This window comes from Equus przewalskii, chromosome 17 (genome assembly GCF_037783145.1).
Source record: "Equus przewalskii isolate Varuska chromosome 17, EquPr2, whole genome shotgun sequence".
Classification (NCBI taxonomy): Eukaryota; Metazoa; Chordata; class Mammalia; order Perissodactyla; family Equidae; genus Equus; species Equus przewalskii.
This window is the reverse complement of record NC_091847.1, coordinates 36376000-36436507: the sequence shown is the minus strand read 5'-3', so window position 1 is coordinate 36436507 and position 60508 is coordinate 36376000. Positions and strand designations below refer to the sequence as shown.

Genomic DNA, 60508 nt, shown 5'->3' with positions numbered 1-60508 from the left:
GCCAGCAGCACACTTTCACTGTCCTACCTCAGGGGTATATCAACTCTCCAGCCTATGTCACGATTTAGTTCCAAGAGACCTTAATCGCCCTTCCTTTCTACAAGGTATCACCCTGGTCCATTTCACTGATGACATTATGCTGATTAGACAACTGAGCAAGAAGTAGCAACTATTCTACATTTACTAGTAAGAGGGTAGGAAATAAATCTGACTAAAGTTCAGAGGTCTTCTGCCTCTGTCATATTTCTAGGGCATCAGTGGTGTGGGGCATGCTGAGATATCCTTTCTAAGATTAAAGATGAGTTGATACTTCTGGCCCCTGCTACAACTGAGAAAGAGGCACAACATCTAGTGAGCTTCTTTGGATTATGGGTGTAACATGTTCTCCATTTGTGTGTGTTGCTCTGGCTCAATTACTCAGTGACCCAAAAACCTGTTAGTTTTGAGTAGAGTCCACAATAGGAGTGATCTAGTGAATCAATCTGCTACCAGGTAGCTGGCTCATCACCCCAGGGAATGGTAGTCATATCAGGGACTCAGTGTTAGTTTCCATTGCTGGCATTGGGCACTCAGCGGCCAATGCAACAGGTGCAGACTGCTGTGCCTCTCAGGCTGTATGATCCCGCAGATTCAATGGTGCTTGAAGTTTCCATGGCAGATAGGAATGCTCTTTGGACCCTTTGGCAGGCACCTATAAGTGAACTGTGGCTCCAAGCTTTAGGATTTTGGAGTAAGGTCCTGCCATTATCCACAAATACCTACTCTTTTTTTCAAAAAACGGCTGTTGGCCTGCTACTGGGCTTTAGTAGAGACTAAATGCTTACTCATGGGTCACCAAGTTAACGTGAGGCTTCAGCTGCCCCTCATGAACTGGGTGTTATTTGACATATCAAGCCATAAAGTTTGGCGTGCACAGCAACACTCCATCATCAAATGGAAATGGTGTATGCATGATCAGGCTCGAGCAGGCCTCGAAAGCAAAAGATTACATGAAGAAGTGGTCCAAATGACCAGGGCTCCCACTCCTGCTACACTGCCTTGTCTCTCCAGTCTGCACCAATGGCCTCATAAGGAGTTGCCTATGATCTGTTGACAGAAGAAGAGAAGACTCAGGTCTTGTTTACTGGTGGTTCTGCAGGATATGCTTGCACTAGCAGGGAGTGCACAGCCATAGCACTACTGCCCCTCTCTGGGACATCTCTGAAGGACAGTGGTGAAGAAATTCCCCCAATGGACAGAATTTCGAGCAGTGAGCCTGGTTGTTCACTTAAATTAGTAGGAGAAATGGCCAGATGTGCAATTATATGCTGATTCAAAGGCTGTGGCCAATGGTTTGGCTGGATGGTCAGGGACCTGGAAGGAACAAGATTTGAAAATGGATGATAAGGAAATTTAGGAAACAGGTATGTGGATAGATCTGTCTGAATGGGCAAAAAATGTGAAGATATTTGTGTGCTATGTGATTGCTCATCAAAAGGTGACCTCAACAGAGGAGTATTTTTATTAATCAAATGAAGAGAATGGCCTGTTATGTGGATACCAGTCAGTCTCTTTCCCCGGCCATTTCTGTCATCACTTAATGGGCTCATGAACAAAGTGGCCGTGGTGACGGGGATGGAGGTTATGCATGGGCTCAGAAACATGGATTTCCACTCACCAAGACTGACCTGGCTACAGCCACCACTGAGTGCCCAATGTCAGCAATAGAGACTAACACTGAGTCCTTGATACGATTACCATTTCCTGGGGTGATGAGCCAGCCTCCGGCAGCAGGTTGATTGGTTGGATCATGCCTATTGTGGAAAGGGTAGCATTTTGTACTTACCGAAGCAGACATTTACTCTGGACACAGATTTGCCTTCCTTGCATGCAATGTTTTTTCCAAAACTACCCTCTGTGGACTTACAGAATGCCTTATCCACCATCATCGTACTCCACACAGCGTTAATCAAGGTACTCACTTCATAGAAAAAGAAGTGCCACAGTGGTCCCATACCCATGGAACTCACTGGTCTTATCATGTTCTCCGCTATCCTGAGCAAATGGCTTGATAAAAAGGTGGAATGGCCTCTTGAAAACTCAGTTACAGCGCCAGTTAGGCAGCAATACTCTGCAGGGCTGAAGCAAGCTTCTCCATAGGGCTGTACATGCCCTGAATCAGTGTCCAGTATATGGTACTATTTATCCAGTAGCCAGGATTCACAGGTCTAGGAATCAAGGGGTGGAAATGGGAGTGGTATCATTCACTATTACCTCTAGTTACCCACTAGAAAAATTTTTGCTTCTTATTCCTGCAACTTTATACTCTACTGGCATAGAGGCTTTAGTTTCAAAACAAGAAATGCTTCTATCAAAGAAGCACAACAGTGATTCCATTGAACTGGAAGTTAAGATTGCTATCTGGCCACTTTGGGCTCCTCACGCCTCTGAATCAACAGACAAAATAGGGAGTTACTGTATTGGCTGGGGTAATTGATTCCGACTACCAAAGGGAAATTGGACTACTATTCCACAATAAAAGTAAGGAAGAATATCTCTGAAATACAGGAATCCCTAGGGGTGTCTCTTAATATTACAGTGCCCTGTGATGAAGGTCAATGGAAAACTACAACAACCCAATACAAGCAGGACTAGCAATGGCCCACACCCTTTAGAAATGAAAGTTTGGGTCACCCCACTAGGTAAAGAATCTCAACCAACTGATATACTTGCTGAAGGCAAAGGGAATACAGAATAATCAGTGGAAGAAGCTAGTTATAAATACCAGTTACAACCATATGACCAGTTACGGAAATAAGGATTGTAATTGTCATGAGTATTTCCTCCTTATTTTGCTATGAATACATTTGTCTGTGGGGGGTATGTGTGTGTGCGTGTATATGCATATATCTGTCTATCTATCTATCATCTATTTATATCTTTGTTCTTTCCTCTCTTATTCCCTTATCATATAACATAAAAGGTATCGATTTATATCACAGTATTTAAGTATTTTTAATTTTACATTATAGTATTGAAGTTATGAGATATTAAGGAGAAGTATAACTTTATTCAAGGACTTTACCTCCTCTTCTGGGGAAGGTGCTAGGGAGTTTTCAGTTGTACGCAGGAGAATTGTATCAGGTTAGGCAGAATTCTGATCTTGTTGTTGTCTTTATTTGGAGATTGATTATGGTTTAAGGAGATCCCTATGGGTGGCAAGTTGACAAGGGGTGGACTTGTGATAGTCAATTTTATGTGTCAACTTGACTGAACATGAGATGTCCAGATTAAACATTATTTATGTGTCTCTGAGGGTGTTTCCAGCTGAGAATGGCGTTTGAATTGGTGGACTCAGTAAAGTAGATTGCCCTCCCCAATGTGAGTGAGCATCATTCAATTCACTGAAGGCCTCAATAGAACAAAAGATGGTGAATGAGATATTTGTCCTTCTTTTTCCTGAAGCACTGCTTGATCTGAGATATTTCAACTCATCTTCTCCAGCCCTGAACTGGGATTTACGCCATCAGCTCTTCTGGTTCTTAGGCCTTCAGACTTGGGAAGAATTATACCGCTGGCTTTTGTAAGTCTTCATCTTGCAAACCACAGATCCTGGGACTTCGCAGCCTCCATAATCATGTGAGCCAATTTCTTTTATATAATCTCCTTTTCTTTATTTTTCTGGAGAACCCTGACCAATACATGTAGAATCTTTTCCCATTCTTATACTTTCAAACTATTTCTGTCTTTGAATTTAAACTGTGTCTGTTGTAGACTGCATTTAGTTAGATAATGGTTTTTCAGTTTCGTTGGATAATTTTTTTAACCCATTCTGCAATCTCTGCCTTTTGATTGACTCATTTTTAATGTAATTATTGATAAGATAGGATTTACACCTGTCACATGTCATATGTCTTTTTTGTTCCTCTGTTACATTACTTCCTTCTTTTATGCTAAATATGTATTTTCTACTCTCTTTAATTCTTTTTTTTGTAGCATATTATTTTTGACTTATATTCTCAATGGTTGTGCTGGAGTTACAATTACCATCTTAATTTGTAACAATCTAGTTCACGTTAATACAAACTTTATTTCAATAGTATACCATAACTTTCCTTCTATAATGCTCTACTCTCCCCCAAACTTGTGCAGTTATTAACATGCAAATTACATCTTTATATGTTGTGTGCCCATGGATATAGGTTTATAATTATTGCTTTGTGAAATTTTCAAACAAAAAATGTATTTATAATGATATTTAATATTTACATATCTAGGGCCGGCCTGGTGGCGAAGTGGTTAAGTTCACAGGGTCAGCTTCAGCAGCCTGTGGATCGCCAGTTTGGATCCCAGGTGCAGACATGGCACCACTTGGCAAGCCATGCTGTGGTAGGCGTCCCACATATAAAGTAGAGGAAGATGGGCACGGATGTTAGCTCAGGGCCAGTCTTCCTCAGCAAAAAGAGGAGGATTGACAGCAGTTAGCTCAGGGCTAATCTTCCTCAAAAAAAAAAATTTACATATCTAGTTATGATAACCATTACTCCTATTTCTTTGTGTTGATTCAAGTGGCCATCTAGTGTCCTTTCATTTCAGTCTCAAGTGCTCCTTTTATTATTTCTTATAGGACAGGTCTACTAGTGATGAACTCTCTCAGGTTTTGTTTTTCCATGAGTTTCTTAAGTCCTTCTTTTTTTTTTAAATGGTAAATTTTTTTTTTTAAGATTTTTTTTTTCCTTTTTCTCCCCAAAGCCCCCCAGTACATAGTTGTATATTCTTCGTTGTGGGTCCTTCTAGTTGTGGCATGTGGGACACTGCCTCAGTGTGGTTTGATGAGCAGTGCTATGTCTGCACCCAGGATTCAAACAAATAAAACACTGGGCCACCTGCAGCAGAGTGTGTGAACTTAACCACTCTGCCACAGGACCAGCCCCTTAAGTTCTTCTTTTTTAAAGAACAGTTTGCTGGATATAGAATCTTGACTGAGTCTTTTTCTTCTAGTGCTTTCAATATGTCACACCACTGCCTCCTCAGCTTCCCAGTTTTGATGAGATACCAACTGTCATTCTTATTGACACTACCTCGTAAGTGACATATGATGAATGAGTTGCTTCTCTCTCATTGCTTGTGAGGTTGTCTCTTTGTCTCTATACAATTTGATTAGGATATGTCTAGGTGTGGATATCTTTGAGCTTATCTTAATTGGTGTTAGTGGAGCTTCTTAGATGTGTACATTAATATTTTTCTTCAAATCTGGAAGCTTCCATCCATTATTTCTTCAACTATTAACTCTGCACTTTCTTTCTGTACTCTTCTTCTAGGATTTTAATTATACGTATGGTGATAAGCCTGATGGTTTCCCACAAGTCTCAGAAGCTCAGTTCACTTCTCTTTGTTCTTTTTACTTTCTCTTTCTCAGATTGGATCATGTCAATTGACCTATCTTCAATTTTTCTATTCTTACTTCTGCCTGATCAAATCTGCTGTTGAAATTCTTCTAGTATGTTTTTTATTTTAGTTATTGTACTTCTCAACATGAGAATAAGTTATTGTTTATAATGTTTATCTCTGTATTTATATTCTCTATTTAGTAGGACATTATTTTCATATTTTCCTTTAGGTCTTTAGACACGGTTTCCTTTAGTTCTTTCAACATATTTGAAATACATGATTTAAAGTCTTTGTCTAGTTAAATCAATATATGGGCTTCTTCAGGGATATTTTCAATTGACTGCATTTTTCCTGCCAAAAAACACATTCTTTTATTTTTTCATGTCCTGTAAATTTTTGTTAAAAACTATTTTATAAGTAATACAATGCAGAAACTCTGGAAACAAGATCCCCTTTCCTCCTCAGGATTTTTTATTTCCTTGTTTTTTTGTTTCTTTTCTAAATTAATTCTGTAACATCTTATTTGCTGTGTGTGGACTTGCGGACACTGATGTCTTTAGTAAGTTAGCTTAAGCTATAGTCTTAAGATGGTTTGCCAATAATTAGACAGAGATTTCCTTTAATACTTGGAACCAATAAGTCTCCCAGTCTTTGCTAGGAGCTTGTGTTTGCATGTTGGGGCATATCTTCAAAACTCAGGCAGGCAGTTAACAACTCTTCCTTAGCTTTCCCTTCCTGATTATATTGAGCTTTAATGTCCGTGAGATGTGGGAGCAGAAAGCACGTACAAAGACATGGGTGTGCACATAGTCGTATGCATATGTGTGGCCTTCTATATTCCTAGGAACATATCAGAGCTTTTGAAACCCCATGTAGATATCTTGCTGACCAAATTTTCCTTTTAGCTTTTTTGTTAGCCTACTTTTTGCTCCAACTGTTATCCACTGCCTCCTCGGCCATGATTCTAAACAATTGCCACTGTCTATTCTTGTAACGTTCTATCAGAAAAAAAAATCTGTTCACAATGGCAAGCTCTCGATCAGGTCACATAAAGACAAGGCTTGTGACTGCAGTCTTCAGGCAAACCACCAGAAAGGTCAAATTAATGACAGTTTTCTGCGAATGGAGCTTGGAAGGAGCTCCAATCCTTCTGTCCCTTCTAGTAGTAGCCAGGCTGCTGGTTTTCACTGTGACTGTTGGCTGGTGATTTTCAAAGCTACCATGGAGATGGATTGGGGGTGGCATGGGCCAAGTCAGAATGGCACACAACTTACTGTTCTTATTGTGACTCTGCCATTTTTCTGAAATAAATGTGCCATGGATTGTTACAAGTCTGGTTAATTTCCAGATTTCTGCAAAAGCTGGTTTTTGCCAGTGTTCTCATAGCTTTAGTGGAAGAGAGGATTTTCAGAGTCCTTATTATGGCATTCCTTCTGATGCCTCGGGCCTACCATTTCTAATTCTGGAATTAGATATATATTAATTAAATACAAATTAATTAATTCATAAAGAGTGGGTAACTGGAAGCAGAGAAAGACCATGGAAACTACAGGCACAAGTGAGAAGTAACAAAGCATATGTGACAGCCTAAGTTTTTATGAGCACATGTAATAGTGAAGTTGAGAAAGATAGATTTTAACCAACTTTTTATACTATATCACATAAATTCAGTTAATAGTTAACTCTACTGTTTCTGGCTGTGAAATATCAAATAGCAGTAGCCTTAGAATGACACTTTATCTTATGACATGATGCTGTGTTCTCTATTCTATTAAAAAAGCAGAGAGAGAGGTAAAAAGTCATTTGAAACTAAAATGTAAGCCTTTATAAGTTATCTATAAAACTGATGCATGAGTGACTAGATATGAGTAAACTTTAGATAAAAGTTGCCTATTTAAGTATCTTTAGGGAAATGGATAAAAATATATAAAGTTTATAGTCAAAAATATTTGCGTCATAGAATATTTCTGAGTAAAGCGATTATCAGCATATAATCCTGGTTAAGAATATTAAGGAAGAATTTTAATTCCTAAGACAAAGAATATAAATATCCGTAGTAATATAGTTCATTATAGAATCAATCAAATAAAGGAAGCCTTCTAATTTTCATAGTTGGATATAATTAAAGGTTTTATGAAATAGAACTTAATTTCTTTTAAAAATGATTTTGGAGAAATAATTCGAATTCTTTGGGAGACGTGCGTGTACATATTCTCTCTCTATTGCTCTCTCTTCCTTTCTCACTACTATCTAAAACATTATATGTATTACATAGTTTGAATACAATGATATTGAACTTAGTAACTATGTAAGGGATATATATTTGCAAAAAATGTGTCTTGAATTAAGATATTCTTTTCAGGATTTGCTCCTCATTTTAGTCTTTTGTGGTAAGATACAGGAAAACATCTCTCAGATAGCCTGTTGGCTCTTCTAGGATTTTAGGAAGAAAATAATTTCTGAACAACTCCGTAGGAGATGTGTGCCACAAACTTACTGCCTAACAAGGAGGTGGGTAACTGGCATGTTTTGAACACCTGCTATATGACAGCACTGCACTTTTCCTGTTTTCCAATATTAAAGTCATCAAGGAACTTTATAATGTGCTCTTCTATGTATTCTCAGGTTTGAATTCTCCTCTTTTCACTCACTTCCTTTCAACTCAGTCTGTGTTATGTATGCCCTCTAACTACTTTGGCCAGTACTGTTAATCTGATACATTGCTTCAGCTAATAAATACAGACTATAACAAACATAGTTGTTTGAGGCAGGTATGAAAACTACTTTGATGGTTGTATTTTCTCCTCCTTTTCTATTCTTCCTTTATGAGACTGATTTCTCTTCTCTCTCTTTCTTTTTCTTCTGTCCTTCTCTTCTTTCCTTCCTTCCTCCCTTCTATGTTCCATGTGTTTGTGTGTGTATGCATTAACATTTTCTCCAACTTTTCCTTCCTGTTTTCTTAGAGGACCCAGCAGGATATCTGAGAGATGTTTATTTTTCTGCGTTATTATCACAAAATGCTAAAATAAAGAGCTAACTAAAAAGCTCTCCAGAACTTTGGAAGGTGGTCTTTAGAGATTTTCTCTCCTGGAACACTAGAATTGAGTGAATGGAAGCAGATTGCTTTCTTCCTCTTCCCTTTCCACTTTAATCTTGGTCAACCTTAAATGCACACAGAGCTTAAGTTTAAAAGCCCAGTGTCTCCATCCAATTAGTATTTCTGTGAGAGAGCTTTGCCAAATGCCTCAAAGTCCCTTTATGATGATCTTAAGGTTATCTAAAAATCCCAAAGATACTGATGTGTGATTTTTCAGGGAGTAATGAAAAGTGTCTTTGTGCTGATTGGAATGTGTGCACAGAAAGGAGAAAGGGTTAAGCACTTTGGGGCAGAGCAAAGGATGAGATTACCTGAACTCTGCTTCTCTCAAGCGGCTACAGGGGCAGTTGTTCTCAACAGAGCTCACAAAGTAGATTACAGAATAAGAACATAGCTTTAAAATTATTGCAAAGGTCCATCCAAATCCCACAGTGAACTGCACGTCTGAGCCACTTCTACTTAGATCCTTAGCCCAGAAGATGCTGCTAATCTTTCAGCGAGAAATAAAACATATTTCACTTATATTTAGTAACGTGAATGCTTAAAGTGAGTCACGAGTTATGGTCAGTGTTAACAACTGATTAAGTTGCCATTACCTTTTTTGTATTTTAAAATCATAAGTCAATTTATTTTAAACATTCTTCAAAATTTGGAGAAGGCAACCAAAACATTTACCCAAACTAATAAAACCAATGTAGATATTTTGATTCCTTTCTTCCAAAATTATATCCTATATATTTATATTTAACTTTTTCTTTATTGGTTTTATCTATAATACAGAATGATGCCCTCTTATAGTATAATAAGCAAAATAATAGAGAGCAAAGGTGTAGAAAGACAGAACTAGGCATCTCCCTACCGCCCCTGCACTTCTCTAGTCCCACCACTTTGAGTGATCAACATAGAAAGTGTCCTGCCTATTCTTCAACACCCCTCTTTATACACAAATATATATTGTTTGTTTTTAGTAGAATCATACTATACACATCAATTTGCAACTTTCTATTTTCATTTAATGTAACATAAACAGTTAACGCAGTACACATAATTCCAGCTATCTCATATTATAATTGCTTTATATCTATGTGCACACATAAATATATATTTAAATGAACAAGAAGGGAATACACCATGCCTGTTTTATTTGAAGGACTTGGTTTTTTTTCTTTTACTTTTCACTTCCCTCCTATCTCCTCTGCATTTCTACTATCGTTGTCTATCTTCCAAGTGTTTAGAGACAAAGTGGTGATAACCCTTGCAGGTGGTGCTATCACAATAACCCATGGTTGATGGGAATTTGCAGCAGGTTTCAGGTGAGGCATTCGGCTATGTGGTAGCTGTCATACTTGGATAATACACTGGTATGACAGGTTCAAGCATCAAGTGGCCATAATGTCAAGGATGGAGACTACTTTTGGGTTCTCAGTTAACAAGGGTTAGCTAGTTACTGTCACTGCCGGGATTAGAAAGTGATGCTGAGCTCTCAATATGCCAGTATCCCTCAACAAAAAACATCAAGCCACTATGTGTCTTGTTGTCATATTTAATCCCTCTCCACCTGGAAGAGGAGACAATCTGTCCTAACCAGGATTGACAACTGTGCCCAAAGTATTAAGGTTCTTCCTCCGTTACTACCTCTGACAGAACCATGATCCAAGGACTTCCAGATTCTCTCTCTCATTTCCCAGGAACAAAACAGTAGAATTACGTGTTAAAAAAGATCAGCTAAAGGGTCAGCTTGATGACAACACTCAGTGAGGTTGGGGAGCTTTGTTCCAGGAGTAGGTATATGCATTGAGCAAAGAGCTTATATATTTTACTGTATCCCTAATAGTTATAACAGAGAAACCCACTATACAAAGGATAGGAGTAGACTTGTCTCTTTCGCTATCACTCCTAGTAATCTACTTGCAGAATCTGTGTTTTGCATCTCTGAAATTTCAGACTCTGCTAGATTAGAGGTCCTGGTTCCAGTTGGGGAAGACTTCTACTAGGAGGCAGCTGCTACTTGGTTACTTTGAGCCCCTCATGCCAATGTGCCAGGAGACAAAACAATGACTAACCTCATGGCCCTGAGAACTATGACAATCTAAGGTTGCTTCTATACAATGGGGAATAGAGAAGTATGTCCAGAACTCAGGGATGCACTGGGGCATCTCTTGGTGATTTTGTTCCCAGGAATAACGCTGAATGGGTAATGGAAGAAAACCTGACCTGAGAAAATAATAATAACCAAAGATTCATACCCTGGTGGATATAACCCAGATTGGATCATCGAACCAGGCAAGAAAGTTACCTAAAGGCAGGCCAAACGTGAACAAAATCTAGCATGGGTCCGAGGAAGACGTCTCTGACTGTATATTATGAGAGCACAAGGTACAGAAGCAGAAACTGTAATTTGTTTCCAAACTATTTTTCCTTAAATTCTTTTAAAATATTACAATTGGCCACAACTTTTAAGGGGACAGTGATGGATTGGACTTCATGGAGTTCATGAGCAGACTGTACCAGATACCTCTTATATATCATTTCAGATTTTCTCAACCTCATTGCCCTCTTATCCCAGCTACCTCTGTAAAAATCAATTTAGTTTTTACAAGGTTTCAGCCAACTAACTTCATATAGGTGCTGCCTGTTAGCATGTTACCTCAGGCTTGCACCATATGTTTCCCCTTCCCAATGTAGTCTTCTCTGTTGATTCTAAGGTAAGACGTATTGTGAAAACTCACTTGTTGCTCACACATGTGCACCTATGACATAGAGGGAAATTCATCCCCTCTGGAGTAAACTTTTGACTTAGGGGTAGAATTCCGTCAGAGGGATGTTCTGAGATGCATTTCCTTGGCTTTTCCAATCATACTGTATGATCAAGCCACCCCCTGTCTGTAGCAATAACCAATTCAATAAAATCTCTTTGTATTGACTTTTCCTCCTTCCATGCTTTAATCCTCCATCCCTCTCTCCAAAACCCGAGATGAAATACACAACAAAATATTTGCAAAGTACTGGGGAATGCAGGCTATGATATTTCACAGTGAAGGCAGAAACTGATGAAAAATTATTGGATTTAGTCTATGTTCTCAATGTAGTATGATAAAGACTAAAGTTTGCCTTATCAATGTATTTTTGGTGGAGTGTTGCCAATACAAAACCATACTGGGGTTTTATGAAAGAATAAAACAAACAGAATGAAAGCAAGTACTGACAATAGTTTCAAGGAATTTTGTTGTAAAGTGCTCTGTTTCGTTTCATTATCTCACATTTCTATCCTAATGTCAATACCCCAGTGTCTTACTACATTATTTTTACTACCTTATCTTTATAATATATTGACATTTGTCTACTTCGATGATCTTCAAAATTATCTTGGCTATTATTGAATCTGATCAAATATAAATTTTAAAATATTTATTTTCTTGGTTAAAAGTTTCTCCCTAAACTCCATTTTTCTTTGAGATCATCTATGATTTTTATTGTCTTGATTTTCAATTTTAGGTATAAATTAGTGCTCCATAGCAATTTTGTCCCAATTAGATAGCCTTTTATGCCAGTTATCATTTGTTGATTAAATCATCTTTTTTTCCTCCCCATGGAACACAAACTATTTTTTACATTTAAACCTCAGAAATTGTTATCCACTGGATGTTTATGTCCCTCAAAATCTATATTTAGAATCCCTAACTCCCAATACGATGATATTTGGAGGTGGGGCCTTTGGGTGATAATTAGGGTAAGATTAGGTCATGAAGGTGGGGCACTCATTATAAGATTAGTGCCCTTGTAAGAATAGGAAGACCATCTATATACTGCCTACAAAAGAGTCACTTCAGAAGTAAGGATACACACAGACTGAAAGTGAAGAGATGGAGAAAGATATTCCATGCAAACAGAAGTGAAAAGAAAGCTGGTGTAGCTATACTCATAATAAAAAAAAATAGACTTTAAGACAAAGACTATAGTAAAAGACAAAGAAGGCCATTACATAATGATAAAAGGGTCAATCTATCAAGAAGACATAATGTTTATAAATATATATGTACCCAACATAGGAGCACCAAGTAAATAAAGGAAATATTAATGGGACTAATGGGAGAAATTAACAGCAATACAATAATAGTAGGGGACTTTAGCACCCAACTTACATCAATGGATAGACCACCCAGACAGAAAACTAATAAGGAAGCATTGCCCTTACATGACACATTAGACCAGTTGAACTTAACAGATATATACAGAACATTTCATCCAAAAGCAACAGAATACACATTTTTCTCAAGTGCAAATGACGCATTCTTCAGGATAGATCATGTTGGGTCAAGAAAATGTCTCAATAAATTCAAGAAGAAATGAAATCATATCAAGCATCCTGTCTAACCACAATGGTATGAAACTAGAAATCAATAACAAGAGGAAAACTGGGAAAACCATAAAAAACAGGGAGATTAAACAGCATGCTACTGAACAATGAATGGGTCATTGAAGAAATCACAGAAGAAATAAAAAAATACATAGAAGTAAAGGGGCACATTTGTATGGAGACGGATGGCAACTAAACTTTTGGTAGTGAACTTGATGTAGTCTATACAGAAGTCTAAATATAATGATGTACACCTGAAATTTATATGATGTTATAAACCTATATTACCACAACAAAAAAATAAATTAAAAAAATACCTAGAGACAAATGAAAACAGAAATACTACATACTAAAATCTTTGGGATGCAGCAAAAGTGGTTCTAAGAGGGAAGTTCATAACAATACAAGCCTACCTTAAGAAACAAGAAAAATCTCAAATAAACAATCTAACTTTAAAAAAAAGAACAAACATATCCAAAGTCAGTAGAAGGAAGGAAATTTAAAGAACAGAGTGGAAATAACAAAACAGAGACTAAGAAGATGATAGAAAAGATCAATGAAACTAAGAGCTGATTCTTTGAAAAAATAAATGAAGTTAACAAACCTTTAGCTAGAGTAACCAAGAAAAAAAGAGAGAGGGCTCTAGTAAACAAAATCAGAAATAAAAGAGAAGTTACAACTGATTCCACAGGAATGCAAAGAATCATAAGAGACTACTACAAATAACTATAAGCCAACAAATTGGACAACCTGGAAAAATGGATAGATTCCTAGAAACATACAATCTTTCTAGACTGAATCATGAAGAACTAGAAAATCTGAATAGACCAATTACTAGTAAAATATTGAGTCAGTAATCGAAAACCTCTCAACAAACAAAAGTCCAGGATCAGACGGTTTCACCAGTGAATGCTACCAAACATTCAAAGATTTGACACTGATCCTTCTCAAACTCTTCCAAAAAATTGAAGAGCAGGGAATGCATCCAAGCTCATTTTACAAGGCCAGCATTACTCTGATTCCAAAACCAGTCACGGATACCACAATGAAAGAAAATTACAGGCCAATATCATTCATGACCATATGTGCAAAAATCCTCACAAAATATTAACAAACCAAATTTAACAATACATTTAAAAAACCACACACCATTATCAAGTGGGGCATATTCCAGGAATGCACGGATGGTTCAATATCTGAAAATCATGCCATATTAACAGAATGAAAGATAGGAATCATATGATCATCTCAATAGATGCAGAAATGCATTTGACAAAATGCAATATCCATTTATGACAAAAACTCTCAGAAAAAATTGGTATAGAGGGAACATAACCAAACATAATAAAGTCCACATATGACCAACCCACAGCTAATGTCATACTCAAAGGTGAAATCTGAAAGCTTTTCCTCTAAGATCAAGAATAAGACAAGGATGCCCACTCTTGTCACTTATTTTCAACATAGTATTGGAAGTCCTAGCCACAGCAATTAGGCAAGAAAAAGAAATAAAAGACATCCAAATCAGAAAGGAAGGAGTAAAACTGTCACTTTTTGCAGATGACATATTATGTATAGAAAACCCAAAAGACTCCACCAAAAAACTATTGGAATAAATGAATTTGGTGAAGTAACAGGATACAAAATCAATATACACTAATCTGTGGCATTTCTATAAATTGATAATGAACTATCAGAAATATAAATTAAGGAAAAAACCCATTTACAATTGCATCAAAAAGAATAAAATACCTAGGAATAAATTTAACCGAGGAGGTAGAGGCCAGCACCACAACATAGTGGTCAAGTTTGGTGTACTCTCCACAGGGGCCTGGGTTCGCAGGTTTGGATCCCAGGTGTGGATTTACACCACTCATCAGCCATGCTGTGGCTGTGACCTGCTTTGCATACAAGGGTTCTCTTTTCTCCATATCCTTCTCAATACTTGTTATTTTTGTCTTTTTGATAATAGACATTTTAGCAGATGTGAGGTGATATCTCATTGTGATTTGATTTGCATTTCCCTCATAATTAGTGATGTTGAACATCTTTTCATGTGCCCATTAGCCATCTGCATGTGTTCTTTGGAAAAGTGTCTATTCAGCTCCTTTGCTTATTTTTTAATTGAGTTCTTTGTTTTTTGTTGGTGGTTACCAGAGGGAAAAGAGGTTGAGGGGTGGTGAAATGAATGAAGGGAGTCAATTCTATGGTGGTAGATGGTAATTAGACTTTTAGTGGTGATTACTTTGTAGTGTATACAGATGTCAAATTATAATATTATATAATAACTTTACCTCAATTAAAGAAAAGAAAGAAGAGGAAGAGAGTCATCTCTCCTGCTCTCCACTCTCATAAGGAAGAAAGCCCATTTAAACATACAGTGAGAAGGTGGCTGTCTACAAGCCAGTAAGCAGGTTCTCACTGGGAAATGAATCTGCTGGCACCTTGATCTTGGACTTTCCAGCCTCTAGAACTGTAAGAAATAAATTTCTGTTATTCATGCCACCAAGTCTATAGTATTTTGTGATAGTAGCCTGAGCTAAGACAGGAATATGTTGCTGGAATCTCTGGGTTCTTTTCACTAAAGAATTTGTCTGGTTAAGGTAAAGCTAGGCTGCCAAAACAATATACCCAAAAGAATTGCAGCAAAAAAACACAAAAAACAAAGTTTATTTTTCTCCCACATGATAATTCCAATATAAGTAATTTGGTTCAGTATGGGAGATGGTCCTTATATAAGGTCATGCAGGATCACATCACTCCTTTGTCCACACATAAACCAGATTACTACCCTGCCCAGGTTCTAGATGAAGGCAAGGGTTCTGAGTATGGGAAAGCACACCTTATTATATTATGTACCTTACAAAGAAGTGGAACACTATGAATTCTGCTAATATCTCATTGGTGAGAATTTAGTAACAGCCACATAGCTAAACTGAACTGTAAGAGAGGCTGTGAAATGAAGTTTGGCTAGGAAGCCATGTGCCCAGCTGTAAGTTTATTACCATGGGGGAAGGAAAGAATGGATTTGTGTGGACAACCAGAACTCTCTGCCACATATGCCTATGCCACTAAAATACAGATTTGATTATTCATGTTCTGTTATCCCATTCCTCTTTTTAAAATTTTTTTTTTGATAATTCTCAAATGTTGTATTCTACTTAAAAACTACTGTTGGTTATCTAATTGCATTTACGTAAAATATATTTTTTAATTTATAAGCACTAATATTTTCATATTGTTTCTCATAAGAACATGGTCCTTTCAATTGTTTATAAAATGTTTATATTAGTCAGTGAGATTTATAGTTTTGTTTATAAGGGTACTGTGTCTTATTAAATTTATTTTTAACTATTTTAAAATTTCTGTCACTAACATTAATGTTATATTTGTTTCTATTTTAATTTCTAGTTTTTTATAGCTAATTTTTTGTGCCAGTTTTCTAAATGTGTTTCTGCCCTTTGTTTAACCAGGGCCATTTAACTTCTACTGTGTATTGCTTTTTTTTATTTTAATTATAACTTTATTTTATTCACTTTGTTGAGGAAAGGTTTTTTGTTTGTTTCTTTGGCGAGGAGAGATTGACCCTGAGCTAACGTCTGCTGCTAATCTTCCTCTTTTCTTTTCTTTGTTCTTTTCCTCCTCAAAGCCTTAGTACATAATTGTATATCCTAGTTGTAAGTCGTTCTATTTCTTCTATGTCGGACGCCACCACAGCATGGCTTGATGAACAGTGTGTAGGTCCCTGCCCAGGATCTGAACCTGCAAACCTTGGGCCACCAAAGCAGAGCACATGAGCTTAACTACTTGGCCAAAGGGCCAGCCCCTGCGTTGCTTAAAACAGGAAACCTCTAAGACGGAATTGTGATCAAGCCACTACTCTGTAAGAACATTCAAATTACTTACTGTGGTATGAAAAGCCCTACACATATGCCCTGACAACGTTTCCATCTTTGTGTCTTCATCATATTCATTCGTATGCCCTTTGCTATAGCCTTGCCAAACTACACAGACTCTCCAAAATCACACACAATCTCTGTTCCTTTGCTTATGTGACTACTTCTGCCTGGAAAGCCACTGCTATCCCAGATCACTTAGCAAATGTTCATTAGTTTTGCATTTCATAGCAAATATCTTCGGTTCTGAAGGTATATAAACACTTCATCTGCAAATAGCAATCATTTTGTTTCTAAATTTCCAGTAGGTCCTCCTCTTATTTCTGTGTCAATTCTTCATGCATTGAGACAAACCACTGAGGACAGAAATAGTAATAACCTTGATTTTTTTCTTATTTTTGTAGGGAATATATCTAGAAGTTTGTATCATATTTCTTCATTATATGTGAAGAAGTAAGAGGAGGAGGAGAGGAAAAATGAGAGAGGAGGAGGAGAGCAATAACAGCAACTTAATTTGAATTAAGATCAACAATTTGAATTACAATAGAATTTAAAATAATGCAATTTCATCACTTCAAATGTTAGAAGAAATGATGACAAGGCTAATACTGAATTGAGTAGAAGACATCCTACAAGGCCTCTTTTATTGAGTCGACAAAATATGTCACTGTTTTGTTGTAAATATTTTATCTCTTGGGTTTGAATAGCACATATGTCTTCATGCAGTTTAAATGTTCTTTCAATCTTGCATCTGATCTGTTTCAAGACAGACTTTAATCTATACATTGACCAAATTATCACTAAACTTCAATTATTGTTCTCTGAACGCAGTTGCTCTTAAAAATCTAAATTTTGAGGAAAAGTCTGTACTAAGATAAAATAGTTTTATAAAATGCTAGATCCATTTTGAACCTCACACTATGTAAGACTTACATCCTGATTTTTTGCATGCTATTTATTGTGATTGTTAGATAGAGTAAATAGAAGTATATTTGATGCAGAGTCAGCATAATGTGTTAAACACAGAATTTCTGGTGAGCTGCCTTTGTTATCATCACGTCATCTTATACAATACCTTTCTTTGTCATATGTTTGATATCAAGAATATAGTCTTTGTTAAATTTCTTAACCTCTCTCTGTCTCCATGTCCAGTTTTGTAAAAGGGAGGGAGAATAGTACATAGCTCAGATGTCAGGCAAAAATGTACCAAGTGGGTGTGTGTTACGGACTAAATTTTTGTGTCCGCCCAAATTCACATGTTAAAGCCCTAAGCCCCAATCTGATAGTATTAGGATGTGAAGTCTCTGGGAGGTAATTAGGTTTAGATGAGCTCATGAGGATGGACCCCCCATGATGGGGTTAGTGCCCTTACAAGAAGAGGAAGAGACCCAAGAGTTTCTTCTCTTTGCCATATGAGAACACATTGAGAAGGTAGACATGGATGACTCTGAGTGCAGCAATAAAGGGGTTTATTGTGAAAGGAATTCAAAAGCAATATAATTGACTTAGTGTTAGTCTGGTTTTTATCTTCACCATGTGCTAGAAGTTCTAAAAAATGTCAGAGAATACCTAAATAAAAAATACTCGTTTCTGGCTGAGTGAACAACTATTGTCCACCATCCTTTCCCCACTTGACCTTTGATATGTCACTGGTTTCAAGGAAAATTTAATTACATGGTGTTTATGAAATGCTCAACATACTGCTTGGGGCTGGGTTTATAATTTTTAAAAATATAATTGTGCCTAAATTCTGTTTATCATGTTAGTTTTATTTATATAGAAAGGTGTAAAAATCCAAAGGTTTGTTATATAAATATTAAGAAAGGCAATGGGGACATGAAATGGTTATTTTATACCCAGTCTTAGAAAGTAAGTGGATTCATGAATACCAACAAGAAGCAGAGGATCAGAAGCAGCCAGTCTCTTGCCAAGTCGAGAAGTTGCAGCTGTGACTGCTGGTGCCCCTTAACTGTCCTGGGACACTGCCTCAGACCTGGCATTGCTCTTGGATATCATCTCTGAGACAAGTAATTACAGAGACCCAGTTAGGGTCAGGGATCTGGGATTGTAGTGTTCCAACACAACCACTGTTTTTTATATTTCCAGAACCACAAGCTAGCAGGGCCCTGGGCTGGTAAACATAGGAAGGGAACGACAGTGTCATTTTTTCCCAGGTTTTCTTTTTGACCACTGCAAGACAATCAAAGAGCTTTTGCACTAATAGTCTCAATATCAAGAATACTCTATTTTAACCACCCATGAAGACAGAGTGGATTAATGAACTTGGAGATTATCTCAGCATATGCTGGAACAGTAAGATCCTCTCACTGAGCTCTACGAGCATCTGAGTTGAATACATAGTAAGACTCCAAAGGAAGAAATCCACAGCCATCCTTGAGCCTGAGCAAAAGACACGCAGTCCCTAGAGATAACTAGACTTGCATATAAGACTCTACATAAGGACTAGGAATGGGGCTAGGGCAGAGAAAAAGTAGAACTTTTTATTTTACCTGGTAGATCCACAATCTTCCACTGGTCTGATGCTATTGCTTCCTTCTGATTCTAGATCTTTTCTTTACAGAGCTAAGGACATTCCTAACTTTAGCCTACATATACCAGGGTTACTCTGAAACAAAAGTAAAGCAGAGAAAAGTTCAAATTGGTTAGTGTGAGAATATGAAGAGAGTAAAAAATTCTTGTGTTCTCTGTCTTAAAATAAGGCTAGGGAGAATTCAGTCCTCATTAATGAGAAATTTCCAAATATACTCCTGGCTAAGCAAAATTATTTAATCCAGGGGGAAAAAAATGAAATAACAAGCTCTTATCTATATTGCCTACCTATAAGTTTCTAAGTCATAAAAGCACATATTATGTAACAATGGACGTATTATCTCAGGCTCACATCGTATTAGGTCAAGAAAGGAAAGAAGCGACCAAAACTTGATGACACAGGAGTAGAATGCAAATGATTTTGTTAGGTGGAGGAATATTTGAATCTATGTTCATGATTGCATGGACTTCTTCATGGTCTTCACATATATATTTAGGTGCTGCAAAACAACGTTGCAGTCAACAACAGATCACATATACGATGGTGGTCCCATGAGATTAGTACCATATAGCCTAGGTGTGTAATAGCTTGTCTAAGTACTGTAGGGAGAGAAAGAAATTTTTCTCTACTCTTCTGGGTTCTTTTTGCTGGTCTAAGAATTAAATTGACATGAGACAGATTAATAGGAGAAAAAGAAACAAAGTTTAATAGCATATATATGTGAGAGAAATCCAGGAAAACAAAGTAACTTGCCAAAATGGTCAAAGCCCTCACCCTAAATACCACCCTCAGCTAAAGACAAAATAAGATGTTGGGAATGGAGATAGTCAGGGACTTCAAAGAAAAGGAATGCAATTCATGGGTTGGTGAAAAAGAGAAAATGTTTAGAAAACAAGTGTTTGGTCACACAGAAACAGAAGAACAAATAGGAGCCCAATAAAAAGTCTTTTCTAGGATTCTCCCTGTCTACCACCTAGTTCATGTTATATCAAGGTGATAGCTCAATTCTTGAGATGGGTATTTTTATCTGGATTCTTTTAGTCAGTTAAGAGGGGAGGTAACAAGAAAAACTCTGAGTCTTTTGTTTCTTAAAAATGATCAGCCAAAAATAATCCTTGTGTAAAAGAGACACATTTTGGGGTGGCAAATTTTGTTCCCCTTCAGTACACTCTGTGATGTTCACACAGTGATGACGTCACCTAGTGATGCTTCTTTCAGAACATAACCCCGTTGTTAAGGGACACATGATCGTATAAAGAGACACTCATTAGTCTAGGATTCTGTTTTTATTCTTTTTTATGATAGTCTTACCTGGCATGGGAATATTAGAGTATTAGTCTCACAGGTATTTTTTCCATTCTTGGAATTTTAGGAGAGTAAATGCTGATAGAATTGTATATGTTCAGTACTAAATTTCTTTATTAAGGTAAAAAGAACTCAACAAATATGCATCCTTTTGATATTTCCTATATCTTTAACTTTTCAACCATTCTCTTGGGCAATTTATTTTTCTTTACAGAAAGCTGGGCAAATGTTTGAAGAAACGTGTGTTGTAATTTTGACTCTCTTACTGTAGGTGTTATGCTTGCTGAATGACTTAAGGGTAAACTGAAAACATGTAACCATCAGTGATAAAGTACATTTGAATTGTGCTCAGTATTTAAATAAAGAAAGAAATTGGGGCCTGTCCTGTGGCTCTATGGTTGAGTTTGCATGCTCCTCTTTGGCAGCCCAGGGTTTCACTGGTTCGGATCCTGGGCAGGGACCTAGCACCACTTATCAAGCCATGCTGCGGCAGCTTACCACATAGCAGAACTAGAAGGACCTACAACTAGAATGTACAACTGTGTACTCGGGGGACTTTGGGGAGAAGAAGAAGAAGAAAAAAAAAAGATTGGCAACAGATGTTAGCTCAGGACCAATCTTTTAAAAATAAATAAACAATAAAAAAAGAACGAAATTGTCAAAAAAAAAAGGGGGCAAAATTCAACAATGATAAACTAAAACAAACAAAATTTCACATTGGGCATGACTAAGTAAATTAAAACAAGGGATTATGAATTTTAGTATTTCCTGATTAGAAACATTTGACATGACCTTGAGGAAATTAATTTATTGAAGCTTTTCATTATTTATGTTTTTTCTCCTAAAACTAACAAATACACTACAAAATATTTTAAATGAAACACATTGTGTTAAGCTGTAGATTACATTCTCTCACTTATCCTATTTTAATCAGTCTTCAATTTTCTCAATTATAAAAAGTGATTATATTTTCTAGAATACTCATCATAAATTCTTGCTAGAATCAAATTGTTATCTGCCATTTTTAATCTTTAGGCAAATTCTCTTGCTTCTACTTCCATAATACCTTGACTCATTTCTATAACCATGTCCACTTTCTTAAGTTTTGGACTTACCTGTATTTTTCAATAAATACTATTGTAACTTATTTTGCTGTCTGTAATAAGTCATTTTAATTGATACCATCTATTTCTGACATATTTATGTCACTAAAGCAAAAATTTGATAATATCACTGTTAATCATTTTTAAGCATAAATAGTAAATTTGACTAGTTTATTCAATTTAATTTTATTATTCATAAAAATGACTACAACTAATGCAAGCTTTTTAGAAGTCCATAATTCCTATAAAGAGAAATGCTAATAGTTAAGACACCCTTGGATAAAAAAATTCCAAGCTTCCACTTATATAATCTAGGTGTCAATAATCAGTATTCCTTGTAAATTTGGATTTACTGCCTGGGCAAAATCAATAGTTAATTTTGATTAATAACTCTTGCTAATATGAGGTTTCTATTCTCTGTCTTTCAAAGATCAATGCAATAAATTTTCGTTTTTGATGTTCTTTGACATTTTGCAAATTAAATGGCGCCTTAAATATGATCCTCTTTAGTACAAAAGTGGACAAAATCCTTTGCGAGTACTTTATTAGCTTCTATCAGAGCACTCAAATCATGATCCCACAGACAACTGTTCGTTTGACAGATGATGATTATTGTTATTACATTTAAGATCTGTAGCTCTTTAAACTGAGTTTCATGGAATGGTGGATAAGCATACAGAGATGAAGCCTCAGTCAGAGACTTAAAATGGTGGATGAATTAAGCTTATTATGGTGATATCCTTTCATTAAAATTTTTCCACTACTACTTTAACCCAGCTAGAGTTGTACTTGCTGAAATGGATACCATTCTATGATTCTGACATCCACCAATAATAATAATAATAATAATAGCAATAATACTAACAAAATACAGGCATATGTCGGAGATATTGAGGTTTTAGTTCCAGACTATTGCAATAAAGTGAATATCACAATAAAGCAAGTCACAGGAATTTTTTGGTTTCCCAATGCATATAAAAGTTATATTTACACTAAATTCTAGTCTATTAAGTGTGCAATATCATTATGCCTAAAAAAATGTACACACCTCAGTTAAAAAATATATTATTGATGAAAAATGCTAACCATCATTGGTGCCTTCAGTGAGTTGTCATCTTTTGGCTGCTGGAGGCTCCTGCCTCGCTGTTGATGGCTGTGGACTGATCAGGGTGGTGGTTGCTGAAGGCTGGGGTGGCTGCAGAAATTTCTTGAAATAAGAGAGCAGTGAAGTTTGGCACATTAATTGACTGGCTTTCAAGAATAATTTCACTGTTGAAATTCTGTGGAAGTTCCACAGTAGAACTTCTTTCAAGATGGGAGTCAATCTTCTCACACTCTGCCACTGCTTTATCAACTAAGTTTATGGAATATTTAAATCCTTTGTTATTGTTTCAACAATCTTCACAGCATATTCACCATGAGTAGATTGCATCTCAAAGAACCACTTTCTTTGCTCATCTGTAAGAAGCCACTCTTAATCCACGAAAATTCTATTATGAGATTGCATCAATTCAGTAACATGTTTGGGCTCATTCCTAATTCCAGTTCTCTTGCTATTTCCACCACATCTACAGTGACTTCCTCCACTGAAGTCATCCAAGGGGATTGGAATCAACTTCTTCTATACTCCTGTTAATGTTGATATTTTGACCTCTTCCCATGAATCACAAATGTTCTTAACAGCGTCTAGGATGGTGGAACTTTTCCAGAAGTTTTTCATTTTACTTTGCCCAGATCCATCAGAGAAATCACTGTCTATAGCAGCTATAGCCTTACAAAATGTGTTTCTTAAATAACAAGACGTGAAAGTTGAAATTACTGCTTGATCCATGGGCTGCAGAGTGGATGTTGTGTTAGCAGGCATGAAAACAACATTAATCTCGTTGTACTTCTCCATCAGAGCTCTTTGGTGATCAGGTGCATTGTCAATGAGTAGTAATATTTTGAAAGATATCTTTTTTCTGAGCAGTAGTTCTCAACAGTGGGCTTAAAATATTCAGTAAAACATGTTGTAAACAGATGTGTTGTCGTCCAGGCTTTGTTGTTCCATTTATACAGCACAAGCAGAGTAGTTTTAACATAATCCTTAAAAGCCCTAGGATTTTCAGAATGGTATATGAGCATTGTCTTCAGCTTCAAGTCACCAGCTACATTGGCCCCTAACAAAAGAGTCAGCCCATCCTTTGAAGCTTTGAAGCCAGCCATTGACTTCCCCTCTCTAGTTATGAAAGTCCTAGATGGCATCTTCTTTCAATATAAGGCAGTTTCATCTACACTGAAAATCTGTTGTTTAGAGTAGCCACCCTCATGAATTATTTTAGCTAGATCTTCTGAAGAACTTGCTGGAGCTTCTACATCAGCACTGTACTGCTTCACCTTGCACTTTTCTGTTATGGAGGTGGCTTCTTTACTTAAACCTCGTGAACTAACCTCCGCTAGCTTCAAACTTTTCTTCTGCAGCTTCCTCACCTCTCAGCCTTCATAGAATTGAAAGAGTTAGCGCCTTGCTCTGGATTTGGCTTTGTCCTAAGGGAATGTTGTGGCTGGTTTGATCTTCTATGCAGATTATTAAAACTTTCTCCCTATCAGCAATAAGGCTGTTTGGCTTTCTTATTATTTGCCTGTTCACTGGACTAGTGCTTTGAATTTCCTTCAAGAACTTTCTTTCTCATTCACAACTTGGCTATTTGGTGTAAGAAACCTAGCTTTTGGCTTATCTCAGCTTTTGACATGCCCTTCTCACTAAGCTTAATCATTTCTTGCTTTTGACTTAAAGTGAGAAATGTGAGACTCTTCTTTTCACTTGAACACTTAGAGGCCATTGCAGGATTATTAATTGGCCTAATGTCAACATTGTTGTGTCTCAGGGAATAGGGAGGCCCAAGGAGAGGGAGAGAAATAGAGGAACAGCCAGTCAGTGGAGCAGTCAGAACACACACAACATTTATCAATTAAGTTTGTTGTCTTAAATGGGCATGGTTCATGGTGCCCCAAAACAATTACAATAGTAACATCAAAGATCAGTGATCACAGATCACCATAACAAACCTAATAAAAATAAAAAAGTTTGAAATATTGCACGAATTACCAAAGTGTGACACAGAGACACAAAGTGAGCAAATGCTGTTGAAAAACTGGCACCGATTGACTTGCTTGACTAGCATTGCCACAAACCTTCGATTTGTAAAAAGCTCTATATCTGGAAAGAGCAAAAAAGTAAAGTACAATAAAACGAGATATTCTCAGTGCTTGCTAAGTTCTAGGTACTCTTCTGAGTGATTGACATGTGTTAATTAATTTAAGCCTTACCAAAACCTTATGAATTAGGCACTATTACCAGCCCCAGTCGATGACGTAAGAATTGAAAGGCAAATTCATTAAATATTTCCAAAGATCACAGAGCTAGTAAATGGGGAAGTTATGTTTTGAAAGCAGACAATCTAGCTGCAGAATCTGTGATCTTAAGCAGTATGACATACTGCCTTTTAATTCAACTTTTGAGAGCATACTGTATGAAAGGAGCTATGTAAGACAACTGGGGATTTTAAGAATCCTACAATATGCTGCCTTAGTTTAAAAACTGAAACCTATTTTTCAAAAAGCCAGACTATCTGATCACATAAAAGAGATTAAAATGTAAACAAGAGTTCTCCAAGACTGTTGTGCACTTTCACAAACTTATGACTTTATTCATGCTGCTCTATATTCTTATAGAAGTTTATATTTTCTACATTCTTTCTATGCTCCTTTCCTCTAAGAATCCTTTCCATACATATAATGACCAGTTTACATAGTTTTTTCTGTTCCTCCAGCAGCAGAATAGCAGAACTCACTCCTTCTTCATGATCCCATGGGACCTGGTATTTGTACTCCTATTTAGGATTTTGGCCTACTATGTGCCAGACACTACGACAAAGGACTCCAGAAAGGACAACTAAAAGTACCAATAGCAGCAGCAGAAGCAACAGCAGCAGAAGTAGTGACGATGCTATTAGAGAAGTTCATGCAAAAACATATTTGTTGTCCTGGCAATTACTGATGGCAAATTGAACACATTTATTAGCCCCCATTTGCTCCAAATTCTTGCTAACACAGGAGAAACATATTTCCTCCCAAAGTGAAGAGGAGAGTGATGAATAAATCCGCAAAATTCAAATAAATATTGGGGCTGGCCCCGTGGCCGAGTGGTTAAGTTCGCGCGCTCTGCTGCAGGCGGCCCAGTGTTTCGTTAGTTCGAATCCTGGGCGCGGACATGGCACTGCTCATCAGACCACGCTGAGGCAGCGTCCCACATGCCACAACTAGAAGAACCCACAACGAAGAATACACAACTATGTACTGGGGGGCTTTGGGGAGGAAAAGGAAAAAATAAAATCTTAAAAAAAAAAAAATTCAAATAAATATTAAAAAGGAGAAATAATAATTTTTGAGACTTGAACATAGGTAGATGAATGATTACTGTCTTAGAAGATTCCAGAAAAATAAGTCTTATGGTCCATGTGGGAAAATCCAAGAGGCCTAGGTATACTTCCAAGGTTTCACTAGCTGACCTTTGAATTCTCCTTTTCCTCTAACATCAACGTATTTTATTTGTATTTGTTCTCAAAATTCTGACTATTTCAACCATCTTAGCCTGATTTTGGGACTCTAAGCTTAAATGGCAAATTTAATTATTTAGAACTAAAGGAATAAAGTTTGTTAAAACAAAGTTTAAAATGCACTAATGGGAACTTTAAGCAAACTATCCATATTTATTGTAAGTTCTCACCCTCTTTTTAAAAAGTATCTTTGTTACTTCATATACTTTACTGCTATTTTTTTAGAAAGGTCATTAATATCCTCCAAGCTTTCTAATGCAATTGTATTATTTTGTTATAAGGCATAAGTACCTAATAACAACAGCTATAGTTACAATATAACAGTTATAGCAATATAGTTGTCAGCAACATCTAATGGTAAAGTTCTCAAATATATAAAACAAAATATTGGAAGAAATAAAGGAATAAATAGAAAAATCTACAAACATACTTGGAGTCTTTAGTATCCATCTCTAAGTAATTGATTAAAAAAGTAGATTAAAAATCAATAAGAATATAAAATTGAACAATACTATCAATTAACTTGACTTTATGGATGTTCACACAATAAAGAAGCCAGCAACAGCAAAATACTAAGTTTATCTCACATGTGACTAGAATGCTAATACTGACCATATGCTGGGCCATCAAACAATGTTAAATATATTTCAAGAGGCTGAAGTCATACAGATCATGTTCACTGACCACTGTCTCAATAATCATGAGATATTTAGAACTTAAAAATCACACTACTTAGTAAGTAATCCAAGTATCGAAGAAAAAAATCACAATGAACATTACAATAGAAATAATTAAATGATACTGAGTTCTTTCTATTAAATTTCACAAGTAGCAACCATAGCGATCCATAGAGATAGAGTTTCTATATCAAAACATTCTCCGGTCTTCCAACTTCTTTGACAACCCCTTCTTGTTCCCCCCTGCTGGCACCTCCTTCTCTTCTATATTCTTCTTATATCTTGGTATGCTTTAAGCCTCAATCTTAACCTTGTTTTCTTTTTATAATGTTCAATGTCTAGGCGAATCTATACATCTTGAATTACTAATGACTATCACTATTTTTCATTTACAATACAAACTTCTTGAGCTGTAGACTCAACAGCCTTTTATATATCTTAATTATGGTGGCTAATAACTTCCCAAACTCTATCTAAAACTAAAGCTGATTTCACCATCTCCTTTGTGTTGGTTCTCTTTTTGTACTACCTTTATTCACTAATGTCCTTTTCATAAAACTGAGAGTTATCTTTAATTGTTTTTCCTTGAATCTATTCATTCTCCTCATAATATAATCTCCAGATTAAAGGCAGGGTGATAATTGTAAAAATGTAAATCTGATCATGATTCTTCCCTGTTTCTATTATCATCATTGTCCAAGCAAAAATCATTGATCATTTTTATACAGGTCTTGAGACTTTTTTAAATGTAAAGATAAGTAAATACTTGAAGTATTTAAGCAGAAATAAATATGCCTATGCAATATTAAATGTCAAAATACAGCAAAAAAATTTATTTTGAGGAGTTGTTATTCATGTGTAAATATTAAAGAAATATTTTATTGAGTAATAACCTAGAAGATATACTATGTCTTTTCAAAATATATTTTTTACAATTTAATACAGTCAACTAATAGATAAATCAATAGTAAGATGGAAAAATTAGAAAATCCTACTATTAAAAACAATTTTAAATAAGTATCGTAAGGATTGGAAGGGTAAATGTGTGCTAAAATTCATGTATATATAATACCAAAATCTCATTTAGATGAAAATAAAAATGTACTTAAAATGTTTCAATGAAATATCCCAAGCTGATTTAAAAAAAAAAAAGCGTGGCTCACACTGAGCTGCCCCTCCCAAGTCCCCGTGGAGGAAGGACTTGTAGCAGCTGCCAGCAGACAGCCTCTAGCTGTCAGCTCCTTCAGGATCCACCTCAGCTACAGAGGGCAGCCTTTCCTGAGGACTCACACTTCTCAGGATGACTCACATCCAATGACTGATGGAGAAGATGGTATCAGGGCAGCCATTTTGGCTCAATACAGAGCAACTAGGATGGGTCATACATGCTCCAGAGTTCCAGAGAGAATTGCCTAAGGTGTATTAAGCCTGTACTGCAGTTCAGCTTTTCTCTCTACTCAATCCTGCTTCTCACCTTCCCTTCCACAGGTGTTGATCCCTAAGAAATACCCTGAGTGCTAAAGTCTGTATTAGCAGCCAGGTCCAGAAAATCCAACCTACAGTGATAAGCTACCCATGGTTATGAGGAGATGGTAGCACTTTCACTTTTTATATACTTCTGATTCATCTTACAATGAGCATATTTTCTGCTTTTCCTTTTTACATGTAATCTTGAAAGAGATTCTTGTATTCTCACATTATCTCATCATTATGCAAAAGTTTGGAAATTATAAACAAAACTTTAAGTAGCAAAGGAAAATCTAACTACTTAATTAAAATGACCAATTCCACTTAACACTTTGAATAAAAAGAAATCAAAGTTGCAACTAAAAGCTACTTGGGAAATAACTATACTGAGCATGTTGTCTGCAAAAAGTTATGCCAATTCTTCCAAAGATGTATCTCACAGCAGATTCATGGACAAAAATGCTTTTATTTTTAAAGAACACAAATTGAAAATAATCAATTAAGCATCCAAATCATAGAGTTAGGCAAAAAACTGTCTGAAAAGTAGGAAGGAGAAATAAATTGTGGAAAAATCAAACTATTGAATCAGAAAGAGAAAAAGAATAAAGAATTATGAACACATAAATATGCCCCAGATGTAGCTATAACTCATGGATAAATATCATCAGGAAAAAAACAACAAAAATATTCACAAGCACGTGACTTAGGCATGTAGAAAAGATTTAAACTATATACATGAAAGGGATTTTAAACAAACAATTAACTTACAACTACATGCTAATAAATGTAGCAAGCTCTAAAGAATTAATGAAGTTGTGAAAAATATAAATTATCAAAATTAATCTGAGAGAATCAGCACATAAATTCCCCTAGAAGAAATTGAAAAATATTTAAATTTCCAAATAATTATATTCAGAAATTATAGCAATTTCAGATGTTTTCATGGGGTAATTTATGACAGAATGTTAAAGAATAATCTATATATCATTTAAACCATACTCCATGGCCTAGTTAAAAGGACTTAATTAATTTTAAGATGTTTTCATGGCTGTGATATAAAAACCTGATCAACAGAAGAAAAAATGACAACTACAGACAAGTTACATTTTTGACTGTACTTTATTTTGGCTTCCATGCTAAGTACTTTACATGCTTTATACCATCTGACACTCTCAACCATCTGAAAAAGTAGGATTTTTTAATTATTTTCACATTACACATAAAACACTAAGGCTTAACTGGTTTGAACAAGTTGCCTAAGGTTACAAGACTAAACTAAGAGTGAAATGGGATATGAATTCAGATTTTTCTGACTCTAAGGCTTAAACTATGAACTCCTGCAGTCTACTGACTCAAAATATAGTAAGTGTAATATTAGAAAAATATCAAGTCAGATAGAGTGTCAAAAATGGTGAAATCAGCAGATATGCTATTTTCTAAAAATGCAAGAACAACCCAACATTCAGATAGATTTTTATATAATTCTTCACACTAATAGTTCAAAAGGGAGAAAAATATTAACTTCTCTTGACATACGCTAAGCAGGTTATTGGAAATATTAAAAATGCTTTTCTAATTTATACAAAAATGCTACTATTTTATAAAGCTGCAAGTAGTCAAATTTAAGTTTTAGATAGATTATTTTTTAACCATGGGTTTTCTAGCACTTGCCACAATAGTTCATTATTATTATTTGCTCATGTCGGACAGCATTACCTATAATAATAAAATGTAAGTGCAATTTCTATTAAAATTCATAATCCTTCTATTCCCATATTTATTGTTTAATATCTAACTAGTACATCAAAAGAAAAGAAAAAAAGCTACGTTATGGGAAAGGAGAACAACATTACCATTATTTACAGAAGATACAGTTCTCATGGTGTCTAATCAAATAAATCAACTGAAAAATTATAGACCAATTAAGAGAGTTCAATAAGATGACTGATAAGAAAATAAATATTCACAAACCAAGAATTTCTTAATGAAATCAATATAGAAATATAGTGAAAATTTTTCTTTCACAGTGAAAAGAAAATTTGAAAATTAAAACTAATTTGATAGTCATGTGCAGGTTCTAGAGAAAGAAAACCATGATATTTTAATGAAGAATATATGTATGAGTATATCTTTACCAATCAATGCCACTTTTAGTAATCTTAGATACATAGTCAATTGTACAACAGATTAGGGAAGAGGAGCAAGGATGTCAGTTTGTAGGCTTGAGAAAGGACAGTTCTATACTTCATGGAATACTCACCTTTATTAATATGTATATAATATGTATATGTATATATGCATGTATATGTACACACATACACAAACATATATGCATATGCTAACTATTGTTATTTCTGGATGATAGGAATTTGGATAAATAGTAGTTGTGTCTTTATGTTTTCCTGTATTTTTGAAATTTTCCATGAGCATGTATTACCTTAATATTTGGAAAGAATGGAATTATTATAAGGAAATAAAAGTTAAATTGTTAATACAACTAGGTGACCCCAGAAATTTAATTAAATATATAAATGACCTATTTACAAGTATTGATGCAGCCTCCCTCTTTTCACTGTGGATAAGTACTTCTAATGGTGAAATGTCACAAGCCTTCCTATGAAATTAGTGCCTCTTTCTGCATCTGGGCTGCTCCTCGAGCATTATGCTGCATTTGCTATATATGCCTTTTGGGTCCTACCTCAGTGCATTCTGGGACAAAAGAACTGGGTTGATCACACCAGGAATCTAGGCACCACTGATACATTTCTGTTCATCAGAAATTGTGTTGTAGTTTGAAGTATCTGTCTGCCACTAATTCATATTTCACTACAGTTCCATAGTTTGCAAAGTACTTTTTTCTTAATATGTTGTTTGAATGGACAATGAATTCGAGAAATGACATCCGAATGAGTCAATTTCTTCATTAAATGTGAAATAACATCAAGCCATTTTTTTGAAATCTATACTATTAAACTGGAAATGTCTATGAGGTTTCCATGAATGTTAAAAATATAATCTTTAACAACACAGTTTATAGTTAAATCTCTATAGAGAAGAATATCTGATAAAGTAGAACGAAACTATTCGGACATACTATGATTGAATTATAAACATTTAATGAAGCATTTTAATATCAATTCTTCATAACTAAAGTCAAGGGTTAAATGTTATTATGATGATTATATAAAAAGGAATCACCATCTCATTCATGATTTTTATTTTATGATCTTTTAATCTGTAGACATCAGGCATAAGATATCAAGTGAGCAGGGTAGCATTAGGTCCTTGCGATAATTTATAGATTAAGCTCAGCATCATTTTGAGGAGAGATCATAGCAAAATATCTAGCCCATTCCAAAACAAAATGCTATTTTCATCGGGCAACATTTGGAAAAAGAAAATCTTATTATTTGAACAAAATTTGATTTGAATAAGAAATGAGACTCCAAACAATGAATGAAATATTGATGCTGATCACTATAGACAGTGAATCAATGTGCAGGAAGTGATTTTATTGAAAGATATTTTGGGATTGGCCCCGTGGCTGAGTGGTTGGGTTCACAAGCTCTGCTTCTGTGGCTCAGGGTATCACTTGTGTGGATCCTGGGCGCAGACATGGCACCACTCATCAAGCCACGCTGAGGCTGCATCCCACATGCCACCTCAGCGGCTCCCACAGCTAGAAGGACCTGCAACTAAAAAATATTCAGCTATGCACCAGGGAGCTTTGGGGAGAAAAAGGAAAAATAAAATATTTTTTTAAAAAAGATATTTTGTATACATAGCAGAACACAACAGATTTCACACACAAGTGACAGAAATATAGTGTTGCTCGTTCTGTCAAGGCCAGTTAAAAAAATTCTTCTTCAAGTTGGAAACATAAAGGAGTGTATTGAGTATGACCTCAGCATTTGAAAAAGACCAGGCGGACATGAAAAAAATAAAGAGAAACTTTGTGTTATGTTCATATGTGTTGACTAGAGGTAAAAAGACACCAGTGATTTTCTTCTAATCTCCTTATTGAAACCTTTGCATATGTTAATTCTCCGAGAATAAAATATGAATTTCAACGGCACTCTTTTCTCTGTATGACCCTGCCTCTCCTCACAGAGCTCATCGGATACACGGAAACTGTTCTTGAGAGGATTCAGCTGCACTGCTTGTTTTTTCAAAAGTAATCCTGGGGTTAGCTGCTTTAAAAAAAAAAATAGTAATTACCATGAGAAAAAAAAATGACTCATTTAATTTAGGTTATGCTTTTTAGCTTAGAACTTCATTTAGTATCTTTTTTTTCTCTTAAAACATTCATACGATAATGCTAAATTCAGATCATACTCTATGTAGGGCACTGGACTAGAAGCTGGGCAATATTCTTAACCTTTCCTCTTGACTGCAAGAGGAAACATGAACTCAGGCCTACTCAGAGTTCAATAAGCATTTTTTAAGCAGATATATTTGTAAGAAAAAACTTTGTCAGATTATGTTATGAAGAAAAATAAATAAAGGTGGAGGAATGAACCTGTGCTGCAGTAGGGGGCGGGGTTATTTTATGGAGCATAATCAGGGAAGGACTCAGAGATCAATAACATCTGAGCAGACATGGAGGATTCGTGAGGGTGAGCCACGAATTTCTAGGGAAAAATCATCATCGACTGGAGAGAAAAGCATTCACAAAGGCCGCAAGGCAGGAATGCATTTGTGAATTCCAAGAGAGAAAGACAGGAAGATATGTGGGAGGAGATGAAATGAGGGCCAAACAGAGATTACTCACGAAGGGCCTGGAAAGATTTGCAGTTTTCAGCTGAGAGACATGAGAAGTCATTGGATGGCTTTAAGCAAAACGAGTGACACTATCCCACTCATGTTTTAAAAGGATCACTGTGCTGTGAATCAACTACAGGAAAGCAAGGATACAATTCATTGGGTTGAGAGGCTATTGAAAGAATTCAGGCAAGCGTTCGTGATGCTCTAGACTAGAATGTCAGCAGTGGAGGTGATCAGAAATTTTTGGACGTATTTGAAGAGCTAACAGTGTACCATGCTTATGCGCAAAACCTGAATTGGCTTCTCATCATATCATGGGCTGCAAGGTCCTACAAGATTGGACGCCTGCCTACTTCACCTAATTTCTGCTATTTTCTTTAGAATGCCCTCTTGTGTATCTAATCTATTCACAAACGTCATGTCGTCAGAGAAGTCTTCGCAGAATACCCACTCTTAAATACACTCTCATTTCACTCTCTCCTTGCCCTGACTTTTTTTCTCTTCACAGCTCTTATTAATATCCATCATTAGATTATTTATTTATCCATTCTCTGTCTTTCTTTTTTTAGAACATAAACATGAAAGAAAATGTCGTATTTTGAAATAGATACGGGAAAATTCGTACCAGCTTGACACGAAAATTGCCGTTACTCTGTAGATGTCAATTACGTTACATTGCTGGAAAAAAATCTAAAATCTTAGAAATACTAATTGAATTCTACATTCATTTACAATTTGTGTTCCATACCTTATTCATTATGCTGTTTTCCACTGATTAGATAATTACATTTTAATCATAAAATGTAAGGAAAAATTACTAAGCCTACATGTTGTATCTTCTCTCAGATTTATGATTTCATCATATAAAAATATAAATGAAATTTCTATAAAAAACAGCACTATGTAATTATGAGATTGCTTCAGTACATTAGTGTTAGCACTGATCATGTGCCAGCATTCCTAAATTTATTCCAAAAGTTCACGGAAGGTATAATATGCACAAGATGACAGAGCTAAATTAGACGTTACCTCTGCCTTCAGAAACCGTATAGTCTAATAGAGGATAATTTATTGCTATCAATCTCAGGAGAATTGACATCTTAACAATATTGAGACTTAATCCGTAAACACAATGCGTCTCCATTTATTTGGTATTCTTTAATTCATTTAATCAGTGTTTTAGCCTACAGATCTTGTATGTATTTCACTAGATTTGTACCTAAATGTTTCATGTTTTTGGTGCTATTTTAAAGGAGGCTTTTTTCAATTTTACTTGAATTTCCGCTTTTTTATTGTTCATATTTAGGAATGCAATTTTTTTTTATATTGCTATTGTAACCTATGAACTTGTTTACCTCATTTATTAATTGCATCAGTTTTTTTGTACATTCTCTGGAATTTTCTAGGTAGACAATAATATCAATCTAAAGATTTGAGATAGTTTTATCTCTTACTTTCCAATCTATATGAATTTCATTTCTTTTTCTTTTCTAGGATACTGACAGGATCCCCAGTATGATGTTGAATGGAGTAGTAAGAGAAGATACCCTTGCCTTGGTTCACATCTTAGGGAAAAAAGCAGTCTTTTAACCATTGAATATGATGTTAGCTATAGCGGTTTTGTAGATGCTCTTTATGTAATTGAGGACTTGCCCTTACATTTTGTGGATATTGTGATTTGTCATGATGGGCTTTTGAAGGTTGGACCAGCCGTAGATTCCGAGGATAAACCCCACCTGGTCATGATGTATTATTCTTTTTATATATTATTGGATTCTGTTTGCTGACGATTTGTTGAGGGTTTTTAACTATATGTTCTTAAGGAATATTGGTCTGCAGTTTTGTTTTTTTCTTATCTGTTTCCTAGTTTTGATATCAATCTAATGCTGGCTTTATAAAAGAAGTAGAAAATAGTCACTTCTTTTCTTCAAGAGACTGTGTTAAATTGTCATTATTTCTTCATTAAATGTCTGCTAGAAACCACCGCTGAAGTCATAGTGTTCTAAAGTATCCTTTGTTGGAAGACTTTTAACTAAAATTAACTTCCAAAGATAACATGAAGAACAATTCATTTTTTCTAGAGTACCTTTGGATGAGATTTTTAAAGGTTTTATCCATTTCATTGAAGCTGTTGAATTTATAGGCTTAAAGTTGTTCATAATATTCCCTTATTATCTTTTTATTGTCTTTCAGATCTCTAAGGATAGCCCACTTAAATTCCTGATATTGATCATTTTGGCTCCCCTTCCTTCTCTTTTCCCTCTCTCTCTCTTTCTGTCTCTACTTAGTCAAGCTGGCTAGAAGTTCACCAATTTTATTGATATTTTCAAAGAGCCAACTTTTGATTTGAATGATAGTCTATGTTGAATTTTTGTTTTCAATTTTATTGATACATAATCATACCTTAATTATTTTCTTCCTTCTGCTTGCTCTGTGTTTGATATTTTTTTCTGGTTTCTTAAGATGGAATCTTAGATCATTGATTTGAAATCTCCCTTCTCTTATAATTCATATTATGATTTTATTTATACCAATTATATAATTTATATTTGCATATAATTAATATACAATATACTATAATATGTTCTATAATACATTACGGAACATACATGTGCATATGATTATAATTATAACATTTCAATTAATTAATTTTCCTTCTAAGCACAGCTTCAGCTGCCTCCTCACATTTTGATATGCTGTGTGTTTTAATTTTATTCAATTCAAAACATTTTCTACTTTCCTTTGTAAACTTGCTTTCTGTTCATTTTTTTAAATAAATTTATTGTTTAATTTCAAAATATTTTAGGTTTTCCCAACATCTTTCTGTTAATGATTTCCAGTTTAATTTCTTTTCATTAAATAAACACATTTTATAAAATCAATTTGTATTAATTTATTTGAAGTTTATTTTATTACCTAGCATATAGCTATCTCGGTGAATGTTTCATGTTTCTGAAATGGATAAGTGTTCTGCTCTTACTTTATAATCATCAATTTGGCCAATTTGATTTACACTGTCGTTTGGGTCTTTTATATCCTCACTGATTTTCTGTCTTTTTCTATAGATTATTGAAAGAGGACTGTTGATATCTCCAATCATAATTTTGGAATTCTCTGTCAATTTCTCCCTTCACTTCTATCAGTTTTTGCTTCATGTATTTTGATGCTTTGTCAGGCAGTACATTCACATTTAGTATTGCTATGCCTCTTGATGAAGTGACCCCTTTCTCACCATGCAATGTCCTTGTTTATCCCAGATAATGTCTTGTTTTGAAGTATGCTTTGCCTGTTATCAAAATATTCACTCAGTTTTTTTTTAAATTAATGTCTGCATAATATATCTTTCTATCCTTTTATTTTTAACCTACCTATATTTCCATATTTAAAATGTACTTCTTGAAGACAGCATATAGTTATATCTTGCTCTCCTTCTCATCTAACACTCTAATAATCTCTTTCTTCTAATTGATTTGTTTAGACTGTTTACATTTAATATAATTATTATTATGGTTGGATTTAAATCTATCAACTTGCTAGTTGTTTCTTTAACTCTTTCTCTCTCTCTTTTAGGCCTACTTTTATGATTCCATTTCATCTCTCGTTATTTTTGTAGCTATTTAAATATTTTTTGTAAACATATGTTTTAAAATATACATCTTTAATCATTCACAACGTCAAAGAATTTATTGCTTCATGTGTAGTCCATGAGTCTTATAAATGTATACTCCCAAATCCTCTTTTCTATCTGTTTTGTTATTTTTGTTGTGCATTTTATTTCTTGTAATACATCGCTAATATATTTACAATAGACTATCTCTTTTCTTTTAGATAAATTCAGATTAAGAAAAATGTCTTTTAGATTTACTTTAATTTTCCTAATTTTCAGGGAATCTTCATTTTTTATGTGTGAATCCATGTTTCTGTCTGGCATTATAATCCTTGCACTTAAAAACTTAACATTTCTTGTAATGATGGTTTTGTTTGCATGTCGTCATTTCTCCATTTTTAAAAAATATTTTATTGTGTTTAAAATTCTGGTTGACAGGTTTGTTTCTTTTTTTCTTACAATACTTTAAATGCTTCACTCCATTTTTTGGGCTTCCTTAGTTTCTGAGGAGACTTGTGTTATAATTTTTATCTTTGTTTCATTCATATGTAATATTTTTTTTTTCCTTTGGCTAATTCAACATTAACTTTTCTATCATAGGTTCCAGAAGTTTTTATATGATGATTCCAGGTAGTGACATTGGGGATTATTTACCCTGACTGGTCTCATGAGATTCGTGGATATATATAGTTTGATACTTTTCATTACTTCGGGAATATTCTCAGCCATTGTCCCTTCCAGTGTTTCTTCTTCTCTGTTCTCTCCTTTCTCCTTCATGATTCCAGTTATGTATGTGTGTGTGTTAAGGGATTCTAAACATGCTACCCAAACTATGCCTCTTTGGCCTGAGGATTATTTTAAGCTGCAGGCAATCAAGACCAAGCAGATCAGGAACAGCCCTTTATCTCCTCCTTAGCTGCCCAAAAGAAAGTAGAAATTTCTCCTTCTGTGGGAGAAATCTGTAATTATGAAGGAAATTTACATTAGAAAGGAGGCCTGTGCAAGAAAAAGAGCTACTACCAGAAATAACCTTTTATCTAAGAAACTTATCTGCATAACAGGGCAACCTTTGTTTACCCAACATTTCCTCCTCTCACCTTCCCATGGATTAAATCCCCCAATTCCAGAAGTCTCAAAGGATCCTATTGTTTAGCTCAGGATATTGTAGAAATCTTTGCCATTTGGGCATATTTTGAGTTTCATATCTTTGTGGGGCTCTTATATGTATATAATTAGAATAGTTTTTTTCTCCTGTTAATCTGTTTTATGTCAACTGGATTGTTAGACCAGCCACAGAAACTAGAAAAGCAGAAGAGAAAAACTTTCCCCCCATAGAGTGTGTTAGAATGTTTGATATTGTCTCAGAGCTCTTGAATGTTGCATTCAGTTTTTCTCATTTTCTTCTTTTCCCCTTGTGTTTCAGTTTGTATAACTTGATCTAACTTCAAATTCAATGATGCTTTTCTTGACAATGTTGATCTACTGATGAGCCTGTTGAAGGCATTCTTTCTCTCTGTGATTATGTTTTTTATATCTAGCATTTTCATTTGATACTTCCTTATAATTCCATCTCTCTAGTGAAATTCTCTATTAATGCATGTTATCCATGTTTTCCAGTAGAACATTTGACATATTAATGATACTTATCATAAATTCCCTCTTTGATAGTCCTGGCATTTATGTCATCTCAAAGTTGGTTTCTCTTCATCTTTTTGTTCCTTGCTGTACATAATGTGTAGAACCACAATGCAGAGAACCTGACGTAAACAGTATGTATGCCTGGAAAAATGCCTGCAAACAGGAACTCTTCTCCTTTTGTGAGGGACTGAGTCAATCTAGTTAAGAGTTGAGTTGGTTTGGGTTTGTTGTTTCTATGGTTACTTTTGTGCTACTGCCTTCATTTTTCCCTGATATAATCGTGTGCTTACAGTGGGAATTATTTGCTGGAGAACTCTTCTGAGTGTTGCTGCAGGAACTCTCAGACCTCCCCCCTGCCCCTGCATCTCAGAGAGTCTCTCTCCGTATTCATAATCTCCCGAAATCCCTCCCCCCTCCAGGAGATTAATGTAGCTTGTTACTACTGCTGGTTCAGTCTCAGTCTGAGGTAGGTCTGTGTCACAGTAAGAGAAGACTATTAATAGTCTACTCTTAGGACAACTTCTTTCTCTTTCCCCAGGAAAGGAGGATTTTTATTTTATCTTTCTCCCAGCTGTGATAGCTCTTCAACTCTGCCCTGGGGTTGATCAGGTTTGCTGCTCTTGACTCACCAGCTTAATGGTTTGTTTTTTAGAGAAGGGACTGGGAAAGGCTTCGTGCTTTTCCCTGCAGAGTCAGTTCTGCCTCTCCTACAGATCTGAAATTCTTTTTTTTTTTTTTAAAGATTTTATTTTTTCCTTTTTCTCCCCAAAGCCCCCCGGTACATAGTTGTGTATTCTTCGTTGTGGGTTCCTCTAGTTGTGGCATGTGGGACGCTGCCTCAGCGTGGTCTGATGAGCAGTGCCATGTCCGCGCCCAGGATTCGAACCGACGAAACACTGGGCCGCCTGCAGCGGAGCGCGCGAACTTAACCACTCGGCCACGGGGCCAGCCCCCAGATCTGAAATTCTTAAGGCAGCGTTCAGTGTTCTCCAGTCTCCTGCTTTGCCCTAATCTTTCTCTTGTGTACCTGGGAAGGTCCATGGAGGCAAGCCCACCAGTGGATGTGAACTCCACTTGTGTCTGCAGCTCTCAAGGATTCTATAACTGTAATCTCATATTGTCTCACTGTGCCTTTATCAATTCATTAGACATTTTAGCTGAATTCTTTTTCCCACTTGAAAAGAATCCTCATCTAACCCTTGCTGCCACATATGAGCCAGTGTTTATGCCTTGTCTCTCTGAGAAGGTACATCTCTTTCTTTAGATTTCAGACAACATAGTTCCCTTGAGACCTCAGTTTTCCAGTAAGTTCAACAAGAGTTGTGATTTTGCAAATTAATTGGCTTTTTTTTTCCCATTAAGTTGAGAATTACACTCTTTTCGTCTTTCTCTACCCTAGACAGAAACCAGAACTACTTTTGTTCTTTGAAATTTCATACTTCTTACATTAACCAATATATTTATTGATTTCTTTCTTCTTTATTGCTCTTTGCATATTACTTTTTTCTCCTAGTTTCAATTTTCTTCTGTCTGAAGTATGTCTTAGTATTTTTATTTTTAATTGATTTCGTATAACTGATAAAATCTTTCTGTATTCATTTGCATAACATTGTCAGTGACAGTTTAACTAAGTATAGAGATCTAAGCTGAGAGTCATTTTCACTGAGAATTTTAATGATACTATTTCTTCGATCCTTGGTATTTGTTGCTGCAAGGAGACAGTCATTATCATTCAAATTATTGTCTACTTTTAGGTAACTTATCTTTCCTTCCTGATTGTTTTTAAGATTTTCCCCTTTGTCTTTAAAATGAGAAATTTTATTACAATGAATCTAGGTTTTTGTGTCATATTTAAGTTGTTCATCTCAGATCTCAGTGAGCTTTTCAAACCTGAAGACACTTTTTTGACTTGTTTACATTTTGGAAAACTCCTAACCATTATTTCTTTCAATGTATCTTCTTCGCAATTTTTCATCTTCTCTTTCTATAACTCTTAAGAATATATAGTAGATTTCCTTATTCTACTTTTCATGCTCTTAATGTCTCATTTTTCTACCATTTTTATCTGAATTCTATTTCATTTCCTCAAATCTATTACACTATTCACTTATTTTCTCTCAACTTGTATCTATTTTAATCCACCCATTGAGTTCTTCATTTCAATGAGTATACTATAGTATTTCTTCTAAGATAAATATTTTTCATATTTAACATCTCTGAAATTGTGATGTATTTTATACCTAATGACATATTAAAATTATCACTAGATCCATGTTATTATTAAGTAATCATTGTCTCTACATGTATAATGAAAAGCATTAGTCTCAAAACTTGAAGAATGTTTGTTAGCCTACTTATAAAGAAAATGGAAATTTATGCCAAAAAACTGGCCATGCCTTCTACCTACCTTTTATTTTTCTCAGAGTTATACATAACACATTCAAATGGTAATTTGAAAGACAGAAAAGATATTGTATTTTTGTTAAAATACTCATATTTCTAATATAAACTAGAATAAAATGATATAATTTTCTATCAATTATCATTTAGATAAAATTAATAAAAATCAACCAGCATTTATTAAAAACTATTATACACATGGCACTATGTATACATGATAATAGTTAAGAATATGGCATTTGATTCGGACAGATTTGTTTTCAAATTTAGGCTTTACCGTTTAACAGCTGCATGACAAGGAAGTAAGTCACTAAATCTCTCTGTGCCAGAGGACACCAGCTTACTATGGAGTCTATTCTTCCAGTCTTTCTTAATGATGCAAACCTAATTTTAAATTTAGCACATTGCTACCAAGATTAAAGTCTCTTACCTCTTACTTAGCCTGTATTATGTTATACGGGGCCATATGGCTAGGTTCTGGCCTATGTGATTTAAGGAGAAAAGTTGCATGAAACTCATTGAAAGGCTCCTTAAGAGGATGCGGCAAATCCCTTTATCCTTCCTCTCTTTTCCTGTTGGTTCCAATATAAATGTCGTAGCTGGAACTTTCCCAGCTACCTCTGATCATGTGGTGAGCTACTGAGTAAGGCACAGTAGAAAGAGACAATTCTGACTTCCTGATGACACTATGGAGTCACTGTGCAGCTCTGGTCTTCTTTATATGAGAAATATGTATGTAATTTTGTTAAGGTACTGATATTACGGTTTTTTTCTGTTACATGCTGATGAACTAGGCTTAGCTGAGTCATCTTTTAAGCTTTCATCTTCTCATCCGTAACATTTGGATGATTAAAGCAACTATTTCATTAGCTTGTCTGTTGTAAAGGATACATAAGGTTATACATGAAATTGTGAAGTCCAGTGCCTGGCATAGAGAAATTGCTTTAAAAATGTTAGCTATTTTTATGCATTGTAAAACAATTGTAAGATGGTTTCTTCCTTTGAGAACCTCACACATCATGAAGCCCATGTTTTCTCTTTTTTATCTTCTACCATTCATGCAGCCAATAACAGTGTGATTTGCAAAAAATTTGAATATATAACATTTATCAGACTAGCTAAGGAATATGTGCAAATCCCTTTCAAAGTATTTGATTAAACATGTTATTGTGTTCAAAAGAAAATTATTTCTTGTATATTGTATATGTCATTTATGATTATAGTACCTATCAATCATTCCATGTATAAATAAAGTCCACCCAGATATTACAGAGGTAACTAAGAGAAACTTACTTGACTGTTTTTCTAAGTGTGTGTAGTAAGAGTTAGGCAAAGATTTCAATATGCATGTCTAAAATTTTAGAATACAGTGTGATTCTTTCAAGCCTCTTATAAAATTGTTCCATTTACATATGTTGTAACCATTCATTTTCTGCTAAATATTCCTGAAAGATCAACCGCTCTACGTTGTGGGAAAACTTATAAACACGGGGGATTTTGTTTTAACCTACTTGAAGACAATCATTGAAATTTCCTATCTCTACCGGTTCTTTGGGATTTACATGGATCCAAGCTTATTGACAACTGTGGAATTACATTACCTATGAAATCGTTATATAATATCATACATTACCTATGAAATATCAAGCATGATTGGATATTTGTGATTGACTAAGTGTCTCCACGTATTGGAAGGCAGGTAAGGAGAATAGAGAATCCAGAAATCTTTTCTTCAAATCCGTATAACAGATAAGGTGTCTTGTTAATTAGTCTGAATCTCAGTGGGTGCTGAATCACGGAAGCTTGTGCAGCAGGCACCTAAAGAGACCTGATTTTGTTGAGGATACAGTATGCATGTTTTCTTATGGAGTTTGTCTTATCACAGTCCTTGCGCATGTCCAGTGCAATTCTGCAACCCTTCTGATAAGCATTATTCTTCATTTTATTGAAAAATTGAGTAAGAAGTGACATAAAACACATATAATTTGCAGTCTTGTAAGTCAAGACATCAGGCAAACCATTCTTTCTTTTGTCTTGTCCTCCATACTTGCAGGGCAATCCCAGTGTTAAATTGCTGCTCTACATTGGGAGGACATTTTACACTCTGGCCCCCCAAAATAACAACTAGCAAGCATGCTTTATCTTTCTGTACCTTAGATTTCTCTTTAACATATTTTTTCTTTATTCTATTATGAATGATGAGGTGTATATATAAATATTAAGATGGATGTTTTGGCCAATAAAAGATACATGTTGTTAAAACCAACCAAAAAAATTAAGAGTGAAAATAATGTTTTACTAACTTAGAAAGTGAAATTGAAAGTGTTAATTATCCTGCGTTGAAACAGCACTTACCTTTCTTAATACTGATATAGAGGCAGATACCAAATTTATCTTAAACTACCCCAGAGCAAAGAACCTGTGAAGAAGATAGCTACCTTCGGAACCATATTTATCATGTAAATAGCTCAGAAAAGGATACTGCCAGTTACATCTTTAAAATACAAAAATGCGTGCATTTCCCTATTTTGTAAATGCCAGAGATGCAGCATCCGTTAGAGTTAACGGTGCGGCACTTTTGTGTTCCGTAGCATGAATCATTAATCATGAGTCAGGCCATATTCTTGTACTGCTTCTGCTTTCATTACTTGGCCTAATTAAACAGTTCTCTGAACTGGAATCTCAGATTCCTCTGTTACAGATTATCATTAATTATGGTGAAAGTGCTCAGAGATGTTGGACTCAATTATATTCTACTCAACTCTGGCACCGTGTGATTCATTGCGCAGCCTGCTCTGCAGACGTACTCTTTTCTTATCTCGCACTCCCACTTTTGTAAATTGGGCTCTGGCAGCCAACAAACTAAGAGTTATGTGCTGCGTTTTCATTAAAAACATGTTGGAGAAGCACAGACCAATTAAGGATTCTGTATTTCATAAGGAGTGATGAGATGAACAGTGGATTCTGGGAGAATTAGCTCAGTGAAGAAGCAATCTCAATTCCATTGTATTGCTAAATTTGGTACCTATTTTCTGTTTGGGGTTCAATTGGTCAAGATGATGTCTTGAAACTTTTTTGTTTAATAATTTAAAATAAATCGAGTTATTGCTAGCCAATAGGAAGAAACTAAAAATTTTGTTTGATGCTTGTGTGAGCTACTGGAAAACATTCTCAGTGACATATGCCAAGCACTTTATAGCTCAAAAGATACCAATATCTTCAATTTTGGCAGTTATTTTCCATGCTATGTAATGAAATCTGTTCTATAGCACTAGGCCTCAGTAGACTGGACTAGTAGATGGCACAGACAAAGCCAGATCCTCAGAATTTGCACGCTTTGGGTAGTATTTGAGGTATGTGTTTGAAAGAAGATGAATATGTGATTTGACATATGGCACATGTAAATCATATTATCCCAAAGTGTTTCTATTGCATTTATAATGGATTTTGTTAAGGATTCTTTTTTTTTCTCCCTCCCTTCCTTCCTCAATTCCTTATTTCTTTCCTTCCTTCCTGTTAGAAGAATCAAAACATTTTCCTTTTGTTTTGAATATTATGGAAATTGTGTGCACTTCAGAAATCTATCTTAGCAACTAAACATTTTTATAAAGCTTATAATAACATAATTTCTCCTGTTTTCCCATTGGCTACAAAAACACATAAAAAAGCCAAATGTTTAAAATCAATGGCATTTAAACTTTTCATGGAAAGACAATGTGTTTAATTTAAATGGGAAAACTACAAAAAAGAATGATATGAATTTTCACTTGTAGATTGACCACTAAGAAGTTGGAAGGGCTTTGCCACCTCAAGGATCATAATATAGAGATTTTAGAGACACTAAACTGCAGTGATAAAGTCTGTGAACACATTTGAGAAGAGTCCAAAACGGATATCCAGTTTTCTCTTCCTTTCCTATCATGAATTTTAATTATAATAGAAAAGATTGGTTCTTAGAACAGTGGTTCTTAAAGTGAAATCCGTTGTCATTCAATTTACTTTTGCTGTTGTTTTTTTAAAATTACAAATTATCAGAGTTTTTACCCAAAATATTTATTTAATAAAAAATGAGTGTTGAGACTAATTTATATAATGTGAAAATTTGTGTTATTATTGATAAGCATAGATAATTATATAATTCAATAAGAAGTGTTTTTTTTGTTTGTTTTTGGTTTCTTTTATCAAAAAAAAAATCATGACAGGATATGATTTCATAATATCACCTACAGGGACAAAAGGAAGCTTTCAGAGCTGTCCTTGTCAACCAATTATTTATTTAAATGCAGTAAATGGATCAAAGCCAATGCTGTCTACCTGGTAAATATATTATTGTTACTAATATGTGAAAAAATGTATCAACATGATTTGTTCAAAGGAAATCTAAGGTTAAGGGTTCTCTCTTCCTCTCTCTGATTCCACTTGAAAAGGACGGTGCCAAATCAGTCAGAACTGGTGTGTTTATCTCCCTTTGTTTCTCATTTGACATGTTCACAAAAAAACCACACAAGTAACTCTTATCACAAGACAGTCTCAGGGGTGAGATAGGAACAGAATTGCCCTGGTTCAAGTTAACCCAACTAGCCACACGTCTCATCATTATTGATAGTTTTCTACTTTTACGAGCAGCACTTTCATTTATTTGACATTAAAAATTGTCCTCATCCTCAACTTCAAACCACTTTCCCACATTTTAAGATTCCTACTAGATAGATGCATCCACAAGAGCAGCTCCAAAAATAAAGGAATGGTGCATCTTTTCTCTTATTTTTGTATTTTCTAAAAGTTTCTGTTTTGATTTTTTCTAAATGAAATTTAATTTTTATGCGTTGGCATGGACTATATGTCCATTTCTCCTGAATGCAGGCCAGGAAGAGAATAGAATTTAAACAATATGGAGAAAAAAAAGTTCTCGGTGTAAGCCTTTGGCTTAACAGTTTGTAGGTTTTCATATCCTGCAGTACTTTCAGGTTTTAATATATATGAAAATCAGCGGTCTTGTATCTATGCATATGTGTCATCTATAATATAATTTTGACAGATGGTGAGCTGGATAAATCTAGTCCCTGACTATAGAAAACCTTGGCTTGACTTGCACTCTACCAAAACTTGTTTAAAAAGGCATTCACATGTATTTATTTTTTAAATAAAGATTCATTTTTTGGCCTGCCCTTATTTCTCATTGAGACACTGGCATCCCCATCTTTGACGGTCCCATATACACATTTTACCTGAGCCGTTATGATTTTTTTAAACAGGATTATTCCATGCATAATGCTGATGACTATACCATTCTACATCTCCTCCTTATTAAAAATAAATATGTTACCTTGCCCCTGTTTGCACCACCTAAAATTCTGACAACAATATCGTACTTAAAAAAATGCAAACCTAGAAACCAGGAAGCAGTTTCTCCCAGTAGCAGCTCCAGACAGACTGCTCATTGAAAATGTAATACACTGCTGCTGTGTCACAGGTCAGCTGGCAAATGGCAATCTGAATTTTAAAAGGAATATGAATAAAATTCTGTTTTATTTTGAAAATGAACTTTCTGCCCTCCATCATGAATCCAATATATGTCTTAATCTTCTATGCTCTTGAAGCCTGCGGCTCCTGGCTGAGTCCTTTGACTTCTGAACCTAATAAGGAAATAGGTTGTTTTCTCATCCTCGTCTCATTTTTAGAAGGGCTGAAACAAACAGTCCCCTATTTCAAATGTAATTGACAAAGCATAAAAACATGTATGTTATATAATTTTAGGTTTACAACCAAGCTCTGCACTGGGATGTTTTATTTTTAAATTTGATTAAGATGTTATACCTTTCGAAATGTGCTGTCAAGATTCGAAATCAAAATTTCCAAGTGTACGATTGCATGTTTACCTTAGAACCGTACATGTGAAACTGACAAAGGATAGAATGGATAATGGTACACTTCAATTGGGAACGTTTTCATTTAACCTGGACATTATTTATAGCCATACAGAGGGATGTATAGACTGAATTTTTAAAATATACTTATGACTATGGCTGCTGTTTAAAAATCAGCTGGGTGTGTGCTGTGTCTGTATCTACATTTGCTTTTTTATTAAATAAAGCTTAGTTCATCATCATGCTCCCACTTTTCTAAACTTAACGTTTTCACTTTCACTGAGATTCATGACTTCTAATTAGAAAGTAAAATGCTCTTCTCTTCAGAAAAATAAGATTTTGATCTTTGGGTGTGTTTGTCCTTTTTTATTTGAAAATCCTTAGAATAATATATTCCCATGCTTTAATTACTTTAATTCTTTTTTTATAAAATAATTATGGGAATTACTTTTTAAAAAGAGAAATGGTAGAGTGTGAAAACACTTAAAATAAGTGAAGTTAGGCATGCTCTGTTGCTATCGTATCTCATAACCATATTTGTGTAGCATCATCACAACCTAACTGATCATTCTAAGGAAGTAAATGCTGACATTTCAGTGAGCATGTGTGCATGTTGTGTGTGCGAGAGAAAGAGAAAGAAAGAGAGGCGCACATGCACACTTGAGTAAAGAGTTATTTTAATAGTTGGATTTTTTTAACCTAAAACTTGTCTGTTACTGTTTTTCAAATTATAGTTATATTTTAAATTTCTTTGGGTATTTTATGGCCATTTTAAACTTATAGCAATTAAAATATTAACAGTGATGCTCTAATTACTAAAGGTTATGAGGAAAGAAAAGTTTTTAAAACTTTAATTTAAATAGCTACATTTAGTCTTCACTCCCTTTCTGGATATTCCAATAACATATAGGCTGAAAGAAAACATGACTGAAACAGACCTGATAGAATCACTACAGTTCAACAAATACTTACTGAATACCCAATACAGTCCAAGTATTGAGTTAACAACTAGTGTACACAAAGATGGTCTAGCAACAATAAAGTTGATCTTTTGGTTGGGTAATCAGACACATAATATGATAAACTGTCATCAATTGAGACAAGTGAAATAATAAAGGTAGGCAAAAAAGGAGTTCAAATCATAGAGGAGGGCAGATAATCTGGCATGGGGGAGGAAGAGCCCAGGGAAAGCATTGTTGGAAAAATGATGCCAGGAGTATTCTTAAAGGATGATGTGAAATCTGTTAGATGAAGGAAAGCTTAGATTATATTCTTAGAGAGTGAGTTTTTTTTATGCAGGCATGAAATTTTTAAATGTGTAAGTAAGGGAGGGGATTTATATATACATTGAGTAAGTGAAAATATGGACTATAGACTCCATACTGTGGATGACTTAACATCTATTTTACTGCTTCCCATTGTATATCAGCCATATAGTCTGAAAGAAATTACTTCTGGGTTCAGGGATATGTGTTGCTTAGACTAAGCCAATTAAGCAAGTTGCATTTCCCTAGAGAGTTATTGTTATACTAGAGGAATTTAGTATAAATCATCTTCTAATGATACATAGACATCTTATCTTGGTTCAAGTGTGAGTGTATGATCTGATTGATACAATTATACTATAGAATAATGATTTTTTTTCATGGATATGGGAATGATAAACTCTATCTCCTACTTAGTATGAAGGCAGCAAGGATGCTAGAGCTCTAGACAGCATGTCCACATTCCAGGAAGGCAGAAGAAAGACAAAGAGCAAAAGGGTACACATGCCAGCTAGGTCAGCCTTCAAGAAAGAACCTCAGAAATCATATGCAATGAATTGTGGTTACCTCTCAGTGGCCAGAACTGTGTCAAATGCCTACTTCTAACTTCAAAGGAAGAAGGAAATGTACTTTTAGCTGGCACACATCCACTCCAAGATAAATTGGAATTCTGTTAATAAAGAAGAAGAGAATGAATATTATGTAGGATACTAATGGTTTCCAATATCCTTGACCTTAAAGTCTTCATAGTCCACTAGGGGAAGAAGACATATAAAAAATGTTTACAACCTATTTTAAATTTTATTTTAATAAATTTTCCAACAAGCTATTGCTAAGGAGAGAATTATGTTTGCATAGTGGGGCTTTACTTGTAAGAAACAAATAGATTACATTTCCCTGTACAGAAATTCAATGCAGTTTCTAGCTTCAAGGCACAACAAACTCAAATGTTATAGAAAAGAAACAAAGAATAAACTAATAACTTTTGAAAACCAAGAAAGGGTACCATCTGTGGACTGACGGATTCCCTGATGCATTGTTATTTGAAGGGAAAAAATACAAGGTAGAAAGCCAAGGTTGTGGGAAGAATTTGAACCTTTCACAGAAGCACTCTTGGCTGCTTCACTAGGAAGATGGTGAAGCTGGAGGTGCCTGGTGGCCGTGGTGGCTGAACCCTCTAGGGGCTCCAGTGTACTCTGTATTGGGAAGTCTCTGTAGCCACTTAATGGAAAACAACTACAGCTGTCTCAGCTACCTAGAGAAGGGAAGCATTCCTCTACTTTTATAGCTTATAGCCAATAGAATGAAAGTAATTTTGGCCTCAAATTTCTCAGGAAAAGGGACAATTAGTTTAAACTCATAGTACTTTTTCTAGCTTTATAATCATACAAAGTTATAAAGAGGACTATAGTAGTATATCTTCTGCAGTTTTCACAGCCCTCATCAAGCATGGAATTTTTATGTGGTAGAAATATCACCAAACATCTAATGTTGGGTAACACCTTGATATTAAATGGAAGTAGTAGCCAAGGAAACATAAATAATAGGAAAATCTGAAAAAGATGATGTTTATTTAATGGTTAAAAAACATGCACATTAAATAAGAACAAATGACTATAAAAAATTAGTGGTGGAGGGGCTGGCCCCGTGGACAAGTGGTTAAGTTCGTGTGCTCCACTGCAGGCGGCCCAGTGTTTTGTTGGTTCAAATCCTGGGCATGGACATGGCACTGCTCATCAAACCACACTGAGGCAGTGTCCCACATGCTACAACTAGAAGGACCCACAACAAAGAATATACAACTATGTACTGGGGGGGCTTTGGGGAGAAAAAGGAAAAAACTAAAATCTTTTAAAAAAAATTAGTGTTGGGGAGTGAAAAAAGATACCTATTTCAACAAAAATTTTAACTTGATATAAGGCCTGGATAGCAAAATGGGTACAGATAAAAAGCTAAGAAAATCTCCCTGAACAACATGATAAGACGTAAAGAGATGTAAAATATGAAATATAAGCTAAGAGACATGAAGGCAATATTGAGAGGTTTCAGTATATATCCAAGAGTAGATTTAAAATAAAAGAATTGAGTGAATAAAAGAGAGGAACAAAGGTGAGGAAGACTGCCTGAGCAATTTCCACAAAATAAAATAACCGAATCTTTATTTTTAAATACTTCATTAAGAAACATCAGATCACTTTTTCAGACCACAATATTTTTATAGCTTATATCCAACATAATGAGAACAAGTTTGGCCTCAAGTACCTCAGCACAAGGGAAAATTACTTTAAACCCACAGTGCTTTTTCTAACTTTATAACCATACAAAGACTAAGGCAAAATAAAGAGGTTTTTAATCATATAAGAACTCAGAAATTTAACCTATTATACACATTACTAGAAAAGTCACTTCAGCAAAAAAAAGAAAAAGAAAGAATCCAGGATGAAAAGTGTCTTTCAAGAAGCACTAATGAGCACACTTATCAATTAAACATGATGTTAAGTATAAATAAATATTGATAATATTAAATAATTACTTTAACAACAGTCTAACATTAATACTCCAGGTTATAGCATGAGTGTTGGTCAGGGAGTGTTTGGGGCAAAAACCAAGCAAAATAAAAGTGTATTCAGATCTTTGTCTTTGATGGAGTGTGTGGGAGGGTGGAGAATATTTTCATGGGCAAAGGGACGGGTAAACATTTCTTAGGACACTAAAAATATAGACAAAAGAAATATGATAAATTGACTTTATCAAAATTAGTAACAGTTCTTTAAAAAACAGTATTGTAAAAATCAAAATGCAGATTAATAGAAAATATCTGCAATAGAAATGTCAGAAAAAGAACTATCTAGAATATGTAAAGAGCTCTTACAATTCAACAATATGAATACAAACTAACCAAGTGAAGATGGTAAAAGGGTTTAATAGACATTTCAATAAGAAAAAACTAGAATGGCCCAAAAGAGCAAATAAAAAGATTCTCAACTTTAATATTCATCAGAAAAATGCAAATTGAAAACATAAGACACTACAATACATCCACTATAAGGGGCTAAAATTTAAAAGACTGAAAAAGCCAAGTGTTGACAAAGATGTGAAATTCAAACATTGCTGGTTGGAAGGCAAAATGATATAGATAATTTGGAAAGCACTTGGCTAAAACTAAAAGTAACAATGCCAGTGTTGAAAGAAACTAGAACATCCAGAAATTTCGTAAGTTTTGATGGGAATGTAAATGGCATACTACTTTGAAAAATTGTTTAGCAGATTTTTTATAAATTTAAATATATGCAAATCAAGTCCAGCAATTGCTTTCCTAAGTGTTTCTCCAATACGATAAAAGTATATCACTACAGACCCAGCAGATATTCAAACAATGCAGGAATACTATGAACAGTTCTATGTACATAAACTCAAAACTTAGAAAAATAAAACAATTCCTTGTAAAGTACAAACTCCTAAACTCACCCAAGATGAAATAAATACCCTGAATAGTCCTATACTATTAAAGAAATGGAATTGGATTTGTAATTAAGAGACATTCCAATAAAGAAATCTCTAGACTCAAATGTTTCACTGGTGAACTCTAACAAACATTTAAAGAACAAATGGGTTCTTTTGTACAATATTTTCCAGAAAATAAAAGAGGAGAGAACTGCTATCTAATTTTATGAAGCCAGAGCTATCCTGAACCAAAAATCAGATGAAGATAGTACAAATAAAGAAAACTACGTACTAAGAACTCTCATGAAATTAGACACAAAAATCCTCAACAGAGTACTACCAAATCAAATCCAACAATTAAAAAAGCAATACATCATAACCTAGTGGAGCTTATCCCAGAAATGCAATATTCAATATTCAAAAGATAATTTAATTCATTATAATTCACATGATCATATCAATTGTACAAAAAGCATCTCACAAAATTCAATGCTAATACATGATGAAACCCTTAATGAACAAGAAATAGGTATAAACTTCCTCAATATGATAAAGGAATCTAGGGGAAAAAAACAACCTACAGCTAACATCATAATTAATGGTGAAAGACTGAATGCTTCCCTCCAAGATAGGGGACAGGCAAAGACATCCATTCTCACCACTCCTACTCAACATCTTACTGGAAGATCTAGCCAACTCTAAACAGCAAGAAAAAGAAACAAAATACATACAAATTGGAAAAGAAATAAAACTCTCCCATTCATAAGGACACGATTGTCTACAAAGAAAGTCTCAAGGAATCTACAAAAACATTACAGAACTAATGAAAGAATCTAGCAAAATCAAAAGACACAAAGTCAGCAACAAAAAAACCAGTTTATTTCCATATACTAATAATGAATAATTGGAGACAAAATTTTCAAAAAATAACATTTACAATAGCTCTAAAATCATGTAACACATAGTTAAAAATATGACAAAATATTTATGAGATATGTATACTGAAAACTATAAAATTCTCATGAAATAAATCAAAGGAAATCTAAATAAATGGAGGGACATGCTGTTTCATGAATTCAAAAACTAAACTAAGGAACACTGTCAATTTTCTGAGTATTCACATAAAGGTTTAACACAATTGTTATCAAAATATCAACAAGTTGTTTTGTAGATATAGACAAGATTACTCTAACATTTACATGGCAAAGTAAATGAATTAAAATATCTAAAAGAATTTTGAAACAGAGGAATTAAGAGGGAGGAATCACTCTACTTGATTTCAAAACATTGTTATATAGCTATAGTAAACAATCCTGTGTGGTATGGGCAGAGGGATAGACATATAAATCAGTGGAACAGATAGAGACCAGAAATAATCCCACACAGATACAGACAACTGACATTTTTTTTTTTTTTTTGCTTTTTCTTCCAAATCCCCCCAGTACATAGTTGCATATTTTAGCTGTAGATCCTTCTAGTTGTGGGACAACTGACATTTGACAAAGGCGCAAAATCAGTTTAATGGAGGAAAGATAGTCTTTTCAATATACAGAAATTCAATATCCATAGGCACAAAAATTAAACTTGGACTAAACCTCACATCTTATACAAAAAATTAACTCAAAATGAATCACAGATTTAAATGCAAATACAAAACTATAAAATTTTAGAAGACATCATAAGAGAATATTTTTGAGACCTAGGGCTTGCTAAAGTGTTCTTAGACATAATGCCAAAATAACAATCCATAAAATAAAAAAATGAATGGATTAGACTTTATTAAAATTAAACATTTGCTCTGTGAAAGACTCTGTTAAAAGGATGAAAGGAAAAGCCGTAGACTGGGAGATAATATTTGGAAACCACATGTATGACAAAGGACTTGTATCCAGAATATGTAATTAATTCTCAAAAATCAACAGTAAGAAAATAAACAACAAACTTTAAAAAGTGACCAAATAACTTAGACACTTCACCAGAGGCTATACAGACGGCAAAAAAGCAAACAAAAAGATTTATGTCATTTGCTTTTTAGAAAATGCAAGTTAAAACCATGATGAGTTAGCTCTACACTCCTAGCAGAATGGCTAAAAGATTTTTTTCTGAAAATACTGAAAAAGCAAGTACTGGTGATGGTATGGGACAGAGTCTCTCATTCATTGCTGGTAGAAATACCAAATGGTACCCTTGGGAAAAGTTCAGCAGGTTCTTACAGAGTGAAATCTACCCCTACCTTAGGACCCAACAATCCTCCTACTGGTATTTACCGTAAAGAAAAGAAGACTTACGTTCTTACCAAAACCTGTACACAAACATTTATAGCAACACTGTGCCTAATCTCCAAAGTCATAAACAACCTAAATGCCTTTCACTGGTGACTGGGTAAACAAAATGTGCTGCATCCACACAATGAAATACCATTCAGCAATAAAGAGGAATGAATTAGCCAGATGATCAAGGCTGATATCAACAGTGATGTCATGTTGATATTGTGTATCCTTGATATGATATGATGAAAATGGCATTTTAACTTTGTGATCTTCCTCCCAAAACCCATCACCTTAGTCTAATCATGAGAAAAACTTCAGACAAATCCCAGTTAGGAGACATTCTACAGAATGCCTGACCACTACTCCTCAAAACTGTCAAGATCACCAAAAACGAGGAAAGTGTGAAAAACTATCACAACCAAAAGGAGTCTAAGGAGACATAACAAGTAAAGGTTACGTGGTATCATGAATGAGATCTTGGCATAGAAAAAATTAGGTAAAATGGAAATATGAATAATGTATGGACTTAGTTAATAATAATGTATCAATATTGATTTCTTAGTTGTGACAAATACATCATACTAATACAAGATATTAATAATAGGGCAAAGCAGGTATGGGGTTTATAAGAATTCTGTGCATTATCTTTATATTTTTTCTTAAAATCGAAAAATTCATCTTAAAATCGAAAGTTCATTAAAGTATTTTTACTGGATGGAAAGAAAGGCTATAATTAAAGTCAAAAGTGAAAGAAAATATTACAAAATAAAATAAGAAGCTAACTATTGATATGTACAACTTGGATGAATCTCAAAGACATTACTTCGAATAAGAGAAAAAAAAGTTACAGTCTCAAAAAGTTACATTCTGTAGGGTGCCATGAAATTCACAAAAAGACTGGTGATGAAGAAGACCTCTGGGATTGTCGGGGGTTAGAGTTGGAGAATTTGACTGCAAGGTGATAGCACCGGGAAATTTGGTGGAGTGAGGGTGATATTTGATATCCTTGTTGTGGTTATGGTTACACAAATCTATACATATCTTAAAATTCAAATAACTGTACATCATTAATTAACTGTACATTAATTGATTATTGATTAAAACATAAAATAAGTAGAAAATAAAGAAGCAAGTTACAGAAATACATGCCTTTGGAGGAAAACAAGAAGGAATAAAAGGACAGTCGGCTCTATGGGCTTCACATGCACAACACCTATCGGGAAGAACAGAGAACCCACTAGCCACGGTTACTTGTTGGGGTGAGCTGGAGGGAGACTTTTCATTGTTTACCTTTTAATATTTTTGAGTTCATTATTTATTTCAAAAGTCAATTGAAAAGAAAAAATATGTCTACATAAAGATTTTTACAGGAATAGTCATAGCAATTTTATTTACAACAGCCAGAATCTAGAAACAACCCAAATGTACGTGAAAAGAGGAATGGATATACAATTTGTGCAATAGCCATATAATGAAATACTACTTGGCTGTGGAAGTAATACAGATGAATCTCTAAAGCAGTATGCTAATCAAATGAACCCAATCACAAAAGAGTACATACTATGTGATTCTTTATATATAAAATTCTAGATAAGGTAAATCTACTCAAGTGAAAGAAAATAGATCAGAGGTCTCTTGGAGTGGCGGGAGTACTAGGGTCTGGAGAGGAGTTGATTGCCCAAGGGCTTGAGAGAACTTTTTGGGGTGATTAAAATGTTCTATATCTTAAATGTGGCAGTGGTTACACAAGTGAATATGTTTATGAAAATTTACCAAACTGTATAGGACTTAAAATGGGTGCATTTAATTGTATGTTATTATCTTTCAAGGTTGATTTTTTTTTTTTTTAAAGATTTTATTTTTTCCTTTTTCTCCCCAAAGCCCCCCGGTACATAGTTGTGTATTCTTCGTTGTGGGTTCTTCCAGTTGTGGCATGTGGGACGCCGCCTCAGCGTGGTCCGATGAGCAGTGCCATGTCCACGCCCAGGACTCGAACCAACGAAACACTGGGCCGCCTGCAGGGGAGCGCGCGAACTTAACCACTGGGCCACGGGGCCAGCCCAAGGTTGATTTGTTTTTTAAAGAAAAGAATATACCTTAATAAAATGTAATCTTTAAAAAATAGAGGCTATTGGAAGAGGAATGAGGAAATGATTTGGAGAAATTGATGTCATTTTATTTACTTTCATTTAGTTTCATACATCCTGTATAGGAGCTTCTTTCAAATGGCAAATGCCTGGTTGATTAATTGAATCTTGAATATAAATAATAGACATTAGTGTCAGAAACTACTTAATAATTATGAATTTAAAGTCACATTGTAGTTATTATCTCTTAGTTTTTAGCATGAGGACAGCTCATAACATTGTTCAAGCAGAACAAGAACCGGGTGTCTGTAAGCCACTAGAAAGAGAATCCTCATTTATTTGACAAAGAACAAAAGAGTGGAGGCTAAGCACTGCTGTCGGGCCTTAGGATGTCTAGAGAGAATGGCCCATGACAACTTCTAGCGACAGGGAAAAGCTGTCACTCACTCTTGACCTCTAATATTTTGTTTTCCTTTTTATTCTTTTCTTAAAAATTGTACAATTCATTTCTCCCCCTCTTTCCTAACACTTTTAAATTTTGCTAATCCAATTGGTCTGATATGATATTTAATTGTTGTTTAATTTACATTTTCTTGATTAATAGTCATTCAGTGGCTTATTTTATGTTAACTGGCCGTTGGATTTCAACTTATCTAAACTTCCTATTCAAATCTTTACCACTTCTTTTGATCGAGTCCTTTCTCTTTCTTATTATGTGTATGTGTTTGCTTATTTTGTGTATTATGATACTAATTCTTTGAAAGTTGCATGTATTACACATATCTTTACTTGTGGTTTGTATTTTTCTTTTTCTGTTTATGGGATTTTGTGTTTGCTTTTGTAAATATATTTTATATCTTAGGTGATCAGTATCTAAAATTTATTTTTGAGACTATTTTAAGGTAAAGATTTTTTCTTTCCTTTTTTTGAAAGGAGGTAAGAATGGTACTGGAAAATTTTTTGAATAGTTTATTTTTCCCCATGATTTTTAATGTCTCCATTTGATACACTAAATTGCCATATATGTGTGGTCTCATTTACAAATTGAAATTCATTAAGAATTTGAAGCAGCACATTTATACGGTGTATAAAACTAAGCGAAAATAAATAAAATGACACTGGTTTATTTGTCCATGCTTTTACCAAGGCTGAATTGCCTGAATCCTTAACTGTAGAACAGTCCCAATCTTGTACCTATTCTTGCAAATCACCATGCTTATTCTAGGTCCTTATTTCTTCCACATAATTTAGAATTAGCTTAAGAGATTTTGTAAAATAATCTTTTGTAATTTTTCTTGAAATTGCAATCAGCTATGGAAAAATTTGCATTGTTTGATATTGAGTCTCCCCATTCATCAACATGAATAGTTATTTACATCTTATCTTCTATGCCTAAATTTTATACTACCCATGATATTAGATTCAATCTTAGGTATTTTATAGTCTTTCTTACTTTCCTAGTATTATCTTTACATTATATTACAGTTATAGTTTCTAATAATGTTCTGCTGACATAAAAATATAGTTCTGATTCAGAATAACTTTATTTACTAATATTTCTATATATTTGCTTGGATTTTATATGTAGGCAATTCCTTGTCTAAAAACTTTGCTTTGTTTTCCCCTCTCAATTTCTTTCTTTCTTTTTTTTTTTTTTTGAGGAAGATTAGCCGGGAGCTAACTACTGCCAGTCCTCCTCTTTTTGTGGAGGAAGCCCTGGCCCTGAGCTAACATCCATGCCCATCTTCCTCTACTTTATTTGTGGAACTCCTACCACAGCATGGTGTGCTAATCGGTGCCATGTCCACACCCGGGATCCGAACTGGTGAATCCCGGGCCGCTGAGAATCGGAGCGTGTGAACTTAACTGCTGCGCCACCAGGCTGGCCGCGCCCCAATTTCTAAATATTTTTCTCTTTTGGTTATTTCACTATTTAGAATATCTAATGCAATACCGAATAGAAGTATTGGAGAAGGCATCCTTTCCTTGTATATGTGTTTAAAGGGAGCTGTTGTATTTGCTTTGAAGAATAATATTTTCTACATTTATGGAAAATAACCTTTGTCAAGGAAAATGTTTTTCTATTTCCAGTGTTATAAAAGGTTGTAAATTTTATCTGATGCCTTTTTCTTCATTTATTAAAATTGTCTAATTATTTTTCTTTCTACTTCTTTTAATGTGACAGCTAAATGGATATATTTTTATGTTAAGTCACCTTGAACAATCTGGTTTGGTGGTTTTTTTAAAAGACATTTTGCTTATGTTCATAAATGAGATTGGTTTTAGTTACTGTTTCTCATATACTTCTTGCATTGTTTGCTATAAAATTTATACCACCCTTAAAAATGATTTGGTAAACACTTGAGTTTTTTCTTCTCTAGAAGAATTTTTTTATAATATTGGCCTTTATGTTGCTTCAATGAAAGATACCTAGAAAATCATCTATAGACATGTCTAATTTTCCAAGAATGGGCCAAGTATAGATTTGTAGATATACAGAAGTACTGTTTCATCTTGAACAACTTCGGTAGGTTGTAACTTTTAGGAACTCTCTAGTCTACCTAGGTTTTCATTTTCTTTTCCTTACATAAATATGCACAATTTTAGATTTTTCTTTAAGTGCCACATCAGCAACATTCCACACATTTACCATTTACCATTTTCAATATTGTACAATTCTAAATATTTTCTAGTTTTCATTGTAATTTCTCATGTGACCCACAAGTTACTTAGAAATAAGTTATTGACTAGACTTTGGGGATTGACTTGTTCTTTCTCTCTTTCTTAGTTTCTTTGGGTTAGAGAACCTCGTCTACATGACAGTCATTCCTTTAGACCTTTTTGATGTTGTTGTTAAAATTTCCTTTGTGACCTAGGATGTGTTCAATTTTCATAAATACATAACATGTACTTTGAAAAATTTCACATTCTCTATATGATAGGCGTAGGTATGTCCATAAAAATGGACATAAAAATGTGTATTTGTTCACCAAGTTGTTCAAGTAATCTATATTCTCAATGAAGTTTTCTGCTTAATCTATCGATAACTGAAATAGATACACTAAAATCTGTGAAGACGGATTTATCGATTTCTTCTGATACTTATGGCTATTAGTTTCTGTGTATATTTGGAATTATGTTAAATGAAACAAAAATTCAGAGGTGTTATATTTTCTGGTATGTTCTTCCTATTTTATCTTTAAGATCCTTTTTAAATCTCTTTATTAACTTCACAAATATACTTATTTTTATGTTATTGAAAGTATACCAGCTTTATTTAGATTGTTAGGTTATCATAAAAAGAACTATCTTCTAAAAACAAAGTCCAATCCATTTCCAATTGTTATATTCACTGATTTTTTTTCTTTATTTCTACCATATTTTTTTGCCTTCTATTTATACCTTCATTTGTTTTCCTTTCCGCCTCACTTTCTTGACTTTTATATTCATGGATTGGTCAAGTTTTTTCCATTCCATATTTTGTTGTACTGCTATGGAAATTAGTCATTTTACTTCTCCCCCTTTGGTACTAACCACTAAACTTTTAATCTATATATGTAGTGAAGTCTAATGATACTAATTATTTCTCCCATTCTCACACACACGCAGAAAAATTAAATCCCCAAATCCAAACACTGTTTACATTTTTAATTTCTAAATACATGATATTTAATATTCATTAGTCAATAAAAATGGTTATCGCTGTTCCAACAATAATTATTATTTTGCAGTGTCAGAGACTATTCAGGTTTGCCCACATACTTATCAATTTTCATTGCTCACCTTTCTTCGTATATCTATTTCATTCCTTTCTTGTCTTAATTTCTTCTTTCTGATGTACGTCATTCAGGCTTCCCTTTGGGGAAGGGCAATGAGTGTTATTCTCCCTCTATCTCATTTTCTGAAAATGTTTCTTTTCCTCTCTCTCTCTAAATAATAAACTAGCTATACACAGAATTGATGCTTGACAAATATTTTCTCTCTACACTTTAAAGATATTTCTCCCCATTCATTTATGGTTTTTAGGTTCCTCTTAAAGTTACCTGTAAACCGAAGTGTCATTCTTTTACATGTAATCCTGTTTATAATCTCTGGTTGCATTTAAGACTGTCTCTCCTCTTTTTAGTGAACTTCCCTACAATATTTTAGTTATCTTGCTTAGGATTTATTGTGTATGTCACTTCTGAGAATTCATGGGTTAATAATGATGGTATATTCTCAGCCATTATCTCTTTAAATATTATTACTTCCCCTAGGCTTTCCTTTCTTTTTAGAACACTGCATAGTTATATAGAAGCTATTCATTATGTCTAGCCTTTTTCTTAACCTCTCCTTCATATTTCATATTTCATCTCTTTTACTCTCTATGCTATAAACAAAATAATTTTTAAAATTTTGTCTTTCATCTTACTAATTTTCTGTTCAACTCTGTCTAATCTGCTGGTTAATTTTTCCACCATTTTTATTTAATTTTTCTCATTTCTTGAAGTTATATGTACTTCTTGTTAAATCAACTTATGCTTTTTCTTATATTGTCATGATCTATTTTTCTCTTTTCTATACTGCTGTTTTTCAACTTAATCATTTTAAACATATAAGTTATATTACCTGAAGTCTAATCCTGTTATTTTTATTTGTACAGACTCCTAATCATATCATCTTTTTTATTTCCTAATATGTGTTGTAATTTTGAATTGTGAGCTAGACTTTATCTATTGAATTACTTGCCATCTTACATGGGACAT

At 34.5% G+C, this 60508-nt stretch overlaps 1 long non-coding RNA gene across 1 annotated transcript; it reads left to right on the top strand.

Annotated features, from left to right (window-relative positions):
• Nucleotides 1-3321: 3321 nt before the first annotated feature.
• On the top strand, nucleotides 3322-35628 carry LOC139076704 (uncharacterized). The gene is made up of 3 exons (XR_011528592.1): nucleotides 3322-3618; nucleotides 4981-5063; nucleotides 34680-35628. It is a non-coding gene; the product is annotated as an uncharacterized lncRNA (long non-coding RNA).
• Nucleotides 35629-60508: the final 24880 nt, after the last annotated feature.